General features: G+C 38.0%; 2 protein-coding genes and 2 long non-coding RNA genes across 6 annotated transcripts; 1 reads left to right on the top strand and 3 right to left on the bottom strand.

Annotated features, from left to right (window-relative positions):
• Positions 1-10967: 10967 nt before the first annotated feature.
• On the bottom strand, positions 10968-11804 carry LOC145592088 (uncharacterized). Its single transcript, XM_081648555.1, has one exon. The coding sequence runs from the start codon at positions 11802-11804 to the stop codon at positions 10968-10970; it is 837 nt and encodes a 278-aa protein (XP_081504681.1).
• Positions 11805-16188: 4384 nt separating this feature from the next.
• On the bottom strand, positions 16189-19156 carry LOC145590812 (uncharacterized). Of its 2 annotated transcripts, none has more exons than XR_014102168.1 (3): positions 18874-19156; positions 18057-18216; positions 16189-16757 (listed from the first exon to the last, which is right to left on the bottom strand). It is a non-coding gene; the product is annotated as an uncharacterized LOC145590812 (long non-coding RNA). The 2 variants fall into 2 exon arrangements; XR_014102169.1 differs by having other exon boundaries at positions 18057-18190; positions 18874-19135.
• An 11757-nt stretch (positions 19157-30913) lies between these two features.
• LOC145592390 (WD repeat-containing protein PCN-like) lies at positions 30914-40250 on the top strand. Its single transcript, XM_081648838.1, has 11 exons — positions 30914-31215; positions 31328-31468; positions 31590-31884; positions 31967-32030; positions 32142-32255; positions 32456-32618; positions 33300-33456; positions 33584-34173; positions 36115-36296; positions 37163-37423; positions 39543-40250. Exons 1-11 carry the CDS (start codon positions 31054-31056, stop codon positions 39865-39867), a joined length of 2454 nt encoding a protein of 817 aa, XP_081504964.1. The 5' UTR covers positions 30914-31053; the 3' UTR covers positions 39868-40250.
• A 22494-nt stretch (positions 40251-62744) lies between these two features.
• On the bottom strand, positions 62745-65576 carry LOC145590810 (uncharacterized). Of its 2 annotated transcripts, none has more exons than XR_014102167.1 (5): positions 65382-65576; positions 64910-65196; positions 64548-64720; positions 63198-63366; positions 62745-63054 (listed from the first exon to the last, which is right to left on the bottom strand). It is a non-coding gene; the product is annotated as an uncharacterized LOC145590810 (long non-coding RNA). The 2 variants fall into 2 exon arrangements; XR_014102166.1 differs by having other exon boundaries at positions 64548-64714.
• Positions 65577-72089: the final 6513 nt, after the last annotated feature.

Here is a 72089-nt window from a genome sequence, read left to right as displayed (position 1 = left end):
AATGGATTTTTACAAATGATCAAATGCAAGTGAATAAACAACTTCATATATAATAAGGGTATGCACGTTCCAAGATATCCAAGGTTGATTGAAACATAGGATATGCTAAGCATAGAGAACTATTTCATCCCAAACAATCTTACCACGTTCTTCCAACTATCTTCAAATCCACCTCTAGTGAACATCTCAATGATTTCTCGAAGGAACCGAAAAAGAAAGAGATTTAGGGTTACTCGACATCTTGACTAATGCACACCGCTCCATAGGCTTGACTCACATCTCCCTCCACCGACTTGTGACTCAACCACAAAAGTCAAAAGGTCTTTGAGAAGGGTTGTAATGTAAGGGCGAAAAGGGTGAAGGTAGGCTAAAATTTAAAATTTGGTGGTATACCTAATATTGTGAAGCAAAGGATGATCAATCCTCAACACCATAATCAAACAATCACCAAACAAAAACACCAACACCCCCAAGCTTATTCAAAACCAAAATCATAAACATATATATAAAAAGCGTAAGAACGCTTCCCCCCAATCTAAAATAAAGCATTGTCCTCAATGCTTAAAATAGGGACAAATACACTTACATTAAAATATTTTTAAACTTTTTCATTTTCACATTTTTTCACTTTTACCAAAGCATTTGAATTTGCTTTGATTTTCTCATTTTTTCATTTTTCAATTTTTTCACTTTATTGCAATATTCTCGTTTCTTTTAACTATTGACGGCTTTTTCAACTTGGTATTTGCCTTTTATTAATAAGATATTTACAACACAAACTTGCTTACATTATTAAGAACCAATATTCAACTAATCCACCACAATCTCCAACAATAATGATCAATTACTTCACAAAAACCAAGAATGGAAACAAGAATGAAATAAAAGGGTCAAAATCTAAAAATATGGCTTGAAAAGAAAGTTTATTGCTCAAATGGTTAGCAAGTAGGCGAATGAAAACCCAAAATAAAGATATAAAAAACTATCCTAAAAAAGAAAAAATCACCACCCCGAAGAGATGCCTTTGTCCTTCCTAAATAGCTCGGTCACGATCTCGGAAGATAAGAGTCAAGTTCTAAATAAAGAATACAATAGTCAAGAACCTTGTGCCGCTCATGCAAAATATGTAGAAGGCTTGAAAAAAATGAAACCTCACATGGTTGTAGCAATAACTCACTATTAGTTTCAAATTCGCCAAAAGGAGCAACTCCAACTTTCCACAAACAATTAGAATCCGGCTTCAAGTTCCCAAAATTTCTAAAGACGCTACCTTAGCATACTCTATCCTAGAATCAACCAAACATACTCTTAAACTGTGCACACCGATACCACATAGGAAATCATTCATTCAAAAGCAAAAGTTCGGACGATATTATGTCCAAAATATAAGCATAACATGAAAAGAAAACGAAAAGAAAGCCTCAAAATCATATTTTTGTATTTTTGCATTTTTGAAAAGAAAGAAAAGAAAAAGGAAAATAGAAAAGAGAAGAAAAGGAAAAGAAAGGAAAAGATAAAGAAAAGTGCAAAGATGCATGCATGTCAAATAAAAGTGGTCATTCGACAATATCGTCAATGACCCAAAACACCTATGGTGTTACAAAGGAAACATCCTCGAACCGACACTTCCTAAACTAATCTTATTCTATGCAAACAATGAAAGAAAAGAGAGAAATAAGAAAGATCTCACCGGTATATCCAAGCTAAGCTAAGAAAAGCGGGGCAAAGGAAATACCACCTCCATGAAGCACCAATCAAGTATTAGCATGAATTGTCAAAACCAAGTGAGAGTGAGGAAGAAAAAAATGGAACTATATACAAAGAAAATGTTTAGTAACTTCAAAACAAAATAATAAGAAAACAAAATCAAAAATAAAAAGACAAAGTAACAAAATCAAAATAATCTACAAAATCAAAATCAAAACAAACCAATCCAAAGAGCAAAATAAACTATACACTAAAGCTAAAATCATTTGGATCAAAGGGTTTTGGGTTCAAGGTATTTGGATTTAGGGATTTGGATTCAAGGGAGCAAAATCATCAACTCATCATTAAAGAGCAATCATCATCAAAATCAACGTTAAAAGAATCCCAACAAGAAATCATGATATACTCATGGAAAACAACAACACTTAACAACATCAAACATAGATCAAGATAACCAATCACAAATCATCAAGGTATGAAAAATCAAGGACATCCAACAACAACAAGATTGGCCATCAAAACCCTTCCATAAAACTATTGTCCCCCCAAGCTAAACAAAAATACGTTTCAACATCCCATCAATACAAAACAAATATCACATAATAAAAGGGATAGAGGTAAAAGCACAAATAGAGGAAACTAGTTACCACTAGGCCCGGCACCATCATTATTATCCTCCCTATCATATGAGAGGGGGATCATAAGGATCCCATCCCCCGGTGTAGCCGGGTGGCCAATCATAGTGACCCCTAAAATTGTCTTGTTGCCAAGGGGCCAAGGGAGTATATTGATCGGACAACTCAAGTGGCAACGGATGGGTGCGATTGATATAGGGGTAGTTAGGATCACCCCTATAGTCGCTCCCACCGGGCACACGGTAATCATAATTACCGTGCTCATCCGAAAATGTGCGAGTCTCGGTGTTGGACCCTTGAGGTCCTTGCCAATATAGGTAGGTAGCCTTCCTATCATCTCCCTAAGATGGTACGGGACCGAGTTGATGAGGGAAATACGGGTAGTTAACCACGGGGGTGATCTCCCCACGATTAACACTCGCATCATAGATTTGTTGTTGTTGAACAACATACCTTGTTGCATTTCGAAGATGCCTCTCATTTGGTTGTAAATTGTCTCAAAGTCTTGATCGTACATCTCCTCCATTCGAATTTACAAGCCCGCCATTTGGACACTCAAAGCCTTCATGTCGGGGTTGGAGAATTTATGTTGTTGATGTTGAGGTTAAGGCTCTTATTGCTCTTCACTACAAGAAAAAGGCAAATTAGCGACAGCCAAAGTAGTCGCAAATCCGTTGCAAAAATGGATTTGTGACGGATTTGCAACTACTTTGGTTTGTCGCAAAAGACCTCATCGCAAATCCATTTTTGCGACTAATTTTTGGATAGTCGCAAATTTAGCGACGGATTTACAACGACTTTGCAACTACCATTTAGCGACTAACTTTAAAATTTTAGCAACTAAACACTGTCCGTTGTAAAATATTTGCCACAGATTAGCGACTACGGATACCAATGTTTTAAGACTACGGAGACCAATATTTTGTGACGGATAAGCGACTAGTAGACCAAAATTTTGCGACTATGAGATCAGACTTTTGTGACTATAGAGACTAATTTATTTTGCGACAGATTAGCGACTACAAGACTAATTTTTTTGTGACAGATTAAAGACTACTGAGACCAATTATTTTGCAACTAACCATTTAGTCTCTAAAATAAATCTGTAGTCGCTAAATTTTTGCGATTTGGAGACCATAATTTAGCGACGACCAATATCAATCACTAAAAAAAACACCAAGTGTTTCGGGGTTTTTTGGAATCCCTTGAGATACTGGTCACGCTCTGATCTGGCAACGGGACGCGGACACCTGCAAAACACGAATCTCCGGTTATCGGAGATTCGCATCCGATGATCAAGTTAGTGACCGGAAACGAAATAAATGCAGATAGAGAAAGTAGAGAGAAGTTGGAGCTTTTTGTGCTCTATTAAATGTTATGTCACAATCCACCCCTCCCATCATCAATGATTGGGGTATTTATAGGGGTGGGGATTTATGCCCTTTAGGGTAAGTAACCTAGAATTTAGAGCCATTGATTGGCTGCGCAATCAGCGAAGGAAATGTGTCCTCTGAGGGCGCCGTTTTGCGGCATTCTAGTTGCTTTTGGGCCTCCTGATGTAAGGAGGCCTTTATGACATATTTGATTTCAAGTGCTCTCTTATTCATAGTACGTGTCATCTTCCTACGGTGACACGTGTCGCCCTTTTATTGGGCCACGTGTCATCACGGGATTAGACCACGTACTTGGGGTATTTTTTACCATAAACATTTGCTCCTCAGAGGGAGTGGCTCGTTCCAAATGGGTCGCCTTCTCTGACCTTCACTCGTTCGAGTACCTTGGGCGCATTGGAAGTATTTCATATTGTAAACAGGAGCCGAATAGGAGCGTCCGTCCACCTTATCGGGCTGAATGCCTAGTCGGAATGGCCTGTCGCTCTTTATGAGCCTGGCCAAATTGTTCGGATAGAGTGGGCCGAGCGGCCTGGAATTGGGCTGAATGCCTTGATTGCCTTGTCTTGGCTATTTTAAGGAATATTGTCGAGTGATTGGTCGGTCATCAGCGGCCGAATAGACTTTTTTCTGACATTTATCTGCATTGCACTTTTCAAGGAAGTGGTTCAACTTTCGAGGTACATGCAGAGAGTTACGGGTGTTTATAACGCCCGCTCGCGTTCCGTCATAAATAGTAGGGCATTTACACGGATTCCGTCAAACAGAAGAGTTTAACCATTTGACTTCTAGATTAAATTTTTTGAATTTTAATTCTTTGGCATTCTTTAGGCGGAAAAATTTTTACCATTTTACCCCTTTAAATTTTGCCTATAAATAGCAAGGATTTGACCTTCATTTTTTACTTTGGATTTTCTTGCTTTCTAGAGAGAAGTCGAAGCCTCTAGAGAGAGAAAGTTACTTCTTCCCGAATTCTTCGAGAGGTCCGCCACACATTTGAGTTTTCCGTTCAAGACTTTGAGTTTTCCGGCCTTTCTTCTTCCAAGACCTCCCAAGCACTCTTCAAGTTTTTCAACCTTCTACTCGCACGAAGGTAACCGAATACTCTTCCTTCTTTAATTTTCTTTTCATTTTTTGCTTAATTTTTTCAAACATCCTAGATCAACACTCAGCCTCGTCCGTTTATCCTCATGAGGTCGTCTGTTCGCCTGGGACTGAGGAATTTAGAGTGGACGGGGACAAGTCCTCGTCTTTATGGAATGGGTCCATTTTTAGTACGTACCAACTCACCCCCACCTAATCTTCTGTGTCCTTGCATCCGAACATGGCGCGTACGAGACAAACGCACGACCTTCATGCCGCCAGAAATCCTGCCGGCACTCTTGTTCAACCTTTGGCCTCCTATGATCCGAACAAGTCGAACGTGGGGACCAACCCCTCAAACACAAACATAGACACCACCACTACTACTGATGGTAGTGCGTGTTCGGTGGTCGAGGTGACCACCTCTTTTGAAGAGCGCCAGAATCAATTAGGCACCTCCACTTCTGGGAGGGGTCCGGGTGTAAACCGCGCTTTATTTGCTAACTCGATCCTTGGAGCGGACGAGTTACCGACTTTTTTGCCTCGCTCTCCTCCTAAGACGGTCGCAGGTCGACCTGAACAAGATCAGTCCGAGCGGTCATTGCACCACCACCATATTCTATTTGGCCAAAATCGGCCACATACTTTTGGTGGCTTCTCAGGCAAAATACCAAAATCAGCCAGGCCCTTCTACTGAGGCCGGGCGAACTCTTGCTCCCCCCTTCTCTCAAGCTCTCAGGTCGGCAAGACCTAGGGTCGGCATAGTAATTACCGAACCCATCGACTCCCCCCACCCCGTTTCATTTGGAAGTCACAGTTCTAGGGTTGGGGCAAAAGACAAGAGCAAGGCCCCTTTAGTGCCCGAGGAACCAGGAATGGCCGAGCTAAGGCAGGGCTCGGTCGGAGGAAGTTCCGCTGAGGCGGACGAGCTGGACAGGGTTTTATCTCAAGACTTTGGTTCAACGAGGGACCCTAAACCTCAGTCGGCCGAACAGCAGGCTGAAAATGCTGCCGCCGAGGCAGAGGAAGAAGAGAATGACTTTAACAGCCCCTACAACTGTATGATTGGGGACGTACCCCTAGCGTACCTCAACGAACGGTTTGAGGAATGGAGGGAATTCCTCATGCTGGGGGAAGGCTTTCGGATAAGGCCTCCTCGAACCTCTGGGTCGTTTGCTGCCTCGGACTACCCTAGGATCATCCGCCGAGGCTTCAATGTATATAGGGCAGCCCTTGAGTTTGGTCTCCGCTTCCCTCTTCACCCATTCGTCCAGAAGGTGCTGGACGAATATCAAATTGCCATGGTCCAGCTTGCGCCGAACAATTGGGCCAATATTTTTGGATACTTGGTGACTTGTCTAAGGATGGGTTTCACCCCTAACTTTCCAATCTTTTGCGCCATGCACAATATGGTGAAGGTGGACGCTTTCTCGGACGGGTGGTTTGTCCTAAGCACCCGGCCACAGTTCATGGTGTGCATGAACAAGCCGTCCAAGTGGCGCGATTGGAAGCAGAGGTTTTACCTCATAAAGACGGGGGACAATGAGTTCATTAGAAATATGAACAATTTCAACTCCTCCCCCGTTCAGCTTGGACGAGGGGATCAGCGACTGACTCGTCCCCCAATTCACCTGAACCATGTTAATCAGCTTGACTATTTCAGGGTCAAGCGGGTATTTACAGAGGGACGTCGGGTGCCTGTTATTCCCAGGTGTATCCCCTTGGTGAATTGGTTAAGGGATCCCCTATTCATGTCCTCATTCGGCCTGCTTCGAAACTTCCCTCCATATTGACTTTTGCATCATGCATCATTAACTATGCTTTTATTTAAAAAATTCTTCTAACTCTTTTTCTCTTGTTTGTAACAGAGGAAGCCATGTCTCAGCTTGATCCGGCTCAGAAGGGTGAAATGGACATGAACGAGTTCAACATGGAGCGCTACAAGATCATGCAAGCTCAATATGAGGCAGCAAAGGGGGTACGGTTGCTCTCTTTGCCTTGAGTTTTTACTTTTTTTTTTGTTTTGTTCCGTCCGACTTGCTATACTTCTGTGGCCTTCGTTTTTAACTTGAGTCGGTCGCTGCATGTTTTCCAATTCTGGCCGAGTGAATTTGGGTTGTAGGTCTCTTGCTACATTCCTACTCGAACGGCTAATATATTAGCTGAAACTTCACCCCTGGCCGAGTGAACTTGAATTGTATACTCTTTACTGCAATTCTGCTCGGCCAGGTTCTTTAAGTACTCGTGCAAGTAATTTTCTGTTCATGCTTCTTTCCCTTGATGATATTCGTACGGTACTTTCTAACTGAACCCTTTTTCTATCTTTTCAGTCAGCTACCCCTAAACCTGCGAGGAAGCAGCCGGCGCCTGTTTCGAAAGATGATGAGTCGTCCAAGGCTCGTAAGGTTTCGACGTCCAGAACGCCGGCGGCCAGGGCAAGGTCGCGGGTTGCATTGGCGCAACCTAAAGGAGAGCAACCCCAGCTGGTTCTTGGTGGGGACTCTAAGCCCTCGGAGCCACCTTCGTCCGAGGTGGCCCGAAATGAGTCCGTCCGCAAGGACGGAGGGGATGTGCTGACCCCGAACAACACGGCCGGCCAAAACTCAACTCCGCATGTTGAGTTTTTGGGAACTAAACCTTTTGGTTCCCAAATTGAAGGGGAGCTGCCCTCTCCGCCTAAGACAGCCGAGCAGACTCAGTTGACGCCTCCTCCTGAGGGGCGTCCGCGCTTTGCAAATCTCTCAGAAGCTACTTGTACCTCTTCGTCCTTTCCTTTCTAATTGTTTCTTTTTTTCAGAGTTCTAATTTGCTTTTATTTTGCAAAAACTTCTGAGGATTTGGACGTTCGTCCCCCTGATTCCTCCTTAACTGGGGCCGAACGCAAGACAGTCCGAGACTCTATTCAAAAGGCCGTCACGATCGAGACTCAGGACAAATATCAGGGTATCCATGATGGGCACCTCGGTCCAATGATCAACAGCTTCATCGACATAGTCTTTTGGTTCTTTGGCCAATTTATTTAGCCAAATTTCTGTTATTTTGTTTACCTATACTAATTTTTCCTATTCGTCCACAGCTTTTCCTTAGGCTATTCGCCTTCCAAGACTGGTGTCCGAGATAGAGACGGAACTTGAGTCAGTCTGGGCGGATCTCCATAAGCTGCAGGATGAGATCATCGGTCTGCTGGCTATAAAGAGGGCTCGCCATCAGACGGCGATGAATGCTCTATCCGAGAAAACTACTCGGCAGATTGAGGACCTCATCAAGATGGGCGATGCCCTTAAGCTGGAGAGGCTGGCGAACAAGACTCTCATGAAGGAGAGGGATAATGTCGTTGCTCTAACAGCCAACAGACAGGAGGCGGCCGAGGTCTCGGGCCAGCTGAGGACCAAGTTGGAGACCAGCTAGGAAGCCTTGAATGCAGCTATTCAGGCTGCGGACGAGAGCAACCAGGAGGCCGAGCGTCTAAGAAAGGAGGTAGAAGAGCTGAAAAATCAGCTAAGTGCTCCAAGGCCTATTCCTCCAGCTGACGTCGTCCGCATCGAACAAACAGCACTTACTCGTCTTAAAAACCGTTTTAAGGACGCCTTTGCCATGATGGTGGAACCGGACGAACTTGCTTATTATTATGAGCGGTTCACCAGAAGGCTAGACTTTCTCACCATGAATGAAGAGTGCGAGGCTGTCGGTCTGCCCTTCTCTCCCTTTGTCGAAACTCCCGGCTACAGTGATAACGAAGCCGAGGGTGACGATGAAGAGGTAGCTAAAGATGAGGCCCCCCTTGATGATAATGCGGCCAAAGCCGATAATGCGGCCAATGCCAATAATGCGGCCAATGCTGATAATGGGAGTAATGATGCGATCGAATGAGGAGCCTCTTCTGCAGCTTGTTTTAAGCTTTTCGTCTTTAATCTTTTTATTTTATTTCTGCTATTTCTGAACAATTTTTTATTTGCCGCCTGTTTTGAGCGGTTTCTGTAAGGATTTTGCCGCCTTCTGAGCGATTTTAATTTATGCCAATTTGCCGCCTTTTTAGCGGTTTTCTGCATTTTCATACTTAACAAAAAAAAATTTTATATGCTTATTACTTATTCGTACGAGTATTGAGGGTATGCCCCTTTATTCGGCGTTTGCCTAGTCCAAATTCCGAGTGGTTTGATTAACTTAGTAGATTTATACCTTGAAGGGTATGACTACTAGTAAGTTAATCAAATCATATATAATGATTGCCCCTAGACTAGATGAACGATGAATCAATTTTTAGAGTATACGGCCTTTGTTGGTATTTGGTTGAGTCGTCCGTTGAAGTTATCGCTAGAACAGACTCGAGAAATTCGAAGTATGATCTCAACTTGTGAACTTCCATTCATTGGGCTCGGTTGCCTAGGGAAATCTTTGCCCTTAGCTGGGCAATTTATGCCTTAGGCAATTTTTATTTCCCTTTTGGTCTACTATTCGTCCTGATGGGGTCGAACGGTTAGACTGGCCCTTAGGCTTGTTAGCTGAGTGGCTAGTCAAATTGTGCCCATGCCACATTCAGCAGTCGGCATTTTATCAGAACGCGGCCGAGTGATTTAGTTAAGGATGCCCTTTCCTGACTTTTTAGTCGGCCAACCCATGACTGGTGGCCAAATATCTAGTGTTTGGATTTTCACTCGGCCGATGCTGATCATCGTTCGATTTAGTGTGGCCGAGCCAATCTGTTATGTTGGACTCTCATTAAGGTCGTACTCGGCCCACACTTCTTGCCCTTCTTTGGAAAGACAGAGTTGCCATGTTGAGGCAACATTGGTTTCTCTTTTTAGGCGGCCGAAAGGCTTATTTTGTGGTGGCCGACCAGCATATCTGTGAGCCACCATGTTTCATCCGGCATTTCCAGCTTGCTATAATTATGATCATATAAACAATAAAATTAACAACAATGCTTGACTTTTCATTAATATTTGTCAAAATTTTACATTGTTGGTGGCCGTTTGGCTTAATTACATCATTCAGCCATGAAAGCTTAGTTAAACTATTTGGTCATAAAGACTGATGTAAAATTTGGCCGGTAAGCTTTAAACAAAATATTTTTTCAGATTATCCGTATTCCATGTTCGAGGAATAGGACGGCCATCCAAGGCTTCAAGACGATAAGTTCCATCTCTCACTTCTTTGGTAATCCGGTAGGGCCCCTCTTAATTTGGGGTCAATTTCCCATCTTCGTTAACTCGGCCTACCGTTTCCGTCTTCCTTAGAACTAGATCCCCCATCTTTAGCGACGCTTAAACACTCGGTGGTTATATGCCCTTGTCATCCTCAAACGATAGATTTCGTGCCTGAGTGCCGCATTGTCCCTGGCTTCTGGAAGGAAATCCAGAGCGGTCTTCATGGCCTCCCAATTGGCCGATTCATCATATAACATCACCCGAAGGGTAGGCTCGTACATTTCAATTGGGAGTACTGCTTCGGCACCATAAACCAAAAAGAATGGGGTCTCTCCTATGGAACTTTTTGATGTTGTTCATATGGACCATAACACATTAACCAACTCATCTGCCCACAAGGCGCCTGCTTTTTCAAGCTTGCGCTTGATGCCATTGGAGATTAACTTGTTATAAGCCTCAATTTGGCCGTTAGCTTGTGGTCGGCCGATGGAGGCAAAACAATGAGTGATGCGCTGATCTCCGAACTATTCTTTGAGCTGGCACGTTTCGAATTGGGGTCCATTATCGAACACCATTGAATGGGGCACTCCATAGTGAGTAATTATATTTTTCCAAATGAAAGGTGACACGTCCGTCCACTTAATTACTCGGACGGCCTCGGCTTCAACCCACTTTGTGAATTAGTCGACTGCTACTAACACATACCGCCTTTGTCTTGACGCTGGCGTATACGGACCCAAGATGTCCATGCCCCATTTTGTAAAGGGGAGCAGACTACTTATGGCCGACAGACTGTTGGCCGGGCGATGAATTAGGGTTGCAAACTTCTGTCATTTGTCACATTTCTTCACCATCTGCATGGCGTCTGCGTTTAACCTCGGCCAGTAATACCCTAGGTGGGTGGCCTTCTCGGCTAAGGCTCGTCCTCCAATATGCGAACCACAATGTCCCTAGTGGAGGTCGTCCAACACATCATGCCCCCTCTCTGGGGTAATACATTTCAACTAAGGTTTCACAAAGGCTTTTTTGAATAACTCCCCGTTCTTCATCTCAAACCAGGCCGCTCTATTTTTCATCAACCAGCTCTCTTTCGGATCAGCCGGAAGCAATCCATCCCTCAGATAGGAAATAATTCCGTCCATCCAAGTTGAGCTTCTATTAATGGTCTGTACTGGCTCGGCATCAATACTCCTCTTTTCCTTCACTTCCCAAAACACCAATGTGGGAGTATCACATGATACCGAGAATGCTAATTTGGAGAGGGCGTCCGCTTGATGATTGGACGAACGGGGTACTTCTAGGCTGTCGGCCTCTTCTTTAACCATTTTCAAATACTTCATCATAGCCGACTCCCTAGCCTCATAGTCGCCATTCACTTGGCTGACAATTAGCTGGGAATCCGAGCTCATATCAATCTTTGTTGCTCCTGTCGCCTTACACATTCTAAGGCCGGCCAGGAGAGCTTCATACTCAGCCTCGTTGTTAGAGGCTTGGAATTGAAATCTCAGCGCATATTCAAACTTATCTCCTTCGGGAGACTGACAGATAATTCCAGCACCGCATCCGGTTATTGTTGCACTTCCGTCCACATAGACCTTCCATATCTGATCCCCGGCCGGCTGTAAGTCCAGCCTAGTCATTTCTGCCAAAAAATCAGCAAAGGCTTGCCCCTTGATCACTTTTCTGGGTTCGAATGTGATGTCGAAACCCCTAAGCTCCAAGGCCCACTTAAACATTCGGCCACTGGCTTCCAAGGTTGCAAACGGCTTCTTAAGCGGCTGATCAGTATAAACCACAATCAAGTGGGCTAAAAAATACGGCCACAGCTTCTTGGATGCCATAAACAAGGCCAGACCAAACTTCTCGATGGGCGGGTACCTAAGCTCGGCATTACACAGCGCGTGGCTGATGAAATAGACTGGGATCTGATTGTCTTTCAACAAGAAGGACGGCGCTTAAGGAGTGATCTGAAATAGCGAGATACATGTATAGCTTCTCATCTTTGAGTGAACTACGAGGCGAGGCAGTGTATGCAGATGGCTTTCAGCTGTACGAAGGCTTCCTCGGCTTATTCTGTCCACTAAAACATAGCTTTCTTCTTGATAATCTGGAAAAAGTATTGGCACTTATCCCCTGATTTTGACAAAAATCGGCCAAGTGCAGCTAAACAAGCAGTCAATCTTTGCACTTCTTTGATCGTCCTCGGCGATTTCATGTCTAAAACAGCTTGAATTTTTTCAGGGTTGGCCTCAATTCCTCGCTGATCGATTAGAAACCCGAGAAATTTGCCAGACTCAACACCAAAGATGCACTTCTTTGGATTTAGCATCATCTTATGTCGCCTGAGTTCGGTAAATGTTTCTCGGAGATCCTTGAGATGGTCGGCCGGCTCTTTTGACTTGACAATCATGTCATCGATATACGCTTCCATATTCCGGCCGATCTGATCTCTAAAAACTGTATTGACAAGTCTTTGAAAAGTAGATGGGGCATTCTTGAGACCGAACGGCATAACTTTATAGCAGTACAGTCCCTGCTCGGTCACAAAAGCAATTTTTTCTTGATCTTCCTCCCACAATGGGATCTGGTGGAATTCAGAGTATGCGTCCATAAAACTCATAAGGGCATGTCCAGCCGTAGAGTCGACAAGTCGGTCAATTTTTGGCAAAAGGAAGCTATCTTTCGGACATGCCTTGTTGAGGTCGGTATAATCAACACACATTCTCCATGTTCCATTCGGCTTCTTAACAAGAACTACATTGGCTACCTAATCTGGGTAGTAACATTGCCGAATGAAATCGGCGTCCAGCAGCTTTCGTACTTCAGCTGTGGCCGCCAGATTCCTCTCTTCCCCGTGATTCCGTTTCTTCTGACGGACGGGCTTAACAAGTGGATTAATAGATAACTTATGCACAGTCAGGTCTGGGCTAATACCCGGCATTTCACTTACTTCAAATGCAAACACATCTTTGAACTCTCTTAACTGACTGGGTCGTCCCCGAGCAATCCTATAGCTATAGTGCCTACCTTGACCGTCTGATTAGGCTGGTCAGGATCCAGCACTATATCCTGGTGATCGCCGGCCGGCTGGGGCCTTAACTCTTCTGGCCGGCCGACGGTCATTAATTGCTATGCTTGCTCTTTCTTGGCCGCCTTTCTCTCTTGGCCGACCTGGTACGCTTGGCGTGACCCTTCATCTGAGTTTGGTTCGGACAAATTTGCTTGACCGCGGATAGTCGGCTTCACAACCAATTGATTACACTCTTTTTCCATTTTCTGACTTCCCTGGATCGAGCCAATCTGCCCGTCTGATCTTTCAAACTTCATCAACATAAGGTGCGGCACAATGACTGCCTTGGCTGCGGTTAGAGTAGGACGGCCTAGTATGACATTGTAGCCTGTTAGCTCTTTGACCACTAGGAAGCGGACCACCATGTCCCTTCCTGCCCCCTTCTGCCCCAGTCGGACCGGCAAGTCAATCTGGCCGGCCGGGTGGATAATTGTCCCTCCAAATCTGACCAACGGGTGAGAGACGTCCTTCAGAGCATCTTTTGGGAAATTCAAATTTTTCAGACAGGAGAGGCTGATGATGTCGGACGAGCTGCCCGTATCGATCAGTATCCTCTTAACCTTCAAATTGGCTATCTTCAGAATAAATACCATTAGATCATTGTACAAGGCCTTGATCTCTCCTCGGTCAGCTTCACTCACTGTTACCTCTGGGAAAGGCTTGGCCTTAACTCCTTCGACGTGCATTACTTCTTTTCCCAAATTCCATGCATCCTGCTTAATTCCCCTCATGGTTGGGCCGCCTGCAGCAAAGCCGCCTGATATGACAGCCACAAAACCAAAGTTCGTGTTGTTTCCATCTTTTTCCTTCTCATTTTGCTTTTTCTTCTAAGACTTATTGTCTGTCCGAGTGTACGTGAACTTGGATTTCATCACGTACGAATTGAGCATGCACTTCTCGGCCAGCTTGTCTAGCAACCTCTTCAAATTGTTGCACTCGTTTGTATCATGCCCCACGTCCTTGTGGTAATGGCAATACTTGTTTTTGTTTCTGTACTGGACCGAGCCTCTCATCGGGGTGGGCTTCTCAAATTCAAACTTATCTTTGATTTCCATCAAAATTGAATAAGAATCCTTGTTAAACTCATACTGTGGTTCATACGTCTTTGGCTTCTTTGACATGGTTTCTAGGTCATCAGACACCCAGACTTCCTTTCTCTTGTTCTTTCCGTCTTTCTTTTTCCCAATCGAGTCTTGCTAAGAAGATTGTTTCTTCTCAGCCCCCTTGGCCGGTACTTCAGCTTTAGTGAGTGAACAGAAGTCTGCCGCCTCAATATAGGCTTCGGCTTCCCGCAGAACGCCTGCGTATGTCCGAACCTTTTTGCGGACCAAGTCAAATTTGAAACCATTATGCCTTTAACCCCCTGAGAAATTCCGAATAGGCCATTTCATCCGGCAGATTATGAATTTGGGCTTTTTCTTGATTAAATCTCTGTACATACGAACGCAAACCTTCATTCTTGGCCTGAACAATTGTAGCCAAATTAAGGCTAGTCTTCCTTGGTGGGATGTTGTATGAAAAGTTTCCAACGAACAGCATGCTTAATGTAGTAAAACAGTTGATGCATCCGGCCGGCAGACTGTTGAACCATCCTGGCCACACCCTTGAAGGTGGCCGAGAAGCATCTGCACCAGGTGGCATCATCCACACATTGCAAGTACATAAGATTCCGATACGAAGTGACGTGCTCTTCCGGGTTGCCCGTACCATCATAGGCACCCACAATTACACTTTTCACCTTCGCAGGCTGAGGAGTATTAAGGATCTCTTGAGAAAACGGAGGCGGCTTGTCTCCAAGGTTTAGCATGCGCGTCTGCCATTCAATGGGCTGCGGCTGAGCAACTGGTCCGTCCAAGTAAGCAGCTTGGTCGAACGGCTGACCAAACTACCCATACTATCCAAAGACAGCAGGGTTAGTCGGCGAAAAGGTGTTAAAATTCTGGAGAGGTGGATATTGAAACGGTTGCACTGGAGCAATTGGGAGTAGCGTTTGAGTCCGATGAGCTTGACTCCCACTGATCCTGGCCGTGCTGGTACGCTTGGAGGAGGTATGGTTTGAGAGATCATCCGGCATTAAAGGTGTAGAGGCTGTGTCTGAATAAGCTATTCGTTCATGTTGCTTGTGCCGAAGGTAATCCCTAGCATCCTTCTAATGCCGAGACGGCTCATTAATCTCTTTCTGAGGCCGTCTGCCTGCCCCCAGCCGATTGCGTTTTGTCAAGGGGCCGAGTCATATCTGCCCTTGGCACCCTCGGCACACGCTCATGCCAGCGGTATAAGGTATTCCCAGCTTCTTCGGCATTGGTCACTTTGCTCTGGGTCTTCTTTTGCTGGCCCTCCCCTTCTTTCCTGGGCGGCTGCCTAGAAGAAGATGGCCACTTACCCTCCATTTCCTTTCGGAGCTTATTCAAAGCAACCAAGAGCGAACCAGTAGTAACTGGACGGTCCTCTGCCTCTTGGAATGAAGCGGTTAATGGGTCGCTAGAATGAATTGTTGTGACTATATCCTCAACAAAGCCGTCCTCACCGGGGCAAGGGCCGACACTTGGTGTCTGGCCATCCATTGCCATAACGGACGAGTATCCCCACAGACGGCGCCAAATGTTTCGGGGTTTTTTGGAATCCCTTGGGATACTGGTCACGCTCTGATCTGGCAACGGGACGCGGACACCTGCAAAACACGAATCTCCGGTTATCGGAGATTCGCCTCCGATGATCAAGTTAGTGACCGAAACGGAATAAATGTAGAGAGAGAAAGTAGAGAGAAGTTGGAGCTTTTTGTGCTCTATTGAATGTTATGTCACAATCCATCCCTCCCATCAGCAATGATTGGGGTATTTATAGGGGTGGGGATTTGTGCCCTTTAGGGTAAGTAACCTAGAATTTAGGGCCATTGATTGGCTGCGCAATCAGCGAAGGATATGTGTCCTCTGGGGGCGCCGTTTTGCGGCATTCTAGTTGCTTTTGGGCTTCCTGATGTAAGGAGGCCTTTATGACATATTTGATTTCAAGTGCTCTCTTATTCATAGTATGTGTCATCTTCCTACGGTGACACGTGTCGCCCTTTTATTGGGCCACGTGTCATCACGGGATTGGACCACGTACTTGGGGTATTTTTTACCCTAAACACCAAGCACAAATAAAGATAACCAAAATGTCAAAAAAAATTTCAAATATCCAAAATATCATAATTTTGTATCAAAAACAATATTGTAAACCATATAACCAATTGTTTCAAAATCACTTAGTTGCATCACGAGCGTAGGTGACAGTAGATGTAGGAGGCTTAGTAGGACAGTAATGTTGGACAAGTGTTGTCATATCCTTCAATGTTTTGTGCATAGCCAATTTTTCCTTTGTCCATGTTGCTTTTTCTATCTCATGATTTTCAGCAATTTCCTTTGCATATTATAAGCATTATGTCGCCATTTTTTTGTTTTCTTCTGCCTTGTCATGGTTTTCTTCTGTCTTGTCATGGTTTTCTTCCGCCATCTTCTTTAATTCTTAAACTTGAGAGCTTAGTTGAAAATTCATGGAAAGAGTGAAAGATGATGTAGTAGGGTGAGAAGTAGGGTCGTTCTTGAAGAACATTTGTGAAGAGCTCCCTAAACCGTAATCTTTTCCTTTCTTTTTCCCACCTACAACCTCTAAGTAGACTTTGTCAAAGCTTATCTCAATTGCTTTGTTCTTATATTCCTCAAGTTTTACCATTATCCCATCCTCCCTGCATTAAGAAATGTATTAGAACTATGGTCTCATTCGTTGAAACTTAAAAGACTTAAAGCATAAATGAAACACTCATAATAATATTAATGTTAATAATTATTAGTAAAAAATTTCGACAGAGTCTCCTTTGTAAATTGAACAATTCCCTCCAATAGGGTATGGCTTCAAAACCTGCTTCAGTTCACATCATGCCATACCATGTTAATCATTTGATTAACGCCGGCGCATTATTCTCATCCTCCAACTCAATCACACAAACAAACAAACAATCTATAATATCTCAAAAAATTAACATTAACTGTTTCAGAACCAATATTTTAAAACATACTTTCAGAACTGATGATCAAAATTGAAGATCACAATCGAATTCCAGAACATACTTTCAGAATAGGGAATCGGAACTGAATTTTGAAAATGAAACTTAAAATTGGAAATCATTCAAAACCAAGGACCAAAAGAGAATTGCACCCCCACGACATCATTATGAGTTTATCGTCCACTCAAAACTCTAGGATTGATCCAACAATCAACCTAACAACAATAAACTGGACCCAATGAAGGCGCTTGACACACATGCCAGTATAATCTCCTTCAAATTACTGCTTGGGAAAGTAGGGGGGTCAAATCAACAGCAATTGACAGCCATTAGGTCCATCTTTCATTGCTGAAGTTAAGGTTTGCACATAAATGATCATATTTATTGGGAGAAGCAATAGAACAAATCGAGTCCTATTAATTCCTTGTCAAAATACATATACAAAAGAATAAATTAAATATCACACGATTGGTGGGGGTCTTTTTTTTCAGATTTAACATATTTTTCCAAATGATAAAGGTATGTAAACACAACCCCAATAATATTTAAACTTTATAAAAGTTTTGATTAGAGAATAGGCAGGCAATGATTTGAGTTTTGATTAGAAAGTAGTGAGCAAAACTCACCCTAGAGCTTGTGTTTAATAGTAATTAAACTTACTCTTTAATATTTAATTAGGAAAAGAAAACGAGGAACTTGATCAGGTCTTCTAACAGGGTAAGGGGAGGAGGGAGAGGTAAGGCTGAAAAAATAATGACATCTTAACAAAGGGTAGTAACTAGAGAATAGTTTCTACTAGTTGCTTTTCTGAAAATTATGTTAAGAAAATCTTCCTATCATTTCTCTTTATATTAATTTACGTGTAAGCTAACTAATGCAAACAAGTTTCTTTGAAAATCAGAGAAAAAGATTTAAATAAAATAAGAAAAAGACAAACGATTTAAGTAATAATTTGTTTGCTACTCTGCATATGAATTATACCTGTTAAAGAATGCGTATTTCAGATTTCGTTTCACATTCATGCTCTAGTAATTCTGCATCAATATTTATACCCATGAAAGAGCTCCTGCTTTCAGCTCCTACAGCCAAGCTATGCTACGCATCAACTACAAATACTGAAGTTTGAGTTCTGAATAAGCAGCTGCGGATTTTAGGGAAGAATTATGTAAATTTGACAAAAACATAACCATAGACATATAGGCAGCATGTTCATTCCACAAGTAGAAGAGATATTTAACCCAGAATAAAGATAAGTATATTTTCCATTAATGGTTGCACATTAACATGCTACATGGGATTTACTTTCTATCATTATTTCTTTTGCTTTGTCATCAATTAATTTCCAAACCATTTTCATAATCCCATCCCACAACCGTTGTCACGGCAACTAAGCAGCAGCAATTTACGCCCGGAAAAAAAATAAAATCAAAGCAATCCAGAATTAAAAGGAGTTCGGGCGAACCTCAATACCCTCCATCCATTAATTACCCATTACAATTAGAACTACACTCTAGCCAATCAACCCCCATTCCTCAGAAAATATATATTTAACAACTAATAGAGAGCGAAAATAATTGGAATAATCAGAGTTGGGATTTTTACAGTGAAAATAATTAGGCCTTTTTGCATAATGAGTCAATTTTGAATGATTTTTCATTAATTGACTTCAATTAAACCATAAAGTCAGATTAAAATAAAAAAAAAAAATTGGACAAAAATTTCAATAATAACCCTAAAATTCGCAATTGGTAAATTACAGTAGGAAAAAGAAGAATGCGTCAGTCATAATTAAACTAACCTGGGAATAAATGTAATGGCGCAACGGCGACAGATGAAGAGCGACGGTGACGATTTGATTTTCTGAACTTGGCCTTCTGCGTTTAAAGTGTTTGTGGAAGAAGAGTTGTTTTCCCTAAAAAAAAAAAAAAAAAAAAGTAGTATGTATCGATGAATATCGACTCAAGAGTAACAAATTAACAAGTGATTACACAAGTGTACGGTTTTTTTTTTTTTTTTGGCAACTCCTACTTGTGAAAGAGGATTTATCGCCTCTAATAATTTGAGTTATGATAGACTCTACTCCTTCATTCCCTTAATACAAAACCTCATTTTCTTTGTGGGTAAATTAAAATATAATGTCTATTTTTATTTAAAGTTTGTATTTTTTGACATTATTACCCTCTTTTTATAAATTGTCATATTTTCCTTTACTTTTTTGTACTTTTGAAGTCAATTCCCAACACTTTTTCTCTCTATCTCTTTAATTATTTCCAACTACTTTTTAAATCTCTCTATCTCTCTAACCCCACATACACATATGTACTTTTAATCATTAGTTTTACAAAATTTACAACTTTCTTAATTACCACGCTAAAACCAAAAGAGGCTTTGTATTAAGGGACGGAGGGAGTACTACTCTACTAACACGTTGTTGGTATTAAAGTGTGTTTAGATGATATAATCTAATATCTAATTCATGCAACTGGTATGGCTAGCCACATACAAAATGCAGTGCTATGTAAGTTATATTTAAAAAAAAAAAAAAAATTAGAGAGCTAGTGAAAATAGGTTTTAAAATAATTTTATTTTGGTAAAAATACTTTTTGTTTAATAAAAATAATTTAAGGTCAATAAAAATAATTTCAAATCAATAATATCTTATTTACAAAAAAAACTACAAAAAGTACATTATTATATAAATATAAGTCGTATGATATCGTATGTCTAAAGATCCTACATTATCAAAATGAATTATTTGACCATATTTAACATTCAGGTAAAAATATTATCTTAAAATTTTATCAACTATATGGGCATCACCCGAGCACAAAACTAGCTAGTAACTAATATATAAAGCTAAATTTTTAGCCATACCATGAGACAACGACAATTGGCGTTCCCGCGCCATGTTAGCGACTAATAATGTTGTTTTGACGCGCAGGATTTATTTGAATATATATTTTTTCAATAAAATACTTTAGATAGATTTTGTAAGATAAAAAAGTTAGTTTAGAATTTTATTTTTAGTCAAATTTAGATAGAATTTGGAATAAAATTGTTAGTTTAGAGTTTTATATATATATGACCAGGTTATAATGAGAACCATTCCTATAATAGGAACTAAGAACTAATCTGGACCGTCAGATCTAACACAAAAGGCGCGTGATCTAACGGCCCAGATTTATTTAGATATATTCAATTCAATTCCCCAAAATAAGTGCACTTTCTCTCCTTTCTCTCTCCTCTAGCATTTTCTCTCTCCTCCATTACAACGGCCTTGAGCTTTCTCTACTCCATGAGTTTCGTGCTTTCACTACTCCATTGAAGCGGCTTCTTAGCTTTTCTATATTCAATTGAAGTAGTTTCTTATTTTGTAGAACACCGATTTTAATTTCATTACTTTTACATCCAGTATAGTCGATTTAGGGTTCTTTACATTTTGAAAATTATATAGCAAAATTAGAACAATTTGTTGTAAATTCATCAAGATCTTGCTAAAATTTGAAGTATGCTCGTTTAATTTGATGAATTTTGTTCGTATAACTTCTGCAACTAATGATTCTCAATTATTCGCTCGAGATGTAAATTGAGTTCAAAATAGGTATAATTGCGATATATGATTGTGAATTATGTGTTGTTTAATTGTTTACTACAAAAATTGCGATTATTTTAAATAGTTAGCTGCTTGTTACTCCTTATTAGCCATAATTGCTCTGTATGATTTAGTTATTAGAATTGAAGCTGAACCTAAGCTAGTGTTGCTTGCTTACATATTGTGCTTAAATTTTAAATTGAACGATTATTGTTTCCTACTATTTATTTCAATAGTAGATAAAATCCAAATAGAAGTAAACTAATTCTTTTTTAAAGTAAATTAAAAATGTAAAACTATCTATACATATAAGCAATCAAAAGTTCAAGTCATAAACTCAGCTCTTGTTGAAGATGCTCCGAGTAGCCAGGGTTGTTTCCATTCGCTTCATTATATGTCGATACAGAGCGATCTATTGAAGTTCTCGATGAATCATGGTTATGGATATGTGTTTCCTGATTGTCTTGACAAGGTTTTGAAAGAATACGTAGATAAAAGAGTGAAATATGGGAGTTTGGCAGTGTATAAAAATGACTCAAAATTGCAGGATTTGGAGGAAAAGTGTAGTGGAGTTGTTATTGAAGTGCCTTATACTGATGAGGTCTGACTAAAGGCAAAGTTGTGGATATGCTTCAAAGGGGAGTTTTGTTGCACTGGAAAGTTTATATTTGTACTGCCTGCTTAGAATCTGGCGGGCAGTGTGGGTATGATAAGCCTAATTATCAGTTCAACTATTTCTGTCATGATAAAACTGAACCTCTTCAATGTGTTCAGCCTATACAATCTGCCCAAAGTGCTATACTTGTTCATAGTAAGTACTTTAATCTATGTGTAGGAATTTGTTAATAATGTGGCCATGAAGTACCTTTGTAAAAAACTCCTTTGTTGCACTCACCAACTTTTTTTTTGTTTTCTTTTCTTGCTAACACTAAATCACTGACGATATGGTATTTTTCTTGCAGAAAAGAGGCTTCGGCTCATAGGTAATTTATTTTCTTCCGATTGCGTTTACAGTAAAATAAGCTTGCTTCTATATTCTTCAAATTACTTGATAGTTGATACACCAGCTTATACAATGTAATACTTATCATGACTTCCATTTTCCTTAAAAAGTAAAAGATATCATTATTTGTTTAGTGTGCTCTGATGCAAATGTTGGATGTTGGGTTGAAAGAAAATGATCTTTTTCTTATTGTAGATTATAGATTTTATATTATTGCTTACTAGAAATATAACTTGTAGTTTTTCTACAGTTGTGTTTGGTTCATCATTAGGGGCTATGGTTTTGATCGCTTTTATTGTCATTTATACAACAACAAGGCAGCGAACAAAAAGATTTACCACTTTGTGGACTAAAGGAACTGCAAAAATGTGGAGGCTTTTCTAAAAAGCTATGGATCTTTTGCCCCAAAACCTATTAGCTTAAGTGGTAGAGCGCTATGCGGATGCATAGAGGTTAGGTTCAATTCCTATATAGGTTATCTCTAAAAGTAAATATTAGACACTCTAAAGTAATTCAAAACATCTCAAAAGTAAATCAAATTAACTCTAATGTATACCAACAAAAGAGGTTTTTTTATTATCTTTGTAACTTGAGGTTAACTCGATCCTATATTGGACACACCTGCTCTCATTCCTGTCACTCAGTTTGATAGATCAATATGATAAAGTTAAAAAAAAATCTCAAAAGTAAATAGAAAATCTGAAAAAGTACATTAATATATATCTCTAAAGTAAATCAAAATAACTATGAAAAGAAATCAAAAGTAGAGCACCATATGTAAAAAGTAAATCATAATTAATCTGAAGTAAATACAAAATGCTAAAAAGTAAATCAAAATATCAAAAAAATAAATACAAGTGAATAATATCAACATTAAAGTAAATAACATTTACTCAAAAGTAAATAATATTTACTCAAAAGTAAATTAGAAAAACTCAAAATTAAATATAAAAAATAATATATATATATATATATATATATAATCCAATTGTTTGAAGTGTAAGTAGAGCCTACGTGGGATTCGAACCCACATCTTTTGTGCACTTGCACAATGCTCTACCTATTGAGCTAGTAGGCTAGTGTACATTAAAGCATTCGATATAAGAAAAAATTAATTAAAAGTAAATAAATATTATTCAAAAGTAAACCGAAGTATATCAAAAGTAATAAATAAAAAAAATATAGACAGAGTATATGCTCAAATCCCAGTCAAAGTGAGCAACTATCATTCCAAATATTCCTAAACAAAGTAGATTGATCTGAACATTGCAGGGCTAGGGTCAAATGATATTCATACTACAGAGTATTTTTCAGAGCTAAACTTGAAATTTATGCGGCAATGTCAAAAGTAAAGCTAAATAACTCAAAAGTAAATAAAAATTCTCAAAAAGTAAGTGAAAAAATTACCTTTTGATTGCCTCGACCACCCTGCAACACACTACTTGGCCAACCCCCTCCTCGCCCACGCTACAATAGCTAGAAACATAGGACCATACCTTTGATCAATCAATTAAAATCAACAAACTAATTTAACATGCCAAGAATAATGTACAATGTAGATTAGCCAACTTTGACATACTCGAATAACAAAGAAAACTAAACATAATCGCAAATCATCCACCCAAACAATAATTACGGAACTTTAATTACGAGTCATTTACATTCATATCCTTACAAGATGAGTCAGGTTATATGAAAGAAGTATGTTGAACTCAAAGTAAAGGTTTTGAAATTAAAAGTAAATAAAACAATATCAAAAGTAATAAAGAAAATTTCTAGAGTATATGCATAATTAAATCATTAAAATTAATATCTAAACATAGAAAATGAGTCGTTGAATTTCACATCATTATAAGATGAGCCAATTATAACCTATTTTACAAATATGAAAAATAATTGGATAGGAAATTAGCATACAAGATTAAAGTAAATGTTTTTAAAAATAAAGTGAATAGAATAGTATAAAAAGTAAATAAAAGATTTTTTAGTAGAAAACTCATGAAATAAGAAATAATTCATATCATAAAATAACCTACGTGGGATTCGAACCCACATATTTTGTGCAATTGCACAATACTCTACCCATTGAGCTAGTAGGTTACTGTATCATCAAAGTAAAGAAAAATTACTTAGAAGTAAATAAAAAAATTTTAAAAGTAAATTAAAAAAGTTCTATAGTATATATGCAATTATTGGAAACAGATCCCTATAATCCCTTTGTCTATACTCTATACATCCAATATGCCTAATATACTAGAGTGATGCAGAAAAGATACATGACAAGCAGAATAAACCACAGCAACCATGATCGGCTACTAGCAAGCATACCCCCATCAAAGTTAAATTGCCTTTAACTCCTTTGTAAAGCATAATCCCACATCTCTAGAAGGCAGCCCAAAAACACCTTATCAATGCACCTTATCAAGTAGTCTCTACAATAAATAAAAAAGAATATAAAGTAAATAAAAAAGACTTTAAAGTAAATCGAAATATTATAAAAGTAAATAAAAAAATCTCAAAAGTAGAATGAAAAAAAAAGTAGAATGAACCTACATCTTTTGTGCATTTGCACAATCCTCTACCTATTGAGCTAGTAGGCTAGTGTATATTCAACATACAAAGTAAAACATAATCACTCAAAAGTAAATAAAAAGTTCTCAAAAGTATGCTTATAATTTTTTTTTTTTAGATTTCGTCATGGTTTTCTCTACTTAAGAGGTGGGTTACGGTGACACATTATCACAAAGGAGGGAACCTTGCTAACACTATGCTTAGGCTTGCCTGTTTTCCCATCTATAACCAGTGTGTTCCCTTGTTTTAATTTTTCTAGACCTTAGAGTTGGTAACTTTATTGGGGGGAGAAACTGGTTTCCATGGGTAGGATATTGACCACCTTTATGGACTGAATTTGAATCTGTCACATCATATTGGACTCGCAAAGGCGTCGCTACATTAGATTGATGAGCAATAAGCTACATTAGTAAATATGATAGAAAAAAGTAAGAAAAACATAACCAAATACTAACTGACTGTTAGCAGTTTAACAAGAAAAATCAATTCAATGAATAGAGGTGGGAAAGAAGAATTACTTAAATAAAAAAATCTTAAAAGTAAAAAAATATATTTATAAATTGCAGTACAATTGCAAGGGGTTGGATCATTCTTAGTTGTTCTAATAGCCAAGATGCTCAAAGTCTTACTCAAACAACAATTCTATTACTATATTATAATGGCAAACTCATAATTTGATTGCATTGTATCCATCCATAATCTATTTCAAATATATTTCATGTAAAAAGAACATTTTTTGCCGTATGAGCTATAGGTAACTAGGTAAGTATTCTTGTTTCAGTTATGATTTGGGTCAGTTTAGAGTTGCCAAGTCTACATGTTATACCCTTCAATCCTTCATACCAGAACCAATTATATTCAGCAATACTATAATAACAAAAAGTAACTGCAGTGTAGCAAGCATGTGTTGACACTCCCTTGGCATCAGTTGCTTTTTCAATGAAGTCGCTACTTCTCCCGCTGGAAGAGACATTATTACCAGAGTGATTGGTTGCTTGTTTGTTCTCAAATGGGGCCTCTGTTTTTATGTTGTCCAATTGTTAAATATTGAGGATTATGTCCACCATTGTTCTGTGAAAAAAATGTAAATATCAGAAACAGCACTAGAAAGTCAATTCAACAAAAAAAGGTGCAAAAGGTAAGATGATATAGAAAGCCTCTTCCAAACATGGCACTGTAGGTATTTCAATTCATTTTTCCTTATAGGCTTTACAAGAAAGTCAGCTGCACCCTTTAATAAGCATTTTAACACCATACTTATTGAATCCTAAGATGACATAACACTATAACAACATGATCAAATAATAAAATAATACATAAATTTTAACACACCAGTAGTACACCTAAAGTAGATTTATTAATCCACATAACTACACACACCCTCATGATGCCAAGCTCAAACTGCCACACAATTACACACACCCTTGTCTAGGATGCCTAACAATATAGATGTATTAATCTAGGCTCAAGCAGCTCATAATTCATGCACTGTGAATGTTATGCCAATTCAAAAGTAAATAGAAAAAAGTCAAAAGTAAATCAAAATATCTTAAAAATAATACCAAAACAACTTGCAAAACTAGTTACTATGTGGGCAGAGAATTAGGCTAATCACTTTTGTTTAAATTATTTGTAATGCCAATCACACCTGAGCTAAACCTAGCATAATATTCATTCCATTAAGCCAGGCATTTTATCGAACACTTAGCGTGCAACAAATTAATCAATAAAAAACCCAAAACTGTAAAGGCTATCTAGTTTACTGTGATTTCTTATCAACTTAAAAATGTAAGCTGCAAGTTCAAGCTGGAATTTGATAAGAAATTTGATCTAATAGATTGACACATAAGACGAAACTATTGTATTAAGACATTTTTCTATGCTTTAAAGCTAAAAGTGAATTTCCAATTAAAGTAAAAAGTAAAGACTTAGAAATCATAAAATTGAACAAAATTCACAAAGTCTACCTGTAATTTTAAGAGTTCTCAACTTCGGTAAATTACACAGGAAAATCAATGATTTGGATCAAATTTTAGGCATTACTTCAGATTCGAGTAAATGACGGATAGGAAAGCGAAATTCAATAACAAAATTGCAAATGAGGAAACATATAATTGTAAAAGCCCTAATATATCAACTGAAATCGAATACTCAAACAAATGATTAGGAAAACCCTAATTTCGCAATCAAATACGCAAAAATTTGATTAAAAATCGAATTAAATCAAAGAAAGCATTGGTAATTACAATCGAATCAACTTACCTGCCCATAAACTTGCTTGAAGAATGCACGAAGATGAGAAGATGAAAATTGATGCCGTGTGAAAAGATTAGAGGAATTGCAGCAGAAGAGTGAGTTTGCAGGAGGAGAGTGAAAACAAATTCAAGAGAAAGAAAATGCGGAAAAAGAGAGAGAAAGAAAATGAACAGCGCATGTGTTAGGATGAAGGTCATTCAACGCGTAAATTACAAAAATGCCATTAATGAGGCGGGTGAAATATGAGCAATTAGATTAAGCGCGATCAACGGTCCATATGAGTTTCTAGTTCCTATTATAGACCTAGGTTCTCACATGATCTATACATATATATATATATACCAACTTTCATACATATAAATTAGATTATAATTTTATTCAAATATTAAATTATAACTCTCAATAATTATCATATAAAATTATTTTTTAGTTCAAAACATACAACATCCCTTGTAATATATTCTAATCAATTCAACTAAAATACTTCACAAACTAATATAGTTTCATTACTGTATGTAGACTTGTCAATCAGGTCAAGTCACGAGTCATTTCAAGTTGGTCACTTCAAGTAACGGGTTATGAAATATTCAACCCTAATCCAAAGTTTTGAATTCGGGTTAACCCAACAAGTTTAGAATAATTTTTTAAATTAATTTATTTTTATCTAATTTCTAGAAATTTATAATATTTTAAGCTTAATTTGCAATTTTTTTAATAAAACATTTTAACCCATATTAATATTTGTCATTACAAAATTTAAATTGTCACAAAAGCAAATCAATTCCTAACGAATTTTGTATCTATGATATTTTTTAAAATTTGACATATACGTTGTAAATAAAAAGTTTTTCTTAAAATTCAATAAACAACCCTGGCATCGCACGGGCATAAAACTAGTATATATATGAAGGGGATTTTTTCCCGAGTTTTTAGAGAGCCACATAGGATTTAATTTTCTTAACACGTCATATAGGATTAAAAATTTTAGTTATAGCCAATCAAATAAGAGATTTTTAAATTCTTTTAGAATTAAATAATTCAAATGCCACATAAACAAAATTGTCGAATTATATTTTAAAATTTAAATTAATTAAATATAAATGATTATCTTTTGATACTAGAAATTTTATCAAATTATATAATGAAGGTAAGGAAATTTACAATTTATTTTAAAATAAAAATATTAATTGATATACTACGTACAACGAATAAAATTTATTTAAAATAAAAACAAACCATGCATCGCACGGATTTCATCTACTTTAAATACCAATAAGAAAATATATTGATACCAATAAAACATTTCTACATTTGTTGGTACTACTAATTTAATATTTTGGTATCATGATAATAAGTGGAAATTAATACAAACGCATTTTATTAGAGTCGTCCATGACTCATGTTATTATAGGCAGAGAATTCCTCGTTATGCTAAGGTTTTTAATTTCTTATTTAGTAATTTCCTTAAAAAATGGTAGAAACTACCGAGTTAGTCGCAATATTAATTACAAATTATAAATCCTGTCAAAAGAAAAATAATTAAAAAAAGTTTCAAAATAATTAACCCCAACAACTATATTTTTTTTGTAAAAATTCTAAGAGCGTTGCAAATTAGCAACTACTACAAAATTAGTTGCAAAATTTGCAACTACTCGTCTCTTTCAGTCGCAAAAAATATTTTTTTGCTACAGAATATTATGCAAGTGGCAATTATAAGTCGCAAATTAGCGACCGCATAGCAACTACTGCAAAATCAGTTGCAAAATTTGTGACTATTGGTCTCTTTCCATCGCAAAAACATGTTTTGTGACTAAATATAATGTTAGTCGCAAATATCAGTTGCAAATTAGTGACCGCATAACAACTACTGCAAAATCAGTTGCAAAATTTGCGACTACCCATCTCTTTCCATTGCAAAAATTATTTTTGCGACTAAATATTAGGGTAGTCGCAAATATCAGTTGCTAATTTCCCTTTTTCTTTGTTGTTGTTGTTGTTATTGTTGTTGTTGACGTTGACGTTGATTTTGTTGGATTTGTTGCTCTTCATTGAGGACATCTTGCATGTCTTCATCTTCACCAGGGATGTGGTTGCTTAGGGGAACAAACCAAACATTTTGGGACATGCCGGTGGAGGGAGGTCAAGGAGGGGTTAGAAAGGTAACAACGATGTGCATTCCTCAACAACCAATCAAAAACCTTGTCGTCATTGCTCTTTGCTATGAATTGAGCTTGCTTAAGTTGAGCAATGTCGAGGTAGAGAGTGTTGGCGTCCCCCACCGGAGTACAAGAAGGGAGATATCTAGCAAAACCAAGCTTGGTAGCCAGTCTAGTCACCATGCTACCACATTGAATGTCCCCTGATTTCTTACTACGCATGTCCATGCAATTTCTCAAAAAGATGTTCCCAAAGTTGACCATTCCTCGCAATTCCTCTCTAGTTGCAATCCAAAGAACACGCAACTTGGCCTGTGACATCTTTCCCAAGTCTTGCTTTGGGAATACCGAGTAACCCAAAAGTCGATGAAGCACTCGAAGGCATGGTTGGGAAATGTCACTAGAAAGAGAGTAGCGGGCGGTGAACTCATCCAACCCCGAGATATCATGCCACCATGCATTTTGGGCGAACTCATCAAAATTCTCATGCTCTCAAGCATTTATTACATTGATTTGCGCGTGATTTTGTCATACATTCACAAATTAGTTCCATTTTAGGAAGTATAATAATGTCTTAAACATTGCCCTAAGGGCTATGTATAACATTAACCAAACAAACTTATAGGGTCAAATTAAGAAAATTATATTTTTATGAGATTTATGTACAAAAAAAAAAAAAAAAGAGTGTATCACATGGGTTTTCATCAAATACTCCCTCCGCCCATTTTATAGTTCCCATTTGGAATCTTCACATTATTCATAATGTGAAAGAATCTTTTAAACTACTCTTAATATATACTTCTTCTGTTTTTTAATACTTGCAACACTTTTCTAAAATGGAAATATCACAATAGTTGCAACACATTATAAATGGAAAGTTTTTTGGGAAAAAGTTGTACTATTTCTCTTATTTAAAGCACATGGCCCACTAAATTATAGGGGTGAGCAAACCGGGTACCCGGTCAAAATTTTAGGACCCGGACTTGGAATTGGTTGGAACCGGGTCCTAAAATTCGGAACCGGAATTGGATTTGGTTTAACCGGGTCCTAAAATTTAGGAATTGGAATTGGAACCACCGGGTACCGGTTCCGGTTCCGGGTACCCACTTATGTATGTAATTTTTAAAATATAATACAAATTATAATTCTTATTTTAGTTAGTATCATTATTAGTGTTTAATACTTATATTTATATATGCATTAAGCTATTTGTATTCATGTTAGGTATTAATAATACTTTTTTATTTTACAAATTAGATACATTTAACATATTTTTATTATCTAAAATTTAGTTAGTTTAGGATATATTGGGTAACCGGGTATCCAACCGGTTCCGGTTCCAAAAAGTTGAGAATTGGAATTGGAATTGGTTATAACCGGGTCCTTAATTTATTACCCGGAATTGGAACCACCGGGTCCATTCTCGGTTCCGGACCCGCCGGTTCCTAACCAATTCCGGTTCCAATTTCGGGTACCCGAAATTTTTGCTCACCCCTACTAAATTATACTCCAAAATACCTCTTACTCCATTTAAAGTGTATTATATCATGTGGACCCCACTTTTCTTAAATAACGTAAAAAAGTGTATGTTGTAACTATTAAAAAACGGAGGAAGTAAGACATTAGCAATCATGTTGGGACTTATTTGATTCGTCTCGATGAATAAATTATTAATATTCAATTGTTATATTTTTTTTACTAATAATCAACTAACGATATTTATGGTTAAAGTGTTGTACTGGCAAACGTGCAGGTCTAAGAGGGACGTTTGGTTCGCGAAATATATTTATGAGGTATGGGTTTAAAATGCCTAAACCCATACCATATGTTTGGTTGTTTAAAGGATGAATTTTAAACCCATACCTCAAACCCATGAACTATGGGGTTTAGAAACCTTAGAGGAAGGTGGGTTTAGCTCATTCCATTCCCTAAGGTATCAAATACATGGTATTAAGAGGATGTGATTCCATTCTAGAATTAAACCAAACACATGATATTAAGTATTAAGTTCCAATCCGATACCACTTTAACCCCATTTTTGATTCCAAATCCATACCACTCTATGAACCAAACGCCCTTTAAATGGAAACTATAAAAGGAGACGGAGGGAGTAGCTAATATATAATAACAACAATACAATAAGCTGTCAGCTATAAGCTAACCGCTGATCACGAAGCAATGCCATTATTTCCTGTTTATTATCATAGTTTCCCAAGCTTTAACCTAGTAACAACTAGCAAGCATATATATATTGAGCAGCCGCTAAGCAGTAGACAAAGAACCCATAACAACGTTTTCTTTTTCATTCGCTGCGTTCATTCCTAAATCTCCTGAATTTGAAACCTCAATTAAAGCAGCAGCTAGGAGCTTCAGAGCTTAGCCTGGGTTTTTGGCCTAGAAATGCTGCAACAACACACAATCAGTTGTATCGATTGGAAGCCATCGCCGGTTGTAGCCCTTGCCACCAGCGCCGACGACTCTCAAGTCGCCGCCGCTAGAGAAGATGGCTCTCTCGAGATTTGGCTCGTATCTCCTGGCTCCGTCGGCTGGCACTGCCAATTGGTATTGCTTTTTCTGTGATTGTTTCTTTCTTTTCTTTCAATTTTTGCATAATGTTCAAATTCTGCGTTTTCTTTCACTGTTTTTATGATGTTGCGGCTTTTGAAAACTTTAGACGATTCACGGCGATCCCAATTCGAGAATTTCGTCACTTGTTTGGTGCCGCACCAGTTCTAAGGGTTCGTCCGGAAGATTGTTTTCTTCTAGTATTGATGGGTCTGTTTCTGAGTGGGATCTTTATCAATTGAATCAAAAGGTTCTTTTTCTAATTTTATTACTTGTATTGTGTATTTTAAATTGATAGATTATATGGCTGATTGTGGAACGTGGGTTTTTCATTTGAATGGTTTTTGATTTTAATTCTTTTGTGATGGTAGACTGTGCTGGAATCGTTGGGCGTTTCGATATGGCAGATGGCAGTGGAGCCATTAAAGAATCATTGGGGAGATGTCGAACACGAAGCTCATAGCAATGGAAATGGGGTTGTGATAGATAATAATATTGATGATGATAGCGAAAGTAGCGATGATGATGAAAGTTATGGTAGAGTTGAGCTTCATGAAGTGGAGAATCGTCGATTAGCGCTTGCCTGTGATGATGGTTGTGTTAGATTATATACTATCCCTGATACTAATGAGTTGACATACCATAAATCGATGCCCAGGGTTAGCGGTGAGTGCTCTACCTTGTGTCTGTTTGTTTTTTAGTTGTTTCAGAATTTGCAGATGTTCACTGTTGTTTCGTCTTATAACAGGCCGGGGTCTTAGTGTGACCTGGAGCACTGATGGAAATTTTATTTATTCGGGAAGTAGTGATGGGTATGCTATGCCTTAATTTAAAAATAATCTCTTAATTTGGAGAAAAGATGTTGTGAATTCATGTTAGCTAACGCGATAAGCTGTCTAATGTTACTCATTTGTAACATGCAGGTACATTAGATGTTGGGATGCAAAACGTGCTCATGAACTATATAGGATTACTGTTGGTCTTGGAGGTTTGGGAGCAGGGTCAGAAATTTGTGTCTGGTCATTACTTGCTCTAAGGTAGTTTTTGAAACAAATTATTCTGTTTCATACGGTAGCCTATCTAATAGTTGTCGACTTGTAGGACTAGGGGTTAGATTGTATACACTTACCTCTACGAAATTGTCATCATTGATGCTTTGTTGATGTCACACTCAATTAACATATTCACTTTTTTTTTTTTTGTTTGTTCACTCATTCAATTGATATGTTGTGATTAGGTGCGGGGTTCTTGTGAGTGCTGATAGTACAGGCAGTGTTCAGTTCTGGGATATTAAGCATGGAACACTATTGCAGGCTCACTCTATTCACAAAGGTGACTCATTTGCTTTGGCCGCAGTGCCTTCCCACAGTAGGGTGTTTTCTGCAGGTTCTGATGGAAAGGTATACAAACTCTGAAATGCCATTGATCAGCTGTCTGGAATGTTCACAGAAAGTTGCTCTCCTTTTGTTATTGCATAGTTTTTCTACTTGCTTTTCTGTCTTAGGTTTGTTCTGTTAAGTTGTTGATCATTTGATAGGTTATTTATTAAAGTTATTCCGTTATTTCCTCCTATTTCTCTATAGTGGTAGGTTCTATGTATTTTCTTAAACTAGCATAATAATTGCATTGTATTCTGCTTATGATCACATCAAGATAATTGCTACTGTGTCCCTTTTGCCAAAGTAAGGAGTCCATCAATTGGGTTTAGGTTATTTGTTTATTGATGCTCCTTGCTAACTAAGATGCATGTAGGCTTGTGGAACACATTGCTTGTTTAGAATGAAACAATAAATAACCCATGTGGCATTGGTCAGTTTGTTAGTTGATGCTTCCTGTCATCCTGTGTAATAGAGTTCTGTAGGGTATATTATGTTAATGGATTTCCTTCCAATAATTTCGAAGTGAAAGATCAATTGAAGACACTGATTATGGTTCTTCTGTTGCTTCATTCAACTTTTAGACCTTAGTATGTTAGTGCAATTGTTTTGTTTGTAAAATATTAATTTGTGAAAGGTTTCAACACTTCAGATATTCTCAATATGTGTTATTATGCAGCAACTAAGGTTAATATTGTTTGACAGGTGATCTTATATGAGCTCTCTGATGATGTTCTTGACTCCAGTCGCAGTAGTAAGTTATCTTCTGCAGTCAGGAAGAGATGGGTTTATGTTGATAGCAGAAGTGCTCATACACATGATGTTAGGGCATTGACGGTGGCAGTGCCTATTAGCCAGGAAGGTCTGTCTTTGTGCTTCACTTCTGTGCAGCTTTTTTCATGATTGCTAGAGCATGTGTAAGCATCCTCTATGCACTGAAGATTTTAGGTGTTCATTCCCTAATGATACTTGCTGTTTTCCATTGCCAGATTTGCTTCTGGATGAGAAGGTTAAAAGAGTTCGCACCAAAGAAAAGCCTGTTGACTTTAGTTATCACAAGTGGGCAAATTTGGGGGTTCCAATGCTTCTGTCAGCTGGTGATGACACTAGAATGTTTGCATATTCTGCCAATGAATTTACAAAATTCTCTCCTCATGATGTATGCCCTGCTCCTCAAAGAGTGCCTGTACATTTGGTCCAAAATTCTGTTTTTAACAAGATGCCATTGCTTCTAGTTCAAGGCTCAAATGAAATTGATATCCTGTCTCTTAAATTGGGAAATGGTGCTGCTCTTGATAAGGCTAATGGTGGACACGCAGCAACTAATTTGTTGGCCCGTGTCAATAGTAAGGGATCTGGAAAGATTACTTGTAGCGCTATTTCTCCTTCTGGGTCACAATTTTGCTTTTCTAATCATGCCAAACCAAGACTATTTGCATTAAAGAGAGGCGGAGGTTCCAAAAATGCATGGGTTATTGATAAAAGACAACTTCCTGGCAAACTGCCTTATGCTCATGCCCTGGCTTTCACTTCAGATTCGTCTCGATTAATTGTCGCAGGAAGTGATAGAAGAATATATGTAAGTGCTTCTTTTCCTTTTTCTTTATATTCGTGTATTCTCTGTTATGGTTATTTTATTTCATTTTCCATATTCACTTTTCATAAAAAAAATTTAGGCATAGTAGCTTACTAATGATTTGTTGAACTTAATTCTCTTTGAATGCTAAAATAGTACTCCCTCCGTCCATTTATTACATGCCTGTATTCCTTTTTGGGGTGACCAAAATTAAGGCCTGTTTCCATTTATAGGTTGTACTTTTTTACAATATAATAATTCTCTTTTTGATGATTTGTCACCCTTTTTCTTTTTCTTTTTTGTACTTTAACATCAATTCCCAATACTTTCTCTCTGCTAATTCCCAACCACTTTTTCTTTATCTCGATCTCTCTTTAACCCCACATGCATATTTATACTTCCAATTATTAGTTTTAAGGAATCTTTAACTTTCTTAATTCTCGTGCAAAATGAGAAATAGGCATGTAATAAAGGGACGGAGGGAGTATAGTAAATGATTGTTGACAACAATTTCAATTGCTAGCGAAAACTATGGCTTGCACAAATCTATAAATAAGACTATATTGTTAACAAGTTCCTATACATTATTAATGAAATTACTAACCCTGTTCATTCTTTTTATCGACTATGTTGGTTTTATAAACCTTATGAAAGCTCTTTGTCTACAATTTGGATTTTTGATGGATGCAGGATTCCTCGTATTTTTATGACTTACCTACTTAAAGTTTTGGTTCTAATGAAGAATTGTCTTGACTTTTAGGCTCTATTTTATTCACCTTATTTTTTATCTGACAAGTTTAGATAAGATAGTTTTGATAAGGGTTACCCAAGCTCAAATTATGACTAGAACAATTTTTTAAAAGGTTTATTAAGTTCAGATTAGTTCTGGTAAGTTTAGATTAGATAACTTATTATAAGTGAAAATCATGTGAATATACCATCTAACTTCTAATGGAACAAGTTAAGCATGGCAATAGAGTCAAGCCAGTGTAAAGTGCATTACCAATGATGGCTTTTACCAAGATTTGATTGGTGTTTAGTAGTTAGTTAGTTTGAATGGGAACAAAAAGACCGAGAAATGTAAAAGTAGGGAAACACGAAGTTTGTTTGTTTGTTTGTTATTTATGAAAGCATTTTGTTTGTGTGTGTGTGTGACTAGAGATTTTTGAGAGGGGGGGAGGGTGGTAATTTGCTTGTAGTCTAAAGAAAACGTTGCTGCCTAAATTTCCTTGAGGTTCAGACTTTAGAGGCTCCTAGTTTTTGAAATGAGAAGCAGTTATTTTTGTAGAAGTTTTCATGCATCGTATGATTGTGCTGGACTGCTGGTTGTAGAGGGTAGCTTTACAGTGGAATTAGGCCTTTTCTTTCCAGTCTGGCTTGCTTTCTTTCTGTCTCAATCAAGTCATGCTTGTATTGTAACTGGGGATTATTCACATCTCTATGTGTAAGCTGTTACTAACTATAATAAATGTGCAAAAACCTGAGGCTTTCTAGTGGGGAGTACTTGTATGCGATCTTATTGTAATTAATTGTGCCATTCGGAATGTATAGTAAGTTAGTAGGAACATGTTGTGGCATTGGAATGTTATAGTTATAGTAATATATTGTGGCATTTTGGAATGTGTAGTGTATTCTGACATTTGGAAACTTAAAATATTGGTTTTTGTAAGGAATGTATTGGTACTCAACAACACCCATGCTTCCATGGTAAACTATTAAATAAATTTAATTTCTACCTTTTCACAATTTTCTTAGTAAACTATTAATAAAAGTTAATTTCTACTTGGTCTAATCATGCACTCATTCTCTCTCTCTCTCCTTTTTAAACTGGGTAGTTCTGTTGATAATTTAAATTACGTAATTGTTTGTATATAGGAATTTTTATTGACCTTGAAGTATTGGATAGACAATTTGTATTCAATTCCTTTCACCTATTGTTTACAGGTTGTAGACCTGGGATCTACAGAATTGTTGCACGTTTTCACACCTTGTCGTAAGACACAAGATGAGCATTCGCCACCCAGTGAGCCTCCGATCACGAAATTATTCACAAGTTCTGATGGACAATGGTTGGCTGCTGTAAATTGCTTTGGGGATATATATGTTTTCAATATGGAAATACAGAGGTAAGGAGCAGTGCAGTGGACCTTCTTTAACTTTACTTGAATTGTATTACAACTTAGTTTATGTCCCCCTTTTTTTTTTTTTTTTTGGGAAAAAGGTTTACAGCTCGCTAAAATATTACTAGTCTTGGTTTATTGGAATGGTCATAGAAGATTGCTTCTGATATGTAGTTTTATACTTATACTCGGTAACATTGGATGCTTTTCACAATGTCCTGTAAGTTACTTGCCTAGCTGTCTTAGGCTCATGCCAGGTAATCTAATTTAGTGTAAAGTTGTTACAGAATAGTTGAGAATACCAAGAGCCAAATTCCTCAAAACCTCTGATTAATCAATGGCATTGTTGGGAAGTCTTAATTTTACTGTTCTTTTTCTGCAACACTCCATTTTATTCTATTTAAAAGCTGGCTACATATCCTGGATTGCACTACATGTTTCTTTTTAGAGTGTTATCTGGATGTCCATCTTGCCATGGCTTTTAATTACTGCACATTGGGGGCATTATGTTCCTATCTTGCACATATGCATTATCCACGTGTCCATCAGGAGGGAAGATGACTACATTGTAGCTAGTGCTTTTTGACAATGTTTCACAATAATACGTGTGAAGTTCATTAATAAATGCTCATTTACTTCTTTTTGCTGCAATTAGCTTGCCTTTTCTGGATGTTTTTTTATATGTGAATTCCTTGTCTGATCCAGCATATGATCCCTTCTTTCTAACACTGGCTGTGATGTATGATATTGATGAATTCTTAGAATAAATTTGCTTACAGTTATCCTGCATTTTTCATTTGATTATGTCTTGCTATTGTCAATGCATGCTTCTTATCTGTATATCTAACCATCTTCCTTATTGCACGAAACAGGCAACATTGGTTCATATCAAGATTAGATGGTGCTTCTGTTACCGCTGGTGGTTTCTCTCCCCATAGTAACAATGTGCTTGTCATCACAACATCATCAAACCAAGTTTATGCATTTGACGTAGAGGCCAAACAATTGGGTGAATGGTCAAGAAAAAACTCTTTCACTTTGCCACAGAGGTTCCAGGAATTTCCTGGCGAAGTTATTGGCATCTCATTCCCACCATCAGCAAGTTTGTCATCTATTGTTGTTTATAGCTCAAGGTGTGTTTACTTTACCTTTCTGTCTAGAAGTTGGCTTGCTTCTATTCATTTCTGGAGATGGATGTGTGCTTTTTTATGTTTGGCTTGGGCAGTATAACTTGATTTTAGAATTGCAATTTTGGTAGTTTGTGAACTACTTTAGACAAAGGGTAAGTCTTGTATGTGGCTAGCCACATGGTGTGACCACATTGGTTTATAAGAGTAATCTTCATTTTTATGTATGAGTAACCTCATTTAGTCCATAAAAGTAACCCAAATTCATTAGACGAGTAAAATCAAGTAATATAGAAATACCGTTCAAAAAAAAAAAAAAAAGTAATGTAGAAATGAGTAACCCCATTTGTTCATTCGCGTAACTCCTATTCTTTTGTTTTAAAAAATGAAAGAAGGATTCCACTTATTTAGGAGAGTAACCCTTTTTTCTCATTTAAGTAATCTACATACGTTAAGGTAACCCTATTTGCTCATCACTGTGACTCCTATTACTTAATTAATTGCCTTATATGTGATAATGTGAAGTGGTCACTCATATAAGAATTTGTGTTAGAGAAATTGTCCGTAATTTTTAGTGGTTGGTTAATGGTTTGAGTTTCAAATTATGCCTCCTTTAAAAGGTGTACCTTTCTTCTCACCATTAGTTATTTCCTGCTTTTCTGGCATGTCCCGGTCTTGGTTGCAGTTTATCCCAAAATAATTGTCTTACTCTCTCTGGAAATAATAATACTCTTCCGTCCTTAATTTCCCGTAGTGTATGAAGCATGTACAAGGGCAATGAACATCCAGCTAACTATGTCTTGAAAATAACAGTTTCTGTTTTAGATCATTTTTGGCAACTCTTTTTACTACCTTACTCCTTTACACCTTTCTTCTCTCTCTTACGTTAACTACCTTGATCTTATATCTTCCCACTTTTTTACACTCTCTTACGCTTTTTTTGGATAACTAATAAGGAAGGAAAGGAAGGGGAGGGAAATAGGAGGAAGGGAAGGGGAAAGAAAGGGAGGGGGAGGTGAATTCCAATTTCCCTCCAAATCTCTCCAATTTTGGAGGGATTATGCTTATTAATGGGAGAGGGAAAATGGATCCCTTCCTCTCCTTTTCCTTCCTTCCCTCAATCCCTTACCCAAACAAGAGAGTTTGACCACCTCCCTTTCTCTTCCTTTCTTTTCCTTCCATTTTCTTCTATCCAAACAAAGTGTTAGTTTATTCACCTTTTCCCTACACTTTACCACATCATCACTTACCCTCCAATTGCCTTAACCGTGCAAAAGCAATAAATGTTGAAAACTTTCGAAAAAGAGGTAGTATGAAACTATGAACGGTCTATCTACACTTTTCCTCCTATTGCCTTTACAGTGCTAGCAGTAAATGCTAAGAGCTTTTACAAAAGAGGTAGTATGAAACTATGAATGGTCTAATGGACTATACCATCTAATCAGGGATATAACATGAGTGATAGAGACTCGGTTGAAAAGATGATTCATACTCGCCTCTTATTGATTGCCGCTTAATTTAGCTGTATCCAATTCGTCTGCAGGCACAGCGAGTATACCCCTGGCGTGCTTAGGTGCTTCATAGGTTGCATAGTGAATATTCACGTCATAACTGAGCATAAATAAGCGTTGTCCTACCATTTGGGACAAAGTTCTCTTCATGCCACGAAAGATATCATGGCTTTGTTTAGAAAGTAATTAATTGCCTAGAACCTCAAAAAGATTTAATAATAACCTAATTAAATGTTTAGCTATAGAGTTTACCGAAAGTAACGTAGGAAACTTGTCTACGGATAATATGTGTTTAATTTCTGGAGAGATCAAGTTCAATGAAATTGATGACAATGATATACTGTTGTGCTGGGAGATGATTAATTCTCCCTGTGCTATATTTATAAGGATTACGTCAAGAACAGAACTATGAGCTACACTTTTTTTCTTGGTCTTGTGTTACTGCTTCAAATAACCTTAGGCATGGCTTATTGTAGTAGTTCTTTCTTTGACACTTAGTACTCCATAGTTATCATCTAATATTTGAAACCAGTCGTCTAATTTTGGCTATGTGCTTCTATGTTTGACGGGATGGGCAAGCTGTGGGTCTGACTATAAATGAACTTTTGTTGCAGGGCGATGTGTTTGATTGACTTTGGAATGCCTGTTGAACGGGATGATAGTAGTGACTTGGTCAAAAAAGAAATGCTTAATGGTTTGGACTCTGTCTCAAAGAAGCTTTTACACTCAAATGGAAGGCTGAAGCGCAAGTTACAACAGCCTGATATGTACATAAGGCTGTATGGAAGACGGAATTTTGAATTCGTCCAGTTTAAACATCCTGTTTTATTTGTTGGTCATGTTTCCAAGAGTTCTGTTATTGTCGTAGAAAAACCGTGGTTGGAGGTGGTTAAGAGTTTCAGTAGCCAACCCATTCACAAACACATATATGGTACTTGAGTTCGTTTACACAAACAGGTGTTGGTATACAGTTATTCAGCGACGAGTTTTTTTTTTTTGGTTTGCCAGGGTTAGGCCTTGTTGGGGCGATCAATTTTGGTGTTGCAGTAATCACTTCTGTGCCTTTTTGGTAACGAAGCATGTTGTGTATTATGTTCACTAACATTATCTGTTGTCACATTTTCTAGTTAGAAAGGGGTATGATTTTATTCAGACTTCATCTAGGCTGCAGTTTTAGTGCATCTGTAAATAGGGTTCCAAGAACCACTTTGGGATATTTTTTCATTGTAATGATTTTTGTTACTACCTATTTTTTTGTTGACTTCGTTATTTCATTTGATATTTTATTATTAAATAAACAAGATAACCTGACTTGTGTTACACCTATATATTCTTTCCAAAAAAAAAAAAAAAAAAAAAAAAAAGAAATCTACGCCTATGTATGTGGAAGCTGAGAAATTTTAGCATTCACTTTCACTTTAAAGTGTGCTTTTGTGCATTTTAACCAACAATGCACTTGACTTTTGGTCATTTTTTGTTGTTATTTGTAAGAAAATTTGATTTAAAGTTAATAATATTTCATTTATAAATTCTAATTAATCTTATACTATGTGATACTTAATGATTAACATTTGATAACTTATTCTAAAATGATATTAAAATATATAGTATACATTTGATCACAAAATAGTTAGTGTCTAATTTAAGTTTGAGACAGAGATAATGTGAAGCCCCCATCCTGGGGTAGTGGGGCTAATAAGTTTTGTACATTTACGTGCAGCATTTCACTAATTGAGTGTAATTTTGAGTTCTATCTTCAAATTCTATATATGGTTGATCCGTTGATGGATTAGTGAAAGTTTGGAGAAAATTGAATTTAACTAAGGAAGACGATTTGGTTTGTGGAGGGAATTTCGACAATCCTAATAAAACTAGAGAGGAAGGTGTTTCATTGCTGACAGAAATAAGGATTTCCAATACTCTAGTTAGTGATGCATGCCGAGAGTGAAGGATAGCTCAAGTGGTTATCGCTTTCTTCCCGATTTCAGAGGATCTTGGGATCGATTCTCATCACCCCTGCCCTTATGGCTCTCTAACCACCATAAAAAAAGTTAGTGATGCAAGCTTTCCAGTCTTCGGATTACACTGATAAGGATACTGCACAAGACAATTCTCAAAATTCAGCTGGCATGGTTACCTGTAATTAATTTGCTGTTTTTTCTTTTAATAATTCCAACTTTTGATTATTATGGAATAATCCGAAATTTAGTGACTGTCTTCTTTCTTCAATCCCAATTACTTTTCTTATGCGGGTATCTTTTCTTCTACTTTATCTATAAATTAAAGAAAGAATTATATTAATAATCCCACCTTTCTTCCGTCTTCTCAAAATAATACTTCTTAATAATCTCACCTTTTACCCTTATCTTCTCAAAATAGGCCCATGACCGATTTTATAAGATAATTGCCCAGTTGAAATATGTAGCATGCCACGTGTTAGTTTTTATTGGTCTAATTATTTTAGAAAAATTATTAAATTTCCTTTTTCTTTAATGGCTTCCCTGCTTGACTAGACCCACCCCTTTCCACTTAAGTCGTCCACCCACCACTAAACGACCCCACTAGCATGACCAGGTCAACATACCCACCTCCCTTCTGCTGCTGCTTTTCCCCCATCGCTGCTCGCCCCTCTCTCTCGCCCTCTTTTCTCTCTCCTCTGAAACGTGAAACCACCAACAATGGTAGGTGCTTACTTTGATTTCTAGGGTTTAATTCGATGGTGATTTTGTATTAGATGTTGTTGCTAGTGCTTTTGTCAGTGTATTTAATGGCGCCTTAATTCATTTTTTTTTTTAATTTATCAACAAATTAAACGACACTGAGTTGTTTTCGAGGTGGTTGATGGTTGGGTGGGAGGGTTTTTGGGGTCGGTGGGTGGTTGATTGGGGGATTGAAGGTATTCCGATTAGGTAGGAGGTTATTTTTGGGTGATTGCTAGGGTGATTATGACAGAATGACTTGATGGTTATGATGGGTTGCCATGTAAGAAGATGAGGAGGTGGGGTCAATGATAGGTGTAAGAGTGGATTACTATGGAAGGTGGTGGCAACGATGGTAGTGGTGGCAATGGAAGTGGCAGTGAGGTGGTGGTATGGTTGTGGGGGAGAAGAGACATATAAGAGAAAAAAATTTAACCCCTTTAAACAGGTTGTAGGTTAACAAGTCTATTATAAGAAGATGGGGGAAAAGGTGGGATTATTTTGAGATTATTGAAAGGTGAAATTATTTTGAACAGAGTGAAGAAAGATGGGATTATTAATATCAATTTTTCTCAGAAGAAAATGAAACACCAGTTACTGTTAATTCCACCACAAGACTGCCCTGATTAGCCGCCACAAAACTGGTATATTGAGCGAACTTGTGCAAACCCTATTGTAGGGAATATTTTAAGCATCCCACACTTGAGCCCCACTGTGATCATACACTTAAGCTTGGTGGCGTCCAAAGGGAAGGAAGCTAGAGCAAAAGAGTCGCCAACAAGTTTTAGGAACTTGTAAACCGTTCACAGGGTTAAGGTTATACCCCTTCACGATCCATGAGATCGCTAACTCCATAGTGGTCCTAAACCATGATTGGATATTCGGGGATGAAGGTATAAATCCAACCTAAAAGAGATTGAACCTGCCCTAAATAGGCCTCTACTTTATTCTTCTCATATATTCATGTGCGCTTTCCGATCAACATCCAATCAATATATTAATCCTAAACCTGCTTAATCTATGTTGGTTGATATTAATGCACAAATAAATCTATTATTGGCGATCACATGAATTAAAATCATATTAGCCTAAAATCAAATTAATAATTATCTTATTAAGCGTGATTTCAAGTACAAAAATTCCCTTTAATCGTGCAAGAGAGGGCGTGATCAAGCAATAACAATAATATATCAAGCAACATAATATATTAATACAACAAATCATCATAATAATAATATTCTCATCAAAGCATTATATTAGCAAGATCCCAAGCATAATACTAACATGATTAATAACAAATCCTAGCATGTCACTAAGCAATAAAAATCAAAGCTTTATCCCTGATATAATACTAACATGATAGAAGAAAATAAGAAGCAACCTAAACATGATACTAGAAAACAATAAATAACATCCTAGCATGATACTAGGGATTAATAAAATCTAAGCATGCTTTCTAAAGATATATAGTAATTGAATTACTCATTTTGTTGCCTCGTATCTCTTTCTATCAAAACAATACACACGTTAGTAACTTCAATAAAAATATTAAATCAAACAATTAATAATTGAAATATGGATTTGGGACCAAACCCTCAGAAATTATCAACCTTTTACGTTTAGGGCAAAGGCAACTTCGAGCTTGGATAGGTGTGTCTAAGTCTCGTGATGGACGAATATTGTATTTTGAAAAGGGGAAGCTTAGAAAGAGGGAGAAAGAATAAGCTTTTAGCTTTGAGAGAGAGAGAGAATAGAATAGAAAGATGATTGTTGATGATTGAAAACAGGGAAATACGACCCTATTTATAGAGAAAAACATTCGAAAGCGATCAGAGAAGATCGAATTTTAATCGAAGTAAAACTGCATCCATCGCGGCGCAATGAAGCTGCTAGATAACTATTAGCCGTACGGAATCCTTTTTCGAATATAATTCGATAATTAGAGTCCGTACTTTATCTTTTAAAATCAGATTAAATCCTTTAAAACACTTGTTTTATTCCAACTAAAATACTTTATCTTTTCTAAAAATATAATTATTAATCCTAATCTCTTTAGAACCTAAAATAACCTTCTAGATTACTCTAGAAATTAAAGCAATTCCTAATGACTTTAGGAATGATAATTAAATGGACCCTCCACTTGATCATTGGGTCACCCATAAAAACTCATTTAATATCCAATTTAATATTTGGGCCATAACTTCCTCATTATTCATCGGAATTGGGCTTATAATATATTGTTGGAAAGCTTTTTTCGATCCCCATCCAACTACACTATTATTGGACCCTTATCATGGACCAAACTAAATTGGATTGGACATTTTCATGAATAAGGTACGGAAAGGAATATTTTTGAAAACATAAAGAATCATTTTCATTAAAAGTAGAGGAATCACGAGACTCTTTCACATTTCACCTCGTTTGATAATCAAATGACGTGAAAGGTACTCATCACTGGGTTTGGTTTTGGGGAGACACAATTTGGTGTCTATATAAGCCCCCACTTTGATTGAGTTTGGAGAAACGTAAGTTTCGAAAACAAAAGTCAAAGTAGCGATAGGGACGAAGAATGATTCCGAACGTTCGGCGATTCTAAATCATTCTTGTAACGCCGATACCTGCAAAATAGCATTAGTTAAACTCTCTCAACTTTTAATCAATTATCATTCTAATTAAATTAGATTAGATTAGTTTAGTCTCTCTCTTAGGGTTAGATTGTGATTTCCTCCATTGTAGAACTTGGATCTTCTTCAAACTTTGTCAATTCAAGTCTTCCTTTAGTAATCTCGTTTTCCCTATCTCTTCACTCTAGTTCATTGCTTTCTTTTGGTTTGCTTATTGTTTTGTTGATTCATTACTTGCTTATTTGTTCTTGCTTGTTTGATTTTCATGTTCAACCTTGTTAATTATGCTTTCTTACATTGTTTAGTTTTCATGGTTAGTTTCTCTTACCTAGGCTAAGTTTTTAGCTAGGGGAAGGGGGTGAATTACATGGATTATTATTGATGATTAATGATGATTTGATTGAACTCATGCCATAAATTGATGAAAGATATGATTTTTGATAGTTTGAGATTATTAGTAGCACATTATTTGATGTTCCCTAATTTGAATGCATGAGAATGATTTGAATTAGATTAAGATCACCTTTACTTTGATGATTGCATGAAAATGAATTATTTAAGTAGAGTTTTATGTATTGTGCACTCTTAATCTCTCGATTTTTTTGGAGTCTAATTGGATGTGCGAAAGTGATCTCGATTAGGCCAAGACCTCATTCATTGATTTTCTTAGACAATTGCATGAGAGTGAGTTGTTTAGGTAGAATTTAGCATTCTATGGCATGTTCTTCATGATAATCATCGTTGTTCACCTTTGTTTAATCGTGTTTGACACCCCCGTACCCCCTAGAGTCGTTTCCCTTTGGTTTAATCCTTCTTTATCTTTCTTTCTTTATTGTTTTAGAGTCTTTAATCAAAGAAAACCAACAAAAATTTACTCTCCTTTGACTCTTGCATTAGTGAATTTGGTGTTTAAACTCGTGTGCTTCCTTTTGGGTTCGACCCTTTACTTGCCACTAACTAGTTTAGTGAAGAGTTTAGGTATTATAAATTTCTAATTTGGTTAGGGTTAGTAGTCCCAACGACCTACTCCACCGTGATCATTGACTAATTTGTACTCTATTTTGTTTCTAGTAAATATTACTTCGTTTCTTATGAAGATATTGGTTAATACCAAGGTCTTCTTTCTCCCACATGTCTATCTATTAATCTTATTAATTAGTATATTTTAATCTTTGTGTGAGACTATAGGGAATAATTTCAAGCATCCCACACTTGAGCCCCATTGTGATCATACACTTAAGTATGGTGGCGTCCAAAGGGAAGGAAGTTAAAGCAAAAGAGTCGCCAACAAGTTTTAGGAACTTGTAAACCGTTCACTGGGTGAAGTTACACCCCTTCATGATCCATGAGATCGTTAACTCCATAGTGGTCTGGAACCATGACTGGATATTCGGGGATGAAGGTACAAATCCAACCTAAAAGAGATTGAACCTATCCTAAAAATAGTCCTCTACTTTATTCTTCTCATATTCATGTGCGCTTTCTGACTAACATACAATCGTTAGATTACCCCTAAACTTGTTTAATCTATGTTGGTTGAATATTAATGCACAAACAAATCTATTATTGGTGATCACTTGAATTAAAATCACACTAACCTAAACAAGATTATTAATTATCTTATTAAGCGTGATTACAAATACAAATTCCCTTTAATCCTGCAAGAGAGGGCATGATCAAGCAATAACAATAATATATTAAGCAACATAATAACAACAATCATCATAATAACAATCACAATCTCAATCTCATGAAAGCATAATATTAGCAAGATCATAGGCATGATACTAACAAGATTAATAACAAATCCTATCATGTTACTAAACAATAAAGATCAAAGCTTTAGCCCTAACATGATACTAACATGATAAAAGAAATAGGAAGCAACCTAAGCATGATACTAGAAATCAATAAATAACATCCTAACATGATAATAGGAATTAAAATAATATAAACATGCTTTCTAAAGAAATATAGCAATAAAATAACTTACTTTGTTGCCTCGTATCTCTTTCTATTAAAAGAATACACACGTTAGTAACTTCAAGGAAAATATTAAATCAAACAATTAATTTAAATAATTGAAATAGGGATTTGGGACCAAACCCTTAGAAATTATCAACCTTTCACGTTTAGGGCGAAGGCAACTTCGAACTTGGATAGGTGTGTCTAAGACTCGTTAATTCGGTATGGTGCTTGTAAAAGGCTAGGCTAGAAAGAGGGAGAAAGAATAAGCTATTGCTTAAGAGAGTAAGAGAGTAGAATAGATGATTGTTGATGATTGTGAATGAAAAAATACGACCCTATTTATAAGGAAAAAGGTCTGGAAAACGATCAAAAAAAGATCGAATTCCATTCGGAGTAAAACTGCTCCCATCATGGCGCGACAGTGTCCATCGCGGCGCGACAGCTCCATTGCGACGCGATGGCTTTGTCGTTTCGCGATGGTTCACGTGCTAACTCAAAGCCGTATAGAGTCCTTAATCTAATTAAATTAGACTAATTAACGTCCGTACTTATCTTTTAAAATCAGATTTAATTCTTTTAAAACACTTGTTTTATTCCAAACAAAATTCTTATATTTTTCTAAAAATATAATTACTAGTTCTAATTCCACTAGAATTTAAGATAACCTTCTAGATTATTCTAGAAAATTAAAATCAATCCTAATGACTTTATGAATATTAATGGGCCCTCCACTTGATCATTGGGCCGTATATAAAACTCATTTTGGGCCTAATTTAGTATTTTGGCCATAACTTCCTCATTATTCATCGGAATTGGGTTTATAATATATCAATGGAAAGCTCTTCTCGAGCCCAATCAAACTACACTATTTTTGGACCATTATCATGAACTAAACTAAACTGGACTAGACATTTTTATAAATAGAGTACGAAAAGAAATATTTTCGAAAACAGAAAGAAGTATTTTATTAAAACAACCGCATCACAAGACTTTTCACATTTCACCTTGTTTGATAATCAAATGACGTGAAAGATATATAAGTTTTGGTTTTGGGGAGACACAATCTGGTGTCTACAGAAGCCCCCACTTTGACTGAGTTTGGAGATATATAAGTTTCGAAAACAAAAGTCAAAGTAGCGATAGGGACGAAGAATGATCCAGAACGTTCTGCGGTCCTAAATCATTCTTGTAACGCCGATACCTGTAGTCTAGCGTTAGTTTAAACAGATAAAAGAGTTAAGAAACGCGTATCTTGCACCGTCAAGCACACGCCTTTGGGGTAACCGCATTTTGTTGTATTTGATACGAGACTTCCACGATACCTTGTAAACGCCATCTGAAGGTAACAATACCTCGCTATCTTCATTTGTTTATGACAATCCTCCACAGTACCTCGGGAACATCGTCGAAGGTTACTGTACCTCGTCATCTCCAGTGTTGTGGAAATACCTCGTCACGGTAGTACCTCGCCACTATAGACAATCTCCTCTCTACTTCGGGATATCGTCGAAGACCGCTACTTGTAGCCATCTTTAGTTTTGCTGTGACAATCAACCTAAGAAGATTATCGAAGACCATCGCTTGTTGATCCTCAGTTTTCTAGTGCTTCGCTGATATATTTTGCTGTGATTGCTTGTTGTGCCAGTACCTCGGCGCATTTTGTAATGAGCCGGTACTTTGGCGCTTGTGCTTGCTTGTGAACCAATACCTCAGTGCTTGTGATGAGCTAGTAGGCACTTTAAGTAAAGTGAGATGATCGTCGTCAAGCAGATCACTTATCGCGATTGTAATCGTGCCGACTACTAATCATGTCAATTTGCTTATAGGGGCTAACTGGCGTACCAAGGAACCCAACTGCTGAACAACGTCCACATAACCATTTATGGGGCCTTGGAGTTGCATCGCTGAGGAAAGGAGAGCCAGCGTACGCTGCCACGTGTCATCGCAGCGCGATGGAATCGGGTTTCCGAAATAAAACCCTTTTCTTCCTCATTTTGTCGCTACTGTTTTCTTTTTCCTTGGTTTTCGCTCAAACCTTCACCTTGGTCGTTCTTGCTCGTTTCTCAACCAAATTCGCTCAAATTTGTTGCAAATCAAAGCTCTTGATCTCTAGTTTGCCGATCTATTTAAGTTTTGCTCAATCTCCTCTCGATTTGGAGGAATTTCGTGTGTTTTATTTGCGAATTTTTGAAAAATTCGAAACTTCTTTTGCTTATTTTGCTTTGTTTGTCAAATTTCTTGCCATGAAATTGCTTGTTTATGCCTGTATATCACCTTAGGAGTGTTTTTAGACTTGTTTGACTCAATTTGGTGAAGAAACGAACGTTTTGCCATTGTTGGGCTCTTTGAGATAGTGAGAACAATGTGACTTGTTCTTCGTGTTCTTGCTAGCTATTCATGCTCAATTTGTCACAATATTTTTCATAGTATTGCAATAAATTGTTTAATTGCTTGAGAATGTTATTTTTGCTTGAATAAAAAACATGCTCTGTTTTGGTACCACTTACTCTTTTTTTTATTCCGAACATAGTATTATGCGGCTAGGTGAACCTTAGATACTATAGAGCCTTTCATTTACTGTTTTCTTGCATAATCAGCATGTCTCGACGATGCGGTTCAGGCTCACGCTCTCATGGGCTCACCGAGAGGACAAGCTTGTCAACACCGGCGAGGGGACTTCCACTAGCCTTGGGGAGTTCCCTGAGTGGGATGGGCACACCTTGTACTTTGCGCCCTAGTTTCACATTTCAGATCGCGTTCAACTCAGGATGACTGACGAGCGAGTTCGTTGCCACGGTTCAGGCAACGACACCATAGGATAACTGTACGATTCTTACTTACGCAACAACGAGGAGTTGCGTGCGCTGTGGGAGTCTTGTGGTTGCTGCATACTACTTGGGCTCTCTATTCTTTGAAGTCGAGCCGTTTCTTGGTTCGCGCTTTGGTGGAGTTCTTTTGGGACACCACCACCACGTTCCATTTTCCTTGGGGTGAGATGACCGTCACTCCCCTTGACTTCTCTATGATCACCGAATTAGAGTTATGGTCACCTGCAGTTCCTTTTGGTAGTGATACTACCCTCTTCTCTCCTGAGGCAGAGGAGCTACTGGGCCCCATTGTTATTCGGGCCTGCGGTGAGTCTTGACCACTACAGATGAGTAGCCAATTTATTCGGCGGTCTGTGCTAGTAGAGGCTTTTCAGGATGATGCGACCACCTTGGAGCAGCGGGTGCACATTTTTGTTTTGATTCTTCTGTCAGGGTTCTTTTCTCCTGACAAGGGTAGCCGAGTGCTACTCTACTATTTGCCTGCTCTCCGCAACCTTCGAGCGATCAGGACTTTTGATTGGGCCAGCTTGGCTTATGCTGACTTCTTGCTGGGGTTGCGACTCGCCTGTTGTCAGCGTACCTTTGACGAGGAGGTCACACTTTCTAGCTTCTGGAGGGTCATAGAGATATACTCCATTTCTCTTGGCAATAGGTTTATTTTTGTCGTTAGCTTTTGCGGATATTTTCGTGTTGTTACAGGTGTGGTTCTACGAGTATATGCCATCTTTGGCACCAGCCAGGCCTTCGCCTCGAGGGCTCCCTATTGCTGCTAGTTGGGGTGGCTGTTATATCGACCAAACTGCTGCCCTTGTTCGAGAGTTGCTTCTCTCGCTATGCATTGTTCGACATTTTTGTTCACTCTTTTGAATAGGATTCCAACTCATGAGTGTTTATCTTGCAGGGACCTGAGGTTAACTTCCATCCGTGGGCTGATTTTGATGTCCCCGCACTAGCTGTCAAGTACACAGCTCATTGGCGCTACTTCCAGGGAACATATGATGTTGTGGTGTACCTGGGCAAGAGAGTTGCGATTCAACACTCTTCGGAGTCTTTTGTCGTTCCTACCCGTCCTCCACGGCATATGATTGATCATACGGACTTGAGAGTTTATATGGGTAGGTCGCCAGCTGGTACAGAGTGGCAGCGTCATAGCCATCCGAACCTTGTGCCGCGGTTGGCTCCACCACCTTGCCCGTTAGAGGAGGCGGAGGTATATTTCGCATCTTTTGATTTGTTCTTTTGGTAGCCCCCAGGGAATTCTAATCACTTAGATTTTATTCCTACAGGCTGCGGCGACGGTTGCGGATTTTATACCAGTGTCTATTATTTATTAGGGGTCTTTCGGCCCAGTTGAGGAGATGATTCCTCTAGCCCTTGAGGAGTGGCCTTTGTGGAGAGGTCGATACCTCGCCACTAGACCTGGGTGAGTTGTCTATCATTATTTTGTTTGTATGCGTGTTCTTTGAGTGTTTCTGACTTTTATTACTTGATAGTTTTCCCGCGAGGTGATGACGAGGATGGAGAGTGGCATGGACGCCTTTCGTTATCAGCTCGTGAGATTGAGTCACCGAGCTAGCTGTCGTCGTGCGAATGATGCACAGAGGTATTTCTCTTTGACTCTTATTTTATTTGTTTTACTCATTTTTCTTACATTTTGATTCGGCTTATTTTTCTATTTCAGCATGTTCCTCCATCACATACTCGTACGAGACCCGAGGATCGGAGAGAGAGATCCGGGTCTGGCTCGAGGCGTCGTCGTACTTCGGTTGGGAACCAGGACAGTCGAGCGGAGTCTGATCGGACTGTGATGGTGGAGGGTGTCGGGTCTTCTTCTGATGGTGCGTCGAGGAGGCCGACTGGCTAGGGAGGTGCGACATCAGCTCCTTTGGTGGGTGGTGGGACGTACGAGGTTGGCTCATCGTCGCAGCAGCCACAACAGCCGGGACCTCAGTAGGGTGAGCCAGGATGGGCTGGCCCTACTCTTTCTCTTCCGACTACTAGTGATCCTGAGGCTGGTGAAGGATTGACTCCGCGGACTGTGCAATTCTTGGATGCATTTGGTGTTCCTCCGCAGTACGTCCTTTGGAGCCGTAGTTGTGCCCGTACTCTTTTTTTTTATTCGTCTTTGTTGGACTTTGTTGGACTTTGTTTTATTTGACACTTATGTTAGATATATTGTACATATATCCTATGATTACTATGTTATTTATCTTTTTACATTTTTATTTTTCATTTTATGTGCATATGAGTGTGTGAAAAATTGTGATTACCTTTTGCGCAAAAAATTCCGTCATTTTTATTACTAATGGAGGGCATCCGACTTCCACCCCCAAAAGGAAAAAAAATGAAAAATAAAATTGAATTTGACCAAAAATAAGCTTAAATTAATTAAACTTAAAATAATCAAAAGGGGATAAGTGTTTGAAAGAAAATTCCCAAAAATAAGTTTGGATAAGGCTTTGAAAATAATCAAAACCGTAAAGTCAAAGCACGAATCTGAATCAAAGTCGGATAACACACAGTCAGCTTAGCGCATTATTCTAACGCGGTAAAAATTGAACCATCGCGGCGCGACACTCCTATCGCGGCGCGATTGTCTTATTTCTCCGAATTCTCCTGGGATTCGGTTTTCGTCAAGTTCTGTTTATAAAAAGCCCCCAAATTCGTCGATTACAGGATAATTTAAGCAGATTAAAATATTTAGCTTATTAATTTTCACACAAAATAGCCATGTCTAAGACCTTTAGTGATTTTACTCGTGAGTGGTGTCGGTCTTTGACTGCCAAAGAGAGAAAAGAGCTTGAATTTTTCCACTTGGGAGGTTTATATGGTATTAAGGGGGTAGATCTTGACATAGATTTTATTCATACTGCCTTAGAATATTGGGATTCAAATATCCATTGCTTCAAATTTGATTATGATGAAATGTGCCCTTTACCGGAAGAATTTGGTGCCATTCTTGGCTTCCCCTCTTTAGATCTTGCAGTAATTCCCACGGTGAGTGAATATTACTATAAAGATTTTGAGCGTTTCCTTAACCTTAGGGATAGGGACTTAAAAGACATAATGCATGGGAATGTAGTAAATTTGAAAGAATTTATAAATTTGTATTTTGATAGACCATGCTCTAAGTCTTTTCATGTTTATAGGAGGAGGGCTTTCCTCTTTTGCATGTTTAGCCAATGTCTTCTTACTAGTGGAAAGATTCATGAGGGTCAAGCAATTTTAGCATCTGTCATAGAGCAAAATGAATCCGGGAGAAATCCAATGCCATAAATTTTTTGGAGAAACTATGCTTAGTTTAGATGAACTAAAAAGAGATCCGAATGCACCTCTTAGAGGTTCTCCAATTTTATTACAGGTAGAAAATCAATACTTTTAATTACAGAAATAATTTTTTTTTAATTTTGTATAGTAATATTAATTTTTGTATTGAATTTTTGCAAATTTGGCTAATGGAAAGGCTTAAATTAATTAGCCCTCCTGACAATGTTGAAAAGTATACACCCAATTGTCTCGTGAGAAGGAAGAAGCGCTTCTCCATAAAGATGGGCCGCCGGGAATGGAGTAGAATCTTTGAAACTCGCGACTTTGCCATTAAATGGGTTGCTCCGTGGTGGAAAATTGAGAAGATGGTTGGTGTCAATAAACAACCTTTTTGCCGTCTTCCAAGTTTGTCCAAATTGACCTTTTACTACCCTTCTAGAGTAAAAAGACAATATGGCGTTGCTCAAACCATTCCTTTCGGGGATCTTCGTCGCCCTTATGAATTTCCGGTTTCACAAGATATAGAAAGATTTGATGACTATTGGTGTGCCAGACCTTTATGGGAAGTTGTTACCCAAAAGGTTTCTCCTTCTTTGTCCGGAGATGTGAAGCAGTGGTTACTTGATAGATCTCAAAAGGACAAGAACAAAGTCCACAACACGCACAAGACTAGTTTTAAAGATCGTCTAGGAGATAAGAAAATTCCTCCTAAAGATCTTCTAGGTGCAAGAATTGAATTCAAGACCCCTATTATGCCTAAGAAGAAAAATACTACTAAGGGCAAGGAGAAAAGAAAAACTGACTCCACAAATAAAAAACATGGTGTAATGGCTATTGGAGAAACTATTGATATTAAGATTGTGTGCAGATCTTCTAAGGGATCCTTATTGGTGAAAGAGATGGATGATGAAGAAGAGGCGGAGAAGAATTGGAAAAGGGCCAGAAAAGAGAAAACAGATTAGAACATTGCTTTTACTATCAATTTATTAGTCAATTTTTATTTTTAAGCCTTTATTTTATTTCCATCAATAATGTAATTTTACTTTTATTTATGCAATTTTCAGGTTTTTAAATTAAATTGACTTTTTTACATTGAATTATTTATTAAAGCAATGAAAACAACTTGAGTTAATTTGGCAAATTGTTCGAGTACGGAAGTTGAAAGTTTCTCGAAATTCACCGAAATTTGCCCAGATTGACGAAAACGAACTGGCGCCTGAATTTTGGATTCATCGCGGCACGACAAACTTGTCGCAACACGATGGCTTTGTCACCGTGCGACAAATCCTGTCGCGGCACGCTGTACTGGAATTTTGTGCGTCGTTGACGTACTGATGAAGGAGTGCGAGGTTTGTAAAATTTAAAGTGGCCGCACCCTGTAAAGGGTTGCCTACGTATCCTTTTCGTAGGAATCAGGCCAAACGTAGCTCTCTTGAGTATGTTACTCAAGTTATCATGGGTAGAATTTCTTAAGTTGGTCAAGATTCATCATATTTGAGAATTCAATTACCATCCATATCAATTAATTTTGCAGCACTTCCTGATAGGATAGTTTTGACGATATATGGTCCGGACCAGTTAGACCTAAATTTGCCTCTTGGGTGTAGAACATTTTTCCTTAATGCTTTTAACACCAAGTCTCCTACTTTGATGTTTCTTGTCTTGACCTTTTTGTTAAAATGTCTAGCCATGCGAGTTTGGTAGCATGGAGTATGATGTAGAGCTTCTAGTCGTTTTTCATCAAGTAGAATTAGCTCTATATATCTTGCTCTAGTCCATTCGACTTCATCGAGTTTGCTTTCCAACGCGATGCGTAGGGAAGGTATTTCTAATTCCACAGGTTGTACGACATCCATTCCATAGACTAAGAAAAATGGCGTATTTCCAGTGGATGAACGAATTGACGTGCGATAACCCCAAAGAGCGAAATGGAGTTTGTCAGGCCAATCCTTGTAGTTTTCTGTCATTTTTTCGATGATAGTCTTTAAATTCTTATTGGCTGCCTCTACTGCGCCATTTTCTTGAGGCTTGTATGGAGAAGAGTGATGATGTTGAATGCCGTATTTTTGAAGCAATTCTTCACATTCCGCTTGAAAGTGAGTTCCATTGTCATTTATCATTTCATGTGGGACTTCATATCGACATATAATGTTCCTTTCGATAAAAAGTGCTACATGTTTTGTGGTGAGTTTTGCATATGATGCCACTTCAACCCATTTTGTAAAGTAATCAATTGCTACTAGGATATATTCATGGCCTCCTGTCCCAGGAGGAGTGATTTTTCCAATAATGTCTATACCCCATGTTGAGAATGGCCATGGTGAAGTATAGGTGTAAAGGAGAGAGGGAGGAACATGTTGTAAGTTAGCGTATATTTGGCATCTAGGGCATCTTTTTACGTATTGATGGCAATGGTAGTCCAATAGTATCCTTGTCGCATTACTTTTTGGGCTAACATTTTGCCATTCATGTGAGTTCCACACACTCTTTCATGGATTATTCTCATTTCTCTTTGAGCTTCCTTTTTTCCTACACATAGGAGAATTCTACCTTTAGGTACCCTTTTATGTAGCTCATCATTTATGAGTACATATTGGGAAGCCAAAAGTCTTAGTGCTCGTTTTGCTCTCTTATCAGCATGGAGTGGATATTCTCCTTTGGTGACATAGTTGAGGATGTCAGTATACCAAGGTTTTTCCTCCTCTTCTTCTTATTCTTGAATTACTTTGTCATCTTCTATAGCTTGGATATAAGCTGGTTTATGCCTTTTTTCTATTGTCAAAGGCATTTGCTCAATTTCCTTAGGAATTCTAACCATTGAGGCTAGTCTTGTCAAGGCATCAGCAAATTGATTTTCCTCCCTTGGTATATATGTGTAATTGACCTTGTCAAGTTGATCGGTAAGAGTTTCTAGGTATGTTTGATACGGAGCTAAACTTTCACTCCTTACTTTCCATCTTTTGGAAATCTGATTGATGATTAAAGAAGAGTCTCCGAATATTCGAAGTTTCTTCACTCCTCATGCCAAAGCTGTTTTGAGGACTACCACACATGCTTCATATTCCGCAGTATTGTTGGTAACGTCGAAATCTAACTTTATGGAGATTGGGACGTGTTCTTCTTTGGGTGACTTTAATAATACTCCTATGCAACAACCTTTTTGGTTTGAGGTTCCGTCGAAGTATAATGTCCAAGTATCATCTTCCGTAACCATCAAGTCTTCGTTTGGAAAATCATTCTCATGTATTGGTGTTGAATCTTGTTTTGGAAAATCTGCTAAGAAGTTTGAGACCACTGATCCTTTAATAGCCTTTTGGGCATAAATCTTACATCGAATTGTGATATGTTTACTATCCATCTTGATATTCGTCCGTTAAGTGTTGATTTCTCGAAAAGATACTTAAGTGGGTCCATTCGAGATACCACATAGACTGTATGAACGAGCATGTAATGTCTCAGCTTAGTTGTGGCCCACACTAGTGCGAGGCACAGTTTCTCAAGTGGTGTGTAGCGTACTTCATACTCGAGCATCTTTTTACTTAAGTAGTAGATGACGTTCTCTTTACCTTCTACTTCTTGTGCAAGCATAGCTCCCATTGTCTCTTTAGTGAATGCTAGGTATAATCGAAGAGGAATTCCTGGAAGCGCTGGTGCTAATACGGGAAGATTAGCGAGATAGGCTTTGATCTTTTCAAAGGCTTTTTGACACTCATCGTCCATATTACTGGCACATTCTTTTTAATTTTCTTGAATATTGGTTCACATATCGTGGTTAGCTTGGATATGAACCTACTTATGTATTGCAACCGGCCAATGAATCCTCAAATTTGTTTCTTGGTCTTGGGCAGCAGGATTGATATGATTGCTTTAATCTTAGTTGGGTCTATCTCTATTCCTCTACAGCTAATGATATAACCCAAGAGTTTTCCTGAGGTGACTCCAAAAGGGCATTTAGATGGGTTTAGCCTCATGTTGTATTTCCTTAGCCTTTCGAAGAATTTTCTTAAGGCTACTTGGTGTCCTGGACGATCTTTTGATTTTACAATCATATCATCCACATAGACTTCTACTTCTTTGTGCATGATGTCATGGAGTAATGCAGTTGCTGCTCTTTGGTAAGTGGCACCCGCGTTTTTGAACCCGAATGGCATTACCTTGTAACAGTAAGTGCCCCACGGTGTTATGAATGTAGTCTTTTCCATGTCTTTTTCTGCCATGAGAATCTGGTTGTACCCTGCGTACCCATCCATAAACGAGAGAAGTGTGTGATTCGCTGTATTATCTACCAAAATATCGATGTGTGGTAAAGGGAAGTCGTCCTTTGGACTTGCCTTATTTAGATCTCTGTAGTCAACACACATTCTTACCCTTCCGTCTTTCTTAGGAACTGGTACCACATTTGCGACCCGTTTGGGGTATTTAGATACATTTATAAAACCTGCTGTTATTTGTTTTTAAACTTCTTCTTTTATTTTAAGAGCTATGTCGGGTTTCATTCGACGTAACTTTTATTTTACAGGTTTCATTCTCGGAATTAGTGGTATTGTGTGTTGAGCTATTTCTCTATTTATTCCTAGCATATCTTCGTATGACCAAGCAAACACATCTATGAATTCTTTTAGTACATTTATTAAATCTCTTCTTTCTTCTTTATTGAGAGTTAGATGAATTTTAACTTCTCTTTTAATGGTTGAATCTTTTGAGATATCAACCGTTTCAGTATTTTCAATTACTGGTGTTTTATTCTCAAGTGTTTCCATTGCCTTAATTATTTCTTTGTCACTTTTATTGTTAGTTAAGCAATGCTCATCATCTTGAGTAAGGGAATGACACGAGAAGTAAGCGGAAGAAGACATGTTATTGAATTTGGAAATCATTACATCAAATAAGGAGATGTCTATGGGACTTGACTACTAACTATCCTATGAGTAGATTTTGATGTAGAAGGGAGAGAAGGAGATGCTACTATAGGAGGTTTAGAGGACTCGACTACAGAAGACTTGAATTCAGACTCAGATTATTCGGACTCGTTAAACATTGGTCCTTGTCCTGTTGTTATGGAGATCTTTCTTCCACTTGGTGTAGTCATCTTCACAGTCTTTCGTCATCCTTGAACTAATCCTTCTGCCGGAGTAATGAGCTTTGTGGGATCAAAGTTTTCTCTTTGCAAGGCCGTTTGGATAAGCGCAGAATTATCGTCGATATGCTTAGGCTCATTTTTCTTGTAGCCAAAGAGTAATCCCATGACATTAAAGTCAAAACATGGGGGCATTTTCTCTATGTGAATAGGGGTTGGAATCTCATCTACGATATTGCAATCCAAGAAAATTTCGAATCCTGGTTGTCTTCTCCCATCTTTGACGAATGGCTCAGGAAATTCGTAACATAGATAGTCCTCACCCTCTCATATGAATTGACCATTTAGAGTGAGAGGATATTAGTCTATTGGGATTGCTTTCTTTTGAGTACGAGCACTCCTCCATGCATTAATTTTTTCCCGGGCTTGCTTAAAGTCTTTCGGAGTCGGTTCGAAACCAAGTCCAAAAGTATCTAAATTAGGAAGGCCGGGCGATCCCATTTGTGTTGCTACTCCCTTCTTCTTTCCTAGAGTCATTCCAGGAAAGTGTCCTTGCTTTCGGAGTATACCATTAACTATCATGTTTGAATGGAGGTCGTAGTGAAGAGGAATCTTCTCATCTTCGTCAATAAAAGAGACCTCTTCAGCATTGAAACCCCATAAGTCTTCATCATTCTCGTCATGCTCCACATTTATGAGGGGTTTGTCAATCGCCTTGATCCTCATTGGGGAAGCATCGATTGTGACGGGAATTCCTCCAACTATAGCCTTTACTTGTTGATGAAGGGACGACCTTAAGGTCATAGAGCCAAGGGCGTCCCAATAACAAGTTAAAATAAGCTTTTATGTCTACTACTTGGAAGGTGGTAGCATGTTCAATAACTCATGCCGTGACATTCATCGTCATAGTTCCAAGAGCTTGGCGACGAGTGTTGTCATAAGCTCTTATGCCTTGCGTAGATGGAGATAAGTCTTCATCTCTTATTCCTAGCATCCTCGCAGTTCGAAGTGGACAAACATTGATTGCTGACCCATTATCTACAAGAGTCATTGTGTTTATCACCTTCAGGAGGTAAATCCTTGTCAGAAAAGGTGATTAAATTAATGGGACTAGGGAGATCACTCGTGAGGAAGTTAGCTAATCCCTCAGGAGTGGTTTCTGAGTCTATTCCTACTTTAGCCAGAGCATCCATTACCACAACTCTATGTTCACGGGATGTGGCTAGTAATTTCCATACATTCATCTCGACCTTAGTCTTCTTAAATTATTTGACAACATCATTGTCTTATATGATTGGTATGGAAACATGCTGAGTAGTAGGAATGGGTTGTGTTGTGATAGGAGGTTGCATTCTCCCTGATACTGTGAGGACGTCGATAGGAGAATCCTCTTGATCCCAAATGTCATCAACTGGATATGTTGAGGAAAGTGGAGTGTCTTGTATATCTTTGAGGTAAACATCCTCATCATCACTGTCCTACACTCCATTAACCAATTCTGAAAATACCTCATTGTCTGGTCGAATTTGTACCAATTTCTTACAGTCAATTAATCCTTGAACTAAGTCCTTGAATATGAAATAGTGTTCTATGGTATGTCCTCCTGATTGATGATAGGCATAGTAGAACCTATCTGTCATTTTGAGTGATTCAAAAGGTCTTGGCTCGAGAGGTTTGATCTTCTCATTCTCGAAGAGCTTTTGAAACATATTCGCATAAGTGGTCCCAATAGGTGTATATGACTTGTTACTCCTTTTAGGTGTTTCGACTACTTTGAGAGAGAAGGGTTTTCTTTCGGTAGTCTTAGTGGGTGTCATTTTTTCGACCATGCGTCTTTTCTCCATCTCTTTTGCTTCTTGGAGAGCATGGTGAAGTGTGGCCATCACTGCCCTTTGTTGGGTCATTGTTACCCTCATTGTGTTTATGAGCACCCATATATCTTCCTTAGAAGCTGGCTCCTTATTTGGAGGAAATTCACTCATAGCATCGAAGAAAATGTCCTCCTCTTCCTCACTAGCATGAGTTTCTTTAAGTGGTTTGATGAGAAATGATAGGTCAGCGTGACCTTCCTCATTAGAAATGGCCAAGGAATCTGAAAGTGGAGCATTATTGATGCTTGGCTTCATGCTTTTAGGAGGTAATGGAAGTTTACTACTATCTATTAGATCCTGAATTGCCTCCTTTAACTTCCAGAAGTTTTCAGTAGGATGACCCCTGCCTTGATGATATTTGCAATGTGCAATTGGGATTCCAACTAGCCGTCCTCCTTTTGACCGGTGGATCTCCAAATGGTCCAATAGGAGTTATGAGACCTTTTGTATGAAAACGATCAAATGATGTGTCATAACTCATGCCAATAGGTGTGTAATTTTTCCTTAATGGCTTCTTTTGTCCTTGATTATTCATAGCTAGGACCTCATTCAGATTAAAGGTGCTAACATTGTTTGAGTTGGTAGTTTTGGAAGAAGAAGGATTGTCGTTCTTCTTTCCTTTCCAGCCACTATTGGAAGTGTTAGCAGCTTTTTGTTTTGCAAGGTCGTCCTCGATGTTGATTCCTATGTCATAGACGACCTTGAAAGTACTCAAATTTCTTTGGTATTTGAGATGCTTAGAGTACTTTTCTTGGAGGTTCTTGATGAACATCCTTACAGATTCTTTTTCAGTGGGAACCTCAGCCATTTTGGCAGAAGTTTCCCCCCACTTATTAAAGAAGGAGGTGAATCCTTCATTCTCCTTTTGCTTCCACATCTCAAGTTCTCTATGGTCAGTTTCAACTTGAATGTTGCATTTATATCTATCTATGAAAGCGTTTGTTATTGAATCCCAAGAAGAGATCTTCTCTTTATCAAGGGAAAAGAACCATTGTTGACAAATGGTTTCTAATGACAATGAAAACAGCGAATGAAAAACCTTCTTATTAATCCCCTTAATATTCATTATTGTTTCAAAAGCTCTTAAGTGGAAGTATGGATTGTCAGTTGGCGTGAATCTAGGGATGTCATTGGCATTGAACTTCTGCGGAAGAAGTTCCTTATCCACCGAGACCCCTTGTGAGCTAATCCCCTGAAACTTATAGTCATTAGAAAGCTTGCTCAAGCTTTCTTCCATTTGTTCCATTTGTTGTTATTTCGCAAGGTCATTAACTTGAAGAGCAATGGTCTTCATCATCTCAGTTAAACTAGCAAGATTCTGCCTAAGTTCATTGACTTCTTCCTGAGTTGCCATTTTCTTCTTAGCTTTTCTCTTTTGTCAAATCGGTTTATCAAAGAGTAAGACTTAGACGAAAGCGTTGTCCTTGATTATTAGTCCTTCCTTTCTAGCCCAAGACCTGTAAATTAAACCATATTTGACTTAATGACTTGACTTAAATTGGCTTTGACTTTATTAGTTTTAAAGGCAAAAAAGCAAAAATAGGGTGTATATTTTTGGGAATCAAGTATAGGGTTTAAGCAACATGGTTTCGTTTAATTTGGAGGATTAATATCTGACTTACCCCCCTAAAAAAAGTGACGGAAAATACGCGCACACAAGACTCTCTAGACATGGTCATGGTGAACATATTTACAAAGTGTGTGTTTAAGGAAGTGAGTGAAAGTGACATGCTTTGACACTTGTGTAAGACCATGGGACTATGTGCAAAGAATAAATACAGTTTCCTCCGTTAATAAAAAGGTTAATTAGACTCAGCGTGAAGACTCGAACAAAAAAATGGACTGTTGTCGAAGCAACGGCACTGTCGCGAAACGCCAGAGGCCATCGCGGCGCAATAAGATAATCGTGTCGCGATTGACACCATCGCGTCGCGCCACAGGTCTGACCTTCGCGTCATTATTGATGCGTCGGTCTGGGCCTGTTTCCAGTGTTCTGCTTTAAAAAGGACAAGCCTAAAGTCTTACTAAGTTAGTTTAATCAATTTATTAAACTTTAATTATTCATATTCATTAATTAATTAATTAAGCAAAGTCCTACATAGTCATTAATTAGTTTATTTAAACTCTTTAACAAGTCAAACAAACGGTTAATGTAAATATGCACAAGCAAAGATGCACAAGTAGGCAAGTAAGCACAACATGATGCAATGAGTTTGCAACCTAACCATGACTCTAGTTCTCTGAAGTTCAAGGATAAGGGTTGGTTAAAGAGGGTCAATGGTTATGAATCCGGATACATCGCGCGAAAGCCTTACCTTTGGAAGGGTTGGCGCGTATGGATGGGACCCCGCAAGTCACTAGTGGAAAATATGCTATCTGTAACGGGCAAAAACACCTCATCCGTAACTGGCAACGAGCGTTACGAATGCGACCGTTACGGAGAGCAATTGTTATTTGTAACAGGTAACGAGCGTTACGAATGTGGCCGTTACGGATAGCAATTGTTATTTGTAACGGGCATTGTCCGTTACAAATAAATAGTTATTTGTAACGGGCAACATAAATGCCCGTTACGAATAAGTACTTATTGTTTCGGGGTTTTTTATGTCCCTCGGGAGAGTTACAGCTCTAGACCGGATTCCGCAAGGACGCTTATACCTGCAAAGCAAACGGAGCACCGAATGGTCGGTGGTCCGCCTCCGAAGATTAAGTTAGTACGGTATTCGGAGTAAAACGTGCGGAAATTAAGTTATCTGCTCGGATTCCAAGCTCAGGTGCCGTCTGTTTCTTGAGAACGACAACTCTGTAATTAATGCCAATGTAACGACCCGTCATAAATGAGGGAAGTGTCCCTATTTATAGGGTCGTTGGGAAGTGTGCCCTCCCTAGGGTTTGATGACCTAGGGATTAGGACACGCCGTTTTGCGGCGCCTCAAAGTTTGGGCCTTTAAAGGCCGCCTTTTCAGAAATGATATCCGAGTGACACGTGTCATACGTCCTGAGAGGCCATTTGGGCGCCTCCTAAGGCGACACGTGTCGCTCTTTCATTGGTCCACTTGGGATCATTAAATACTCCAATTCAGGAGCTGTTTGTGCTCGACACGTGTCACCATCTGGAAGGTCCAAGATGGTGCCCCCTCTAGTGACACGTGTCAAAACGCTGTTTGGGCCACTTGGCGGGGTATAAAATACCCAAAATACTTATTTGTAACGGGTGTTTCAACTACCCGTTAAAAATAACTACTTATTTGTAACGGGCAAATCAACTGCCCGTTACAAATAAGTAGTTATTTGTAACGGATATTTATATTTCCTGTTACAAATAACTACTTATTTGTAATGGGCATTTATATTGTCCGTTACAAATGATGTTCAGGACATGTGAAAAAATTAGGGGTATTTGTAACTAACACCATTTTGCTAATTACAAATACCCCCAGTCATATTTCCTACTTTTTTTTTTTTTTTTTACTATATTTATATTGGTTATTAATCCAATGAAAATATCAAACATTATACATACCAAATCCAACTATATTTCTCAAAAGTTACATATACATAGTAAAGCAACACATATATTATGGCACCACAAAAAAGATTAATTAGGATTACACATAATTTCAACATCCCCTTTTAATTTCAGGGGTGTTTAAGCCCTTTCTAATTTTAGGAGAGTTTCGTTTAAGCCCCTTTAAATTTCAGCAGTCTCCTTTTAATCATTCCCTTTTAACTTCAACCTCCTCCTCCAAATTTTAGCAGCCCCTTCTAATGTACATGGACTTTATAGTCGAGCTGCAAAAAACATAACACAAAAAATCAGATAATTTAACTATGGAAATTCTTCAATATACTCCCTAATCAAGCTAATTTTTCCTACCTTTACTTGAAGTTATAGTGCAAAAAAAAAAAATGTTAAAAATAATTGAAGCATGAACCTTGGTAATGATACTTAAATCAGGAGAATATGCCCCTTCACTAGCATACGAAGCAGCCTGCTCGTTTGTGTAAGGTTGAGGAAACGATCACTTAATCTTCAAGGCTAAGTAAACATTATTTTTCCCTCATCATTAGGCCCATCAACAACCTCAAACTCCAACCTCATGCCTATAAAATCAGTTAATCTGGAGTCATTTACAATAAATAAAGGAAAAAAATAATACGGGGATCAACTATGTAACACTATATCGAAAAAATCGTACAAAACAAAATTCAATCAAATGGAAAATATATACATTCATCCTTTTCTTATCTCTACCTGAACACCAAGTCATAATAACATACGCAATATCATGAAATCACTATAATTAAAGTCATAGTGTAAATAATCATGAAAGCACTAAAATCAAACACCATCACAACAATATAAAGAGTAATTCATGCAAATATTTATAAAAAAACCCTTAAATTCAAAATATGAAAACACACCTAACTGACCAAATCACACCCATCATTACATGTCATAGCCTGAATGGAATTCAACTCACATCCATTAGTTTAGCCTATTTAGGTTTTATATTAACAGTCTGAACTAATTTATGGCTAGTATCACTTAAAATCATCATTCCTTTTTTTTATTTTTTTCTTTTTTTTTTTGATAGGCATCTAAATCAACAGTATTACATCTCTTCTTTTCATCTTACTGCCACTGCTACTACTATTCTCCTTTTGCTGCTACTCTTCTCCATTTTAGTGAAATTTCAATTAAAAAAAAAAACTCAATTCAGAAATTCATGAGAAGATTCAAAATTCACATACAAGCATAGATCGTTAAAAGACAACATATTTTAAAAACCCATATTTTAAAAGACAAAACATTTTAAAAACCCATATTTTTTTCCCTTCATGCAATTCCCAACCGTTCATTTAAGATATCGACTGTTCATTTCATGAATAAAATAGAGGGGATCTCGTTCATAACAATAATGATCACTGACAATAAAAATTAGTAGAAAAGTCATTTACAAAGCAAACAACCCACGTATGTAATAATGTATACATACAAAGTATAACATTATTAAATTAATACATACAAAGTATAACAAAATTAACAATAACAATGAGAATTAAAATCAGATTATTAACACAACAGATTTAAATCCTAAACTTGACTAATTCCAATCAAAACCCACCAAAAAAAAAAAAAAAAAAAAACTGATCAAACAAATATTACACATAATGAATGACATAAACATGATCATATCTCATTAAAAACATTTCTTATAAATTAACATGAAATACACAATCTAATCAATAAAAATTACATTGATAAAAATAATTAAAATTACCTTGGAGGCAATCACAATTCTTAGCCTCTTTACGAAGAACATCAAGAACAGAGTCAATAAGTTCAGCACCTTCGGTGTACTGACCTTTAGCCCAATTATTACCAGCACCAGACTGGCCAATGAAACATTACTCTCCTAAAATTTCTCAGTAATCCTAGCTCAAATTCCTACTCCTTTGACAAAATTAAACAATCTACATTATAATCACACTAAAATTACCAGAAAAATTCTTAGTTTTCTACAACAAAATCAACAGAAACTATTAATTAAAAAAATTGCAAAAACTCTTAGTAATCAAACAATCAAACATACAAATTTAAGTTCAATTCAGCATAATCTGAGTTCAATAGAGAGAAAATTACAGTGAAGAATGAACCGACTTGGACGGAAAAGGAAGAGGCAAACACAACTTCTGGCGACAAGACCTAGCACGACCGAATTAACGACAAAAACTGGAAAGTTTGCCGATGAAAGTAGAATTGGAGAATCGAGACCAAAGGGTTCTGAAATTCTCGGATTGATCATTCTCTTGCGAAGGTGATGCAATTTCCATGGAGTTTCTCCCTCCTGATTTGGATTCATGGCTTTGTTTTGGCGCCGTTGACGATTACAACCGCTTCGCCGGAGTAGTTCTCAACTTGTAATTCAACTACAGACAATTATCAAAATTAAATCAAACAATTATCTCAAAATAAACAAAAAAAGTATATCAGATCCAAGTAGTAACAAGAAAAAAAACAATTTAATTATAATTAGAAATTTGAATTAAAAAAAACAAGAAAAACTAAATTTATATTTTAACCTAAATTAAAATAGAATCTAAAATTGAAAAACCTGGACCAATTTCATGCTCGGATCGACATCTCACGGCTCGGAAGTTGACGCTCCTGGCATAACGGTGGGCGTAAAAAGCTTGCGAGGTGGTGGACTGGTGGGCGCGAGAAGCTCTGTAATGCGGTGCCTGGTGATTTGAGGAGAGAGAAAGAGAAGAAGAGTGAGGAAGAAGAGAAATGCGGAAAGAAACAGAGATCTTTGAGGAAAAATGCGGCTGGGAGAAAGTGGGAACAAAATAAGGTTTTAAACCCTAGAGCTTTATTTAGTTGTAACGGGCTTTTTATTTGTCCGATACAAATATTAATTGTCTGTAACGGGCATTTATTTTCCAGTTACAATTATTAATTTTTTGTAACGGGCATTTAATTGCCCATTACAAATAAGTTTTTTCCGTAACGATTGTATATTTTGCCCGTTACAATTACTCTTTTTGTAACGGATTTTATCATGACCGTTACAAATAGGGTGTCACAAATGACAATTTTTCCACTAGTGAGTTAGACTTGCTTCCATGGTTTGGTGAATTCACAAAGTCGGACGTACCCTTCGTTTCAATGAGCGTTCGATTGGTAGATGGAGCGTGAATTCCCAGAGGGTTATGACCATATGTAGAACACATATGAGTTTAGAAAAGTGAGAAAACTTCAATCAGGAAGTAAAACCGAGCAAACAGTACTAGAACCAGTCGAAACAAGAACGCAGATTTTTGGCTCGGTATTGGAAGAACTTGGCGCGAGACAACAGGGACCATCGCGAGAAGATAGCCCTGTCGCGATGCGATAGCCGCGATCGCACTACGACGGGCACTGTTTTCTCAGCGCCAGTTCCTACATGTCTCAGCAACTCTCTTTATTCTTAGAATTTTCCAGTTTTTCGCAGCGTTTTTTAGATTCTAGTTGTGAAAGATATTTCCCAAATTTCCTACGTGTAAAAATCCTATGTTTTTGACACATTACGAATGGTCTATCCAATGCGGACCTTTTTTATGCTTATGCCAATAATGTCAATTAAAATTACACACATGAATACTTAGAACTTTTCGAGTCTCATCCACACATTCTAAATTATTGCAAAAATAAATTTTAGGAATTAAAATAGAAATCCTCCCTAGTGGAGTGGCAAAAAACTATAGGGAATAATTTCAAGCATCCCACACTTGAGCCGCTCTATGATCATACACTTAAGTATGGTGGCGTCCAAAGGGAAGGAAACTAGAGCAAAAGAGTCACCAACAAAATCTTAGGAACTTTTAAATCGTTCACAAGGTGAAGGTTACACCCCTTCACGATCCATGAGATCGCTAACTTCATAGTGGTCTGGAACCATGACTTGATATTCGAGGATGAAGGTAAAAATCCAACATAAAAGAGATTGAACCTGCCCTAAAAATAGGCCCCCGCTTTATTCTTCTCATATTCATGTGCACTTTCTGACTAACATTCAATCATTAGATTAACCCTAAACCTGTTTAATCTATGTTGGTTGAATATTAATGCACAAAAAAATCTACTATTGGTGATCACTTGAATTAAAATCACATTAGCCTAAACAAAATTATCAATTATCTTATTAAGCGTGATTACAAATACAAATTCCCTTTAATCCTGCAAGAGAGGGCGTGATCAAGCAATAAAAAAAATATATTAAGCAACATAATAACAACAATCTCAATCTCATGAAAACATAATATTAGCAAGATCCTAGGCATGATACTAACAAGATTAATAACAAATCCTAGCATGTCACTAAACAATAAAGATCAAAGCTTTAGCCCTAACATGATAGTAACAAGATAAAAGAAATAGGAATCAACCTAAGCATGATACTAAAAAGCAATAAATAACATCCTAACATGATAGTAGGAATTAAAATAATATAAACATGCTTTCTAAAGAAATATAGCAATAAAAAACATACTTTGTTGCCTCGTATCTCTTTCTATCAAAAGAATACACAAGTTAGTAAATTCAAGGATAATATTAAATCAAACAATTAATTTAAATAACTGAAATAGGGATTTGGGACCAAACCCTCAGAAATTATCAACCTTTCACGTTTAGGGCGAAGGCAACTTCGAACTTGGCTAGGTGTGTCTAAGACTCGTTAATGCGGTATGGTGCTTGTAAAAGGCTAGGCTAGAAAGAGGGAGAAAGAATAAGCTATTGCTTAAGAGAGATAAGAGAGTAGAATAGATGATTGTTGATGATTGTGAATGAAGAAATACGACCCTATTTATAAGGAAAAAGGTCCGAAAAACGATCAGAAAAAGATCGAATTCCATTCGGAGTAAAACTGCTCACATCGCGGCGTGACAGTGTCCATCGCGACGCGATGGTGCCATCGCGGCGCGATTGCTCTATCGTTTCGCGATGGTTCACGCGCTAACTCAAAGCCGTACAGAGTCCTTAATCTAATTAAATTAGACTAATTAATGTCCGTACTTATCTTTTAAAATCAAATTTAATTCGTTTAAAAACACTTGTTTTATTCTAAATAAAATTCTTATATTTTTCTAAAAATATAATTACTAATCCTAATTCCACTAGAATTTAAGATAACCTTCTAGATTATTCTTGAAAATTAAAATCAATCCTAATGAATTTAGGAATATTATTGAGCCCTCCACTTGATCATTGGCCGTATATAAAACTCATTTTGGGCCCAATTTAGTATTTTGGCCATAACTTCCTCATTATTCATCGGAATTGGGTTTATAATATATCGTTGGAAAGATCTTCTTGAACCCAATCCAACTACTCTATTATTGGACGCTTATCATGGATCAAACTAAACTAGACTGGACATTTTCATAAATTGAGTACGAAAAGAAATATTTTCGAAAACAGAAAGAAGTATTTTATTAAAACAACCGTATCACAAGACTTTTCACATTTCACCTTGTTCGATAATCAAATAACGGGGAAGATATTCATCATTGAGTTTTGGTTTTGGGGAGACACAATCAGGTGTCTACAGAGACTAATCATAATTAGTTTTTATTATTTATACTCTTAGTTTAGTCTGTACTAATCAAGTATAGTATGTCAAGGCTCACCTTTGGTTAGCTAAACAACTTCAATTTTTTTTATAATACAGATGGAAAAAAATTCTATGGTTGTTTAATCTTTTATCAGTCTGTTTCTTAAGTTATTATTTCATCAAGTATATGGCAAGGGGAGTGGGGAGTATAATTCACATTTGGTCTCCGGGGATATAATTGTATTAATGTTGAGAATCGGTCTTTTAATTTTCTCTTTTGGAGTCTTTACTCTTCCCAAAAGGCTCCTCCTGCTTAGTGATGCGGTTCAAATTCAGAGCATACAACTCGGTATATAACCACAACATTTTGTACAATTGAAGGAGTAGAACACAACACTTGGTGTTTTTACTACATGTTTTCATATTGATCCTTAGCAGGTATGATTATGTAAATTGCTTGCTATGTTCATATAATAATTTGTTTTTCATTACATTATACCGAGGTTTTGATTTGATTTTTATTAGCTCTTTTTTCCTTAGGTACCAGACAAATGCCAAGTGATTAAGTGTTTACTAGGATCACACGGGTAACTTTTGACTCCTCGTGAAATTTGAGCTCTGCTGCCGGCGAGAGCTGTGCTGCTGGTGTATTTCATGGCAGTAGCATTGTTAAGGTTAGTCCAACTAAATCTAGGATGAAGAGAGATCTCGAGGTGAAAGTAGATAATAAGTCATTGTATAAATTTTTAAATTAGCAGATTTATAGACCATCATATCTCATTCACACCCTGTTCATAGCCTGTGCAGTATGTTGCTTTTGATATTAGCCAATTTATTTTTGCTAAATTATTACCTTATGTTGACAAAAGTTTGAACACTGAGTTGTGAAGAGCTCCGGCAGCATCAAGTACTAGTTAAAGCGATGGATACTGAAGCTGAAGAAGATGCTTCCTAAATTGGTTTACTTGAGAAATTGGAGAACTAGGAGAAAGAAATGATAATGCGGTCCAAACAATTGTTGAAAATATTGTTTAGGGGACAAAATGATATAGTTTTAGATTTTAATTGTTTTTTCATAGTTTAACTAGTGATACTTTAATTTTGTAATTTCCCTTGTATATAACAATATACAAACTTTGAATTTATAATTAATAAAATTCTGATTTTTTTAAAAATTCAAATTTATTATTATTATTATTATTATTATTATTATTATAAAAATATCAAAAAAAACCTACAAAGTCAATCAATTTACAAGAAATTAGTGGGAAGCCGAGATACAATCTAGGTCCCCACCCCTCTAGCTATAGCGAACCTGATCCTGCTGAAGATGTGAGCAGCTGCACGAGCACCAATATCCTAAGTCTTAGCGAACGCCTGAACCCGCTTCAGCAACGCAATAGCATCCTTCTCTAATTCCCCCAATGAAGAAAAGGAGAAAGGAAGAAAACCGTAGCCAATAGCCCTACAACACGCCCCATACTTGTCCCGCTTCCGCTGAGCCGCCGTAGACACAACACGACCAGGAACAAAGTCAGACAACCCCGATAGTGTTAAAGGTGAAGATCCCGTCAAGTCAACACATACATCAAGGCCTCTATCCCAAGAATAAAGCAACACATCTGCTGGTCGAAGAGCCCCGTCATTCCCTTCAATTAACCCAACATTAACCTCCTTTCGAGCAGAAATCCCAGACCGAAAACAAATATCAACAAGAGTGTCACGAACAACGTTGTGCCGATGCTTAATACCCACCATCCCAGCACAAGACACTGCATGATCCCCATAAATATCCCCATCAAAAACCCTTGAGCAAGCAGAACACGGTGTTGAAATGGAGAACAAAGGAACACCCAACCTGTAGCAAAGAACACAGCGGTAAGTCTTACCATTCATAGTTTGACCCAGACCCGATATCGGAACCGCCCGCAACCAGGCCGAAGAGTGATCCCCCTGTTGGGACTTCCATAAGGCAACCTGACGCGCAGATAAGGAGAAAGTGGAATCCGCTGATGCAGTGACCTTCGTGAAATATATATCTGCCAATTTTTTCATGAGTTTGGGGGCAGCGATCTCACTAGGGTTACTCATAAGGTCAGACTCCACAGTCCTGTTAAAAAGACTAAGAGCACCATCGAAGGCCGGACCCGGACCAACAATACCAGAATTGCTAAGAAGCGTAGCCTGAAGACCAGAAGACAGTAGACGTGACGTAAGGAAAGCATAGTGCCGAACATCACCCGCCGAATATACACCCAAACCACCATAAGCAAAAGGTAAGGTGGCAAGTCGCCATTGCCAATCACCAAAACCAGGCCCCGAAGCAGTTACAATGCGCTCCAAAGAAGCCCGAAGGGCCACATCAAAAGAAATCTGTGCCGTTTCAAAAAGACGAGGAAGACAAGTGCGCATAGCAAAGTACAGTTTCGAAACCCCAGTACATGCACGAAGAAGCAACAACTCGCATTGGGGATCATCGAGCTTAGCAACCGCATCCATTAGCACGATGGTCTTCGACACTCTCTGTGTAACAAGCTCACCACAGAAAGAGGAATCATCAATGACAGGACCACCAAGCAACTTAACGCCGTGGACAGGACGACCAATATCTGGAGGAAAAACATCCACGAGACGGCTACGAGGGTCCTCCGAGGGCCAAAAAACTTCCGTTTTCTCAACGTTGACATGGAGTCCGAGACGAGGTCCCTACGCCAAAATCAACTCCAAAACCTTTCCTACCACTAAGGTGTCACCAATAATAGTGCCGTCATCTAAATACCAAGCCTGCAAACATAAATCAAAAGAATCCCTGATTTGGCACACCAACGGATGAAGAACCAAAGCAAAAAGCAAAGGGCCTAGAGGATCACCCTGTTGCACCCCCTGACATGACCATAAGGTATGCTCCCCGTAAAACAGCCTGGCTGGAGTAAAGTAACAGAATTCAACCCATCGCGAGAGAGCTGGACAACGAAGACGAACCTCACGCAACAAAGCCGAACGGTCTACCAAATTAAATGCATTTTGGAAATCCACAAGCAACATAGAAAGGCCAACTTCACTACCACGAGCTTCAACCAAACGATTAACAGCATGAAGAATAGCCTCACCACCCGCCGGCACCCCGACACCAAACTGAAGACCTCCTAGATAGCTTCCTAGACGCGGACCAATTAAAGCAGCCCCTACCTTTGAAACCAGACGCCTCCAAACGGTACCCACCGAAATAGGCCGAATACCACCACCAGGCTTAACAAGAGGCGTAAGAGGAGCACTAGCAATATATTCTCCCAACTCAGCTGGACATTTCCCAGCAAGAAAAAGATTAACCACCTGCGAAATAGAGGCCAACAACTCATCTGAAATAGCAACTGCAGCACCACTCAAACAATCCATAAGGTGTTGAGCACGCAAGCCGTCTCTACCGCATGACGTGCCTCGCGAAAAACGCCTAATCTGATCCAAAACAACAGCATGAGTAGCAATAAGGTGCTGATCAACGGGAACATCCGATAAGATAGGAGCCGGAAAGGAAGGGTGCTTAGCTTGCAAATCTGCAAGAGTAGCATCATTATAAGGGGCAAGAGCAGAAGACGAAAGAACCCTAACCGCCGCAGTGTAATGTCCGTCAGAAATCTTTCTCTTACACTGCTTAATATTACGCTCAGACAAATCAATGTCCTCATCAGCATCCAATAAAGGCGGAGACACATCAGCCAACGTGTCACA

This window comes from Chenopodium album, chromosome 18 (genome assembly GCF_948465745.1).
Source record: "Chenopodium album chromosome 18, dcCheAlbu1.1, whole genome shotgun sequence".
Taxonomy (NCBI): domain Eukaryota; kingdom Viridiplantae; phylum Streptophyta; class Magnoliopsida; order Caryophyllales; family Amaranthaceae; genus Chenopodium; species Chenopodium album.
This window is presented reverse-complemented; position numbering and strand designations above follow the sequence as displayed.

Excerpts from the sequence above, each read along its gene's own strand:
- LOC145592390 (XM_081648838.1), top strand. The coding sequence starts at position 31,054 with ATGCTGCAACAACACACAATCAGTTGTATCGATTGGAAGCCATCGCCG. Across the intron at positions 31,469-31,589 it reads TTTATCAATTGAATCAAAAG|ACTGTGCTGGAATCGTTGGG; the intron begins GTTCTTTTTCTA and ends TTGTGATGGTAG. Across the intron at positions 32,619-33,299 it reads CTGCAGGTTCTGATGGAAAG|GTGATCTTATATGAGCTCTC; the intron begins GTATACAAACTC and ends ATTGTTTGACAG.
- LOC145592088 (XM_081648555.1), bottom strand. The coding sequence starts at position 11,804 with ATGGCATCCAAGAAGCTGTGGCCGTATTTTTTAGCCCACTTGATTGTG.